At 44.6% G+C, this 71,134-nt stretch overlaps 4 protein-coding genes across 4 annotated transcripts; 1 reads left to right on the forward strand and 3 right to left on the reverse strand.

Annotated features, from left to right (window-relative positions):
* Positions 1-2,707: 2,707 nt before the first annotated feature.
* LOC123151702 (GDSL esterase/lipase At5g45910) lies at positions 2,708-4,805 on the reverse strand. Its single transcript, XM_044571371.1, has 5 exons — positions 4,495-4,805; positions 4,192-4,413; positions 3,673-3,818; positions 3,298-3,574; positions 2,708-3,098 (listed from the first exon to the last, which is right to left on the reverse strand). The coding sequence occupies exons 1-5, from the start codon at positions 4,769-4,771 to the stop codon at positions 2,875-2,877; spliced, it is 1,146 nt and encodes a 381-aa protein (XP_044427306.1). The 5' UTR covers positions 4,772-4,805; the 3' UTR covers positions 2,708-2,874.
* Positions 4,806-6,578: 1,773 nt separating this feature from the next.
* On the reverse strand, positions 6,579-9,512 carry LOC123149722 (B3 domain-containing protein Os06g0194400). Its single transcript, XM_044569431.1, has 7 exons — positions 9,277-9,512; positions 9,047-9,154; positions 8,901-8,932; positions 8,626-8,800; positions 8,318-8,524; positions 7,591-7,646; positions 6,579-6,834 (listed from the first exon to the last, which is right to left on the reverse strand). Exons 1-6 carry the CDS (start codon positions 9,409-9,411, stop codon positions 7,611-7,613), a joined length of 693 nt encoding a protein of 230 aa, XP_044425366.1. The 5' UTR covers positions 9,412-9,512; the 3' UTR covers positions 6,579-6,834; positions 7,591-7,610.
* Positions 9,513-17,620: 8,108 nt separating this feature from the next.
* LOC123154464 (uncharacterized) lies at positions 17,621-19,498 on the forward strand. The gene is made up of 3 exons (XM_044573193.1): positions 17,621-18,104; positions 18,231-18,474; positions 19,026-19,498. Exons 1-3 carry the CDS (start codon positions 17,631-17,633, stop codon positions 19,364-19,366), a joined length of 1,059 nt encoding a protein of 352 aa, XP_044429128.1. The 5' UTR covers positions 17,621-17,630; the 3' UTR covers positions 19,367-19,498.
* Positions 19,499-20,531: 1,033 nt separating this feature from the next.
* On the reverse strand, positions 20,532-24,986 carry LOC123151112 (uncharacterized). Its single transcript, XM_044570885.1, has 9 exons — positions 24,681-24,986; positions 24,517-24,597; positions 22,999-23,088; positions 22,695-22,861; positions 21,888-21,957; positions 21,558-21,637; positions 21,422-21,484; positions 20,933-21,009; positions 20,532-20,838 (listed from the first exon to the last, which is right to left on the reverse strand). The coding sequence occupies exons 1-9, from the start codon at positions 24,951-24,953 to the stop codon at positions 20,738-20,740; spliced, it is 1,002 nt and encodes a 333-aa protein (XP_044426820.1). The 5' UTR covers positions 24,954-24,986; the 3' UTR covers positions 20,532-20,737.
* Positions 24,987-71,134: the final 46,148 nt, after the last annotated feature.

Raw genomic sequence — 71,134 nt, forward strand, 5'->3', positions numbered from 1 at the left:
GCCAAACCTGTTTTTACTGGGGCGCATGGTTATTTTACCTTTTCTCTAACCAGTGGTTCAAATTGTCCTTCTGAAAACAAAATTGAAATAGAGATGCCCAAAGGTGAATCGCCCAAAAGACCAGTATGCAATGATCAACATATGATCTAATATTACTACCACATATGACCTGCACCCTAAGAGATCCCCGTCTCTAGCTACAACCAAACCAGTACAGATCAACGGATGGGCGCAAACGTGACACATATATGTAAGTATTCGTCAACCGGTCACATACACATTATTACGAGAACCATCACTGCACGCCATCACTATCCGCCCACTGCCTCACTGCCTTCCTCGGAGCACTGTGTGCACACGTACGTGGCTATTTAGTTGTCAGGTCTCACTTTCTGTCATCGGCATGAAGCTCTTATCGCTAGTTATTGTACCCGCTCTTAGCAATCATAAGAAAAACACACTTTTTTGCAAAAATACATTATTACCCGCATACAGTTGTACTGTGAGTTATCATACCAAAAATTGTTTTCTTGTGCAGTGACCATAAAATAAATTTAATCTGACCCGTCCATTCTAAACAAGTTGATCGACCTACACAATCAATGATGGTCTCTTTCTTGGCCCGTGGATGGGGCAAGTCGTATCACAACGACTGACCAATCGAAAACACTACAAATGGTTGATGGTACCGTATATATTAAGAACGGAAAATGTTGAACACGTTTTTACTCGGTGTATAAGGAAGCACACTATAGTGTTTGATCTACCCATCTAAACAGGCTGATATCGTGTTTGATCTCGCCAAAACTCAAATACCAACTTCCGGCTGAAGAGAAAATGCATGCATGTTTGTATGGGTATGTTTTATAATTTATTTTAATTTACTTTCTGCAATCATTATTTCCCTCAATACTGTTTATAAATATTAATTGCAGCATATGTGTATGATACATATAGGTCAGCCATCCGTATCCATTGTTGATAATCCAATTATGTGCAGATGGAGTTGTTGTCTCTTGACGACGATGTTGTACCTCAAGATAGGGACAGAAACTAGACATATTAATATCGTCGATTTTTCATAAATGACAAATCAATCTAGTGATTACATGAGCATATAGCTATTGACACATTAAAATGATTTATTTGCTTTTCTGGGCCATAACTGCACAAAAAAAAATGGCCCCTCCATTTTGGACAAGCAGATGGGAGGACACAAATGTGGTGCTGTTTTTTTGGCTTTATTTGATGGATGGATATACTCACTAACCAAAATGTCGTCTGATAACCAAAATTCAAATCTGATTCCGAGATGGTATATATGCTCCTAGAAGGGTTTCTCATCTTTGATTTCTAAAGATTTCAGATTTGTGTGAATTTGTTTTTTAATTTACTGTTCACTCTGGTGCAAATGCGCACGAGCTCCGAAACGTAGCTCTCATCTGGGAGGAAAATAATATGTTTTTAATATGATACTTCATCATATTGATTTGCATAGCCAATTAAATAGTCTCACAAGCTTTAGGTTGTTCACATGTGTACAATTAATTCATCGGTGTTTTTACAAATGGTATGGTGAATAGTTATATAAGTTTGAGCCAATTTCAAATGTGCTAATGCACTTTTTAGCAAAGACATAACAAATTAACATTTTCTCCACGCACAAAAAAACTACTCTTTGGACTTCTCTACGTGATTTCATACACCATGCACGGGACTTGTAATTTTTGTGTATGTAATATAGTTTTGTTTCTGGCCGTATTGTTGCACATAATACTCTTATCTAAAAATAATATTTTAAGCTGGTTATTTGCATCATGCAGAATCATCAACTATCTATAACTAAGATAGCTACGATGCATTTGATATTTATGGAGACAAGATCAAAACCATTTGGGATATTTAGAAGGGAATCACTAGGTTTGGTTTCCAACGAAAAGAAAACAACAACGCAACTAAGAAGAGCCACGCCAGTAAATAAATTGCACTGTATCTTTATAGGTCCAAGCAAAAAAAGAAGTGTTTACCTTCAAGGATGCGTTCTGTTGCAGTAAACAACTCAACATATCAGTATGGTGCAACATCGTGGTGCATCAAGTCATGATCACTATGTGCACCATCTATATTTATCTTGGCAGCATACATAGTGCATATAGATTAACCAGAAGTGTGGAGTAGTTCATAGCGTCTTCACCGATGATGGTGTTGCAGTCGTATCAATAGCGAGGAATCAATCTTTTGTTTGTGCATGTTTATAGTTCCTTTTGCGCGAATCATATTCTCACTTTTTATTTATACTTATCTCACTTGCACGCCAATTTTGTCAGTGACTTGGTTGACCAAGCTAAGAAAAAGCCGTGAATTTTTTGTATGCACATATCGATCTTGAATGCATAATCTTTTCTGTAGCTCAGATTAGAAGTGTTATATGCTACTTGTACGTCTTCAATGGTTGTGACAAATCTGCGTCGGTGGTTCCAAGAGAAGATGCAATGGCTATGATCACTGATCAGTGAGCATAGTGCAACACATCTATACTCGCAAGTGTTCAATAGGAGTCCGTGACAACATACCGGTAAAACATCTAAACTTGCACATACTAAAAGTGTCGTGATGCCGTCCAAGTAGGTCTAAATTTTCTCGATGGTGTGCTGTTTTGTGTAGACACATCTCTACCACTAAGATATCATAATTTTAGATCCATAAACCTCCACCATCCTTTTTATTGGTTTAACAATATACAATAGATAATAATTTTATTTAGAAGTACATTTAAACCCATTTTATTACAAGTATCTTATTGAAGATTGCGGTGATATGATGGACTACCGTGTACATGATTCCATGTATCGCATTCAGACGTAGGCAGCTCATTTAAGAGCTAAGTGTTGTAGGCAGACTGCTTACTATGGTGTTGAGCCAATCTTCAGCAATGTAGTGGTAAGCTGCCTCCGTCAGGTGGACACCGTCCCAGAATAGATGAGTGGACGGATCTTCGCACGTCGTCGCGGCTTCATCACCACAAGCGACCGAGAGGTTGTAGTGGTACCTCCCACGTCCTCCACAGCAAACTCTAAGAACATCGTCTTTTTTAATCCCTGCAACCACCGCATAACTGAACTCATCAACTTCTGCAATGTTCACCACTACTACTCTATTTTCTAAACCTTACGAATCAAGATTCATGCTGAACAATGGATTCAAAAAGGTGTGCAATATGTTTGGACAAAACTCTAAGCGAGATAAATCTCAGGGCACTTCCAACAATGAAGAGCGTATACACAGAATTATACTGACCGAATTTCTCAGGCGCCTTGACCATCTCCATAACGTGGTTGAACAGGTCAGTGTGGATGATGGTCACATCGGGGTGCTCCTCCTGCAGCTTCTGGACGGCGTCTCGCAGCAGAGAGTTGTGGAGCTTCACGATCTCGTTGGGCTCCTTGAGACAGCCGGTGGTGGCGTCGTATTCCGAAGCATCGGCGTCCTCGAAGGTGACGAGGATCGGCGGCGCGCATCCGGACGGGATCATCCCAGGGACGACCAGAGTCTTCGCCCCATGCTCGATCACTCTCTGCTTGTTGCATTAGTTTACATGATGTTAACATGCATGTACGCTGACTGAAAACAGCCGGAGTGACATGAGGAGCATGATGAGTCAAGTAGTCTTGCCTCGGCACCCATGGAGATGGTCTGGATGAGATCTGGCACGAATGATCTGATTTCTTGCATGCTCTTCTTCCCAAAGGAGTAGTGGTAGTCGTTGATCCCGAACTCACCCACGAAGAAGAGTGATCTGCCAAAGAAATCCTTGCACTCTGCAGTGAAGCATTTCTCCTCTTGATTATATGTACGCACATCAAGTGTTTGGTTAATGGTGCACCACGGTTTGAACAATATATCATTACCATGTGTAGTCATCAAACTCATTATATTTAAACTTATGTTGACATATTCACCATAGTGATTTATCTTTTTCAAATCAGTTTTTTCTCTACACTTTGTTTACTGTGTATGTTCATCACGTTTGATATTCATCCATAAGATGTTGCATCCTACGCTGGCCTAGGTTAGTGACCATAATCAGTTGACTTAACCAGTACTTCTTCAAACCCGGGTGGCAGCCGTTTCATATTAATTTATATGCATTTTCAGTTCAATCCACTGTGTGAAGCTAAGTAAGTATATAACCTTGGTCCGTTTGGCACAAGGAAGGCTTGAGCTCCTCGAACCAGCCTAGCTGCACTTCGAGGCTGGTGTTGAGGGGAAACGGGCTGGCGCCGGGAGGGTCCCCGATGTGGAAGAAGCTGGAGTTGAGAGCGGTGGCGCCACCAACGGCGAAGTTTGCGCCCTGCTGGAAGCTCCCCTTGTGTGACAGGTACGGTGGCACGAGAGGCAAGCCTAGGCCTTGAGCTGAAAATCATACGTTGATCACCTTGAAATACACATATATAGGCAGGGAGGGAGGCTACTGATGATTGATAGATTAATTACCGATGAAGTCAATGATGAGGCGGCCGTTGCAGTTGCGGCCAGTGGGGAGGCCGCCAAAGGAGGTCATGCCGTAGGGAGGGCGCATCACGACGTCAAAGACGTTGTACCAGCCGAAGACGATGGGGTTGTTGCCTGTGTCCGTGAAGGAGTCGCCAAAGGCGAAGATGGATTCGAACGGTTCGCCACCACGGAGGGAGGCCGCCTCAGCCGATGGGTGCAAAATGGCGAGCGCCACCGCCATCAAGGCAGCCAACACCAACCTTCCACCACTACCCATCTTGATGCCTCAGCTCGGTGTACGTCCTTAGTGATGATGAGCTATGTATTTATAGGGGAGCCTCCACCAAGCGCGCGCATGCAGGGTCGCATTTGGCACGTTGCACAAGCAGGTTCATATCTTTGTCGCGCCATCTCATCCATTGTTGGCTTTGCATCGTTTTCAATCACGCAAAGCTATCAATCTTTTCAATGCACCGAGAGCGATACGCTCATAAAATCTGTAGATTAATTGTTTTGTGTCATATATAAGGAACCTAACATGTACTATATGAGTAGTATGTCTAGTTTCTCCCTGTCTATATGGGGCACAACGTCATCGTCAAGATATAAAGCACTCCATTTGGAGATAATTGCACCATCAACAATGGATCAGGACAAAATTGATAGGATGGTTGGCCTATACATATCATACACATATTACTACAATTGATTAATATCAACAAAGATTGTTTTTCAAGGAAAATAATCATAGCTAAAAATAAACTTAAATTTATTATAAAGCATACTGTGAGACATTCGGGCATATTATCTTTACAACTAAAAATTCAGCAGGAAGTTGGCTCCTTATATTATACAAGAACAAGTATTCGTCCTTTTTGAGAGGGGAAGATCGAACCTTCCTTATATATTGGGTAGAGATGTGCTTAAAGCTTTCCGTTCTATCACGTACTTACTTGAATATACTCCCTCTGTTCCTAAATATAAGTCGTTGGGGGAGTGTAAACTGAACTCCCCCAGCAACTTATATTTCAAAACATAGGTAATATATCGCATCAGAAAGTTTGGGCATATACCACCATTTAGCTGTGCAATTTAGGATATGCATCAATTCAATGTATACGGATGAAATGCCATCCATTTGCAGCAATTTCTACGGGTCGGTCATTGTGATAAGATTTGCTTGATCCTCACCAGGCCACGAGGCCAAGGAGATCAACATTTATTTTTTCTGACAATTAACTCGTTTGCAACAGCCAACTCAACTTAAATTTATTGGTATGACAGCACACAGTAGCACGGATCTGGCGACAAGACCTTCACGCTGACGGTAATAACAGGCAAAATAACTGGCAACAAGAGTTTCACGTTGACGATAAAAGCAGGTGCAATAACTGGCGGCAAGAGTTTCACGCTGACGATATGGCATACAGGTGAAAGTGCACCAAATAGTCACATGCACAGACAGTTCTTCGAGGAAAAGCAATTTGTGAGGCTGTGGGTGGATAGTAGTGATGTGTAGAGATGGACTGACGGTTCTGGTAATAATGCGTATGCTGGCCGGCTGTTGGTGCCTGAAATCCATACGTGTTGGGTTGTGTTGGAGTATACTGTTACATGAGAGGGATTGAAGAAGATGGGATGGGCAAAATGGTGTATTTGTTTCTATTGCATCCATTAACAAGTGATGAACTTGATCTGTCCCAAGTGTTTTCTCTGTTCTTTGCAGTTTCTTGTACCTAGTGTTAGATGACATTGGTTCATGTCCTTGTGTACACCTTGGCTAGTCTTGGTCCTGTTGTTTCTGTATGATGCGAATTTTTGGCTCATGGACAGCAATGAGCATTTGAAAGTTAAGTTCAGTAAAAACATTTGTCAAATAGTCACCTCAACAAGTCCAAAAAAAAAAAAAACTAACGGATGTGAAAGATTGCTATAAAATTACAGTTACCTACAGCCATTGGATCCATGTGGAAGCATTCTCATCTTCGTCTCACCTTATTTATAGCTAAAGCATATACCATGTTACTTGAGAACCACAAAGCTAAGATCAAAAGCAGCCACAAGATTGTGTAGATATGATCATAGAAACGAAACAAATCTGCTAAATTATGCATGCATGCAGAGTGAATCAAATTGGACATCACAAGAAGTTGGATGGGAATAAGGATGGTGCATAACAGGCAAAATTTACAAGTTTAGTTGGTTCCCATAGATAAGTCGAAACATAACTACTGGGAGAATCTGTGAAGTTAATATTTTTAACATTGTCTGTCACCGAAAAGGCTGAAGACGGTTCACGATCTCCATTTGCAACTCATTGTCCAATTCCTTCAAGCGGGCCTAATTGACCAAAAGACCAGAAATACTTAGTAAAAAGGGAATAATGCTAAGTTTAGACAATATCAATAAATTATGTATGATCGGGAAGAAATAGGAAAGTGGGGAAGTAGATGAAACACGAGTGTTGGTGGTCATTGGCAATGGCAAGCAAGCAGAATGAATATGTATAGAAAGTTACAAAGTAGTAACCTAACGCTTTTCCCTCAGATATGAGACACTCATGGTACCAAGACTCAAATGTAGAAACAATTTAGTTGAACAGATGCAATTTTGTCATTCTTTTAAACTGCCGACATAACAAGGTGTGTACTAGACTAGTGCTGCTTTTGAGGTAAGCCAAGAGTGCCTTTCCTTAAAAACTGTGGCAAAAAAAAAACTGCTGCCCAGAGGTACAGATCGACATGCAAAAGTGGAGTACACAGTTCAAATGGTTATATATCGGGGAGGGAAAGATAAGCAGAATCCTGCACCGCTCCCACCCAAAAAAAAAATACAATCCCTTAATGCCTGGCATGTAATCAACTAGTTTGTCAGATATAGAAATTTGGCCAGCTTTTCTCCCATGTTCACATCACAACTAACTGCAGTGCAGGAAACAGAGTTAAGTTGAGGTAGATTAAATGATAATAAAACACATGTTTCACAATTATTTCAGACATGTGAACTACCATGCAGTAAAAGATACTTAGAAATAAACTTTTTACAATACTCAATTCAAACTTCCAACTAACACTGACAATAATATGAACAATTTACCTGCACACCCTCATCAGTCGTTACTTATAATATGAACTTTGTCTGATAATGTGGACCTGCATCATGTACATGGCAGAGACGCCATTATTAGCAGTGATACACATGGTTAGACATAGCAGAGGCTCCATTATTAGCAGTGATACACATGGTTAGACATAACAGAGGCTGCATTCGTACTTTCATAGCAATAACAGAGGCTGCATTTCAAAATATGTTCCCAGTTGTTAATCCTTCAATGAATTGTTTCCTATTCCATGTACAATCACAAGGAGGCTCCAAGGGAGCATTGTAGAATCTGCTTAGAATGAAGGAATGTTGTAGGGATGTTGTTGTATAGCAATGGTTCCAGCAAAAGAACATGTCTAGTTAGTCATTTCGAATAAATAGTTAGACATTCTTTGCAACCTCACATTCATTCCTAAATAAAACTGTGGCTCCACTCAACAGTTTAAATCTACAACATAACAAACCACAGAGAACAAATGCATAATATCTACGGTTATTACATGACCATAACAAGAATTCCCCATGAATTAATTCAGTCAACTGCTTGGGTGTACAAATAGTGTGGAACATTCAAGATAATGGCATCAGCAAACCACCAAACCATGAAATTGAACGCAATTCTTCAGAAATTGTATAAAATGCACGTGCATTCTCATTGGATCCAATGTTTCATACATGGACAAAGCTTCAGACAAGGGATTGCACCATATTAAAGTCTCACCTTGAACTTTGCCCGGTCAATGCGCTCGAACACCAGGCAGTCACCATCGACCAGCTTGTGATTGATGGCAAACGCTTTCCACTGGGCGCTGAGGCCCCACTTGCGCGCAAGGTAGTACGAATCGGACTCAGCACCCTTCTCATCCACCAGAGTGATCCACTCATCACGCTTTGGGAGATGCCTGGTGCAGAACTGCTTGGGGAGGCCCTGCAAGTAATCCATCCAAATCGGCACCCGACAACCATCGTCAGTTTCAATCAGGGAGTGAACTGAATGCAAGCATGCAGCAGTGGAAGCCTTTTGCTTACTAGCCAGAAGCCTCCGGTGACATGAGACTGGGTCATGGGCTTGACAAAACTGGGGTGGCGGGGGTCCAGCTTGCCCTGCAGCTGTTCGGCCATGTCGGTGGCATAGGTTCTGGCTTCTTCGGTCGCGTAGACTCGATCAATCAAGTCGCTCCTTGTGGTGTGCGTCCTGCTCCCCCTGCTCCATCAAAAACAACCAAGAAACAGAGTTGCTGTACTATGCACGAATCAAATGCTCTCTGGAGAGGAAGAATCGGACGAGACATGATTATCCCCACCTGATACTCTTCTCAAGGACACCATAGGTATCCTACACAAGCAAATACACGGAAGATGCATTCTTCAGTTAGTATCTGAATCTGAATGAAGGAAAAAATAAAAATGAAAATTGAAACCCTTAACGGCAGCATAACCACGTTCGTACCTCGAACCGGTAGTTGGGCTGCTCGGGGAGGCTGGCGACGCGGCCGGAGCGGCGGGGCGGGGCGTCCCCCGGCGGCGGCCCTCGAGGCTTCCGCTTCGCAGATTTGACCTGCGACACGGACGGAAACCCGGCGAGTCAGTCAAATCAAACAAACAAACGAACGAATGAACAGCCTACATACGAATCGAAGGGGGAGGAGGCCAGGGGGGCGGGAGGGCGAGCGGTCTGACCGGCGAGGGCTTGGGGTCGACGGCGGCGTCCCTGAGGGCGGCGGAGAGGTGGTGCAGCTTGAGCTGGTCGAGCTTGCGCCTGTTCTCTTCCACTTGCCTCCGGCGCTGCTCCTCGTACGCGACCGCTCCGGCCATCCCTTCTCCGGCAATCTCCGGATTTCTCTCTCTCGCTGCGGCGGCGCTGGGCTGGGGAAGATGGGAATGGGGAGGAGGAGGCCAGAAAGGAAAGCTGCGGCGGCCAATAAATTAGACTGGCGAGGGGAAAATAAGGAGGACCCGGTCTATGGACCGTGAGCATATGGACCGTTTGCGCGAGGGGTGGGCGCTTGGTGGGTGAGATGGGTGCATGCACCGGGTTCTGGGACGCTGGGGGTGCCAGGCCGAGAGCCGCGAGATTCAAACGTTCGAAATCATTTGCGCTTTCTGATGGAGGGATTCTAGTCTAGGTAGTTGGGGAAAGAAAATCTTATGTAGGAGGCATTTCCATAGAATTGATTTTGATTTTTTGGAAAAGAAAACGGGTTTTCGCGGCACTAGCATTGCCAGCCAGCCACGGTGAGCTCGACGAAACAGAGCTTGAAGTTATGGTAGCAGTCGAATTAGTGGAACGAACGCGGGCAGTTGCACCGAGACGCTACCCAGAACCCTTATCCCCTTCACCCGGTGCAGGTGTGCAAAAGGGCACAATTGGAGACCTGCTCACCGGAAGGAGGGATTCTAGGGAGTATGGGCCACAAGGCAGTGATGGACAGGGTGGTATATTGACAATTTTTGTCGTCCTCGTGTTGCTAAACTGGGAAGAAGGGCCGACGATGCTGTAAATATAAATACCTCTGGCCTCGCCCCCGTCATGGCGATGCGAGGTGGTTTTCTCACATCCAATAAGTCATGTTGTCGAGGGGAGAGGAGCCCACCAACTGCGATGATCCCAGCCAGGTTTGTGATGGCACCGGTAGTCTTGTCAATAGATCCCGCCACGACACATTCATCAATGATTTGGGGTTGGGTCTCCTTGTTTGGCCTTCTTTTTCTCCAACTCAATGGTTCATGTCTTGGATTATCTGTGTTGCATCTCCTGGCAACGTTGAAAGTGTAAGAATCTAATAGTTTTTCAATATGGTCATTTATTGGGCATCGACTTTACAGTGTAATCTCAAAATGGATAAAAAGTGTAAATTATACTCCAATGTTTTAGCAAAAATGGTCACAAGTCATCCATGTCAATAGGCGAGGAGAAGTCATCCAAATCATTCTTGAGGAAATCATAAACTGACAGCTGCTCAGTTGACTGGTGAGTAGGGAATTAATAAGCTAATCGGTAAGTTAATCAATTAATCGGACAATTTATCAGTTTATTGGCTACACAGTGATCCTACGAGTAGGGATTAATTAGCAAATTAATTGGTTCATCGGACGAATTCTTGAACAAAGGTCCAAATACCAAATACGAGAAAAGCTGTGGCCAAAGATTAAATGACCTATTAGGAACACAAAAAATTGGCAGAATGGAAGGCCACACGGTAAGCTGGCTTGGTTCGGAGCTGGACGTGGCTGTCGTGCAATGTAATAAGGAGTGTACTTCTTTTCTGATTAATATACATGTTTTGCCCCTGCAGAAAAAAATTCAATTCATCTATTTTTTTTAGATAATCATTCTTCTCTGAAGAATCTCATGGAGCTTTATTAATTAATTAACTGGCATTTTCATAAGTGCAAACACTGGGTCATAAGGAACACCGAGCCATGCATGATGGCCTGAAACTAAAAAACCTGCATGCTTTTTTTTCAATGGGGAAAGCGTACATGGCTGGCTTTAATAAAATCAAACCATGCTTACATCGTCCTGAAACTAAAGAAAACTAGCATGCTTATAGCAAGTTAATGTACTTTGAAATTAATTTGTTTTCTTCTTTCATGAATAAAGGTGCACAACTTTTCTTTTTTTTGAACATAGTACAGACACAAGCGCTGATATACACATGTATACACTCACGCCTATGAACGCACACACGCATACCCTACCCCTATGAGCACCTCCAAAAAACTGAGCCGGCATATCATCTTGAAATTTACAAAGTCGTCATAGGTGTTTTGAATCGAAAGTGATTGACTGTCTTGATCGATGGTTACAGAGAGTATATATATCCCCTGGAGAGATGCGACGATCGCGAAGAGATGCATCGGTTCCAGAAGGACGGGAGAGAGGCGTTGCAACGGACACAGGCGTCCGTGCGGGAGCAACCGCTCGCTCGATGGGCAAGGGGAGATTTCCCTTAATTACAGATTATACTTTAATCTTAACACTTCTCCTAATCTACGCTTAACCATGTAGAATCATCTTCACGATTGTCGGGGAAGCTCTGTCATCTCAAAAGATCCTCTTTCAAAAGTTCTTCATAAAATCTTTGATGAGATCATGAAACACATACTCACAAATAAAGATAGCATAATGTGATGTCATTAAAATAAGGATATCTCAAGAAGAGACTCCCCCTGACACCTGCAAGTCCCTAAGTCTTCGCATACCAATTCCATGAACACATTTCTGGAACGTAGAATTTGGTAGAGACTTGGTAAATAAATCAGCAAGGTTGTCGCATGATTTGACTTGCAGAATGCTTATTTCCCCGTTTTTCTAAAGATTATGGGGGAAAACCATTTAGAAGAAATATGCTTGGTGATATTATTCTTGATGTATCATGTTTGCATCTGCGCAACACAGGCTGCATTATCTTCATAGATAATGGTAGGTAATTTTATCGAACCCATTCCACATGACTGTTGTATGTGGTTTATCATTCTCCGAAGCCATACACATTCGCATGTTGCTTTAAATAACGAAATTATTTCAGAATAATTGGTAGATGTTGCCACCAGAGTCTGTTTCGAAGACTTCCATGATATAGCAGTGCCACCATGTAGGAACACGAAGCCGGTCTGAGATCTGGCATTATGGGGATCAGACAAATAGCCGGCATCTGCATATCCAATCACATCAGAGTCCTGATTTTTCTGGAACTGGAAAAATAGGCCAAGATCCTTTGTGCCTTGGAGATATCGAAAGATATTCTTCACTCCAGACCAATGACGTTTGGTGGGAGCTGCGCTATGTCTAGCAAGTAGATTCACTGCAAATGCAATATCAGGCCTTGTGCAATTTGCAAGATACGTAAGCGCTCCAACAGCACTAAGGTATGGAACTTCAGGTCCCAACACCTTTTCTCCATCATCCCTTGGTCTAAATGGATCTTTCTCTACGTCTAGAGATCAAACCACCATGGGAGTTTTAGATGGATAGGATTTGTCCATATTGGATTTCTCCAATATTTTCTGGATATAGGCAGATTGGTGTACCATGATTCCTGAGGGAAGGTGCTCAAGTTGAATACCTAAGCAAAATTTGGTTTTACCCAAATCCTTCATCTCAGATTCCATCTTTAGGTGATTGCGTGCTTCATCAATGCCTGGTGTGCTGCCAATGATGTTGAGATCATCAACATACACAGAGATGATGCAAAATCCTGTAGAGGACTTCTTGATGAAAACACATGGGCAATCAACACTATTGGAGTAACCTTTCTGAAGAAGAAACTCACTTAGTCGGTTGTACCACATCCGTCCCGACTGACTTAAGCCATATAATGACTTATTCAGCTTTACACAATACATGTTGCGTTTTGCATTTTTATTCGGGATAGAGATTCCATCAGGAACCTTCATATATATGTCCGAATCTAGTGACCCGTAAAGATATGCGATCACGACGTCCATCAACTGCATAGATAGATGATTTTGCACTGCCAAGGATATAAGATATCGGAAAGTGGTTGCACTCGTTACTGGAGAATATGTTTCAGTGAAATCAATGCCGGGTTTCTGCGTGAAACCTTGTGCTACGAGCCTTGCTTTATATCTCACCACCTCATTGTCTCATTCCGTTTCCGGAGAAAAACCCATTTGAATCCGACAGGGGAAACACTGGGAGGTGTAGGTATTGCTTCAGTGAATACCTTTCTTTTGATAAGTGAGGCAATTTCTGCTTGGATTGCATCCTTCCATTTAGGCCAGTCGGAGCGCTTTTGGCACTCAATGATAGACCTTGGATCATGATCAGTGAGAAGGGTATCTGCAATCTTTTCAGCAAATTATATGTCGACAGTTGTTGTCTTACGGTCAAATGATTCTCCAGAATCAACATAGTTGATGGAAATTTCCTGCACCCCTAGTGATTCTTCGTGATTTCCCAATACGATCGAGTCTGGGTGTTCCAATGTCCCAGTCAGTTTGTGCACACTGAAACTGGGTTGTGGAGGTTGCCCTTCCACTGGGTGTATACTACCCATCAGGTGTTTGTCAACGTTGAGTTGACCTGCATTTACTGACTCCGATGTTTTTCTCCTCGATTCCTTTTCCCGCTTTCTAGAAGCATGCTCCAGGTCAGAGGTTGTACTACTCTTCCTCTTTTTGGGAATAGGGAGTTGAGTGGTTTTTATCGGTACCTCCACTCTATCTGGCGCGTTTCTGGCCGGATTTAAGGATTTTGTAACACCTTTCAGACCAGTAAATGAATCTGGCAGATTATTTGCAAGATGTTGCAAATTAATGATCTTCTGAACTTGAAGTTCGGTCTCTTGGGTACGTGGATTAGAGGATGAAATGGCATGAGCATTCCAATCAATTTCTAGGCATTCTTTCTGGTACTTGAAATCTCCCCCTAATGCCGAAAAATGTTCCTCATTAAATATGCAATCAGCGTGACGGGCTGTGAATAGATCCCCAGTCAGGGGTTCCAGGTACTTGATAATCGACGACGATTTGTACCCCACATAGATCCCCAACTTCCTGTGTGTGCCCATAGATGTCCGCTGTGGTGGTGAGATCGGGATGTATGCAGCACATCCGAACTTACGCAGATGGGAAATGCTCAGAGGATTTCCATGTACCAATTCCAGAGGGGAAGAACTGTGATATGCAGTTGGCCTCAATTGTATCAAGTCAGCAGCGTGTAAAACAGCATGACCCCAACAAGAGGTTGGCAAGTTGCAATTCGTCAACAAAGTTCTTGCAATGAGTTTGATCCTCTTAATCAATGCTTCAGCCAAACCATTTTGTGTATGGACATATGGAACAGAGTCTAAAACTGCACCATATACAATAATTAGTACTAGACTAATAAAACAGAGATTTAAAAAAACTTGAAGAGAGCAGGTCGATCGCCTGGGCCTGGGCCTGCCACCGCCGACCGAGGCCAGCCCGCAGCCACCCACACCGCATAAGAGGAGGCGAGAGGTGGGGCGGTTATGGATAAGGACCCGCACGATCCGCACCACGCTCAATCGCCCACCACCACCTGCGCTCGCAAGGAGTAGGGAGCCCAGTCGCCGGCGATTGGGGCGAGCGCCGGCGCCTCCCCTTGCATCTTCAGGTGTCAGCGACGCGACACCGACGAGGCCTCTTCATCAGAAGAGGAGACGATGACGGTGGAGGCTTGGCGCAGTGGAGTAGCGGTGAAGCCAGGGTTCGCCGGAGCCCATGAGCATGGGCGACGGCCGGGGCGGTGGTCGAGGGCTGCGACGGCGCGCCCGAAGAGGCGGCCGAAGCGCCGCTCCGCGCGGCTGCTCGAGCCCGCGGTGGTGGCGCCCTCCATGTCGACTCCAAGGCGGACGACACCAGAGGCGCCAGATGGAGCGGAGATGAAGGCGAGCGCTTCCTCTGCATTCACTGTCGAGCGCATCGGCACCGGGGCGTAGCCAGGCGGGCGGAGGCTCGGGCCAGTGGCCAGGGCATCAGGCGTCGGCGTTGACGGCGGGATCCATGCGGCCGGCGGAGGAGGTGGTGGAGGCGGAGACCCAGTGGGCAGGGCAGGCGCGATAGTGGCCCCATGCATCATGGGGGCGCTCGGGCCGGCCACCAGCCAAGGATCGTACCCCATGGGCGCCTGGCCACGGGCGCGGGGACCACCGCAGTGGGCGCATCCAGGAGCACGGGGACCGTGTCTAGGGGCGTGGTGAGGACCGCGACGGGCGCATCCAGCGGCGCGGTGGCCGCCAAGGGCGGCACGTCCAGCGGCGCTGCGGTCGAACCGTCAGATGGCTTGCATCCGGCGACGGAAACGGCGGTGGCCACCAACTCCATGACGGCGAAGGGCAATGAGGCGGTAGCGGCGACCGTCCTCGCGGATCAGACGGAGGAAGAAGGAGACGAGGCCTGTCATCTCACCGGCGGCGTCTCTTCTCTCTTCTCCTTTCTCTGTTGCCTTTTGCTCTCGCTGGCTGTTCTACGTGCGTGATAACGTGTTTTGAATCAAAAGTGATTAATTGTCTTGATCGATGGTTACAGAGTACCCCTTGGAAAGATGCGACGATCGCGAAAAGATGCGTCGGTTCCAGAAGGATGGGAGAGAGGCGACGGTTGCAACGGACACAGGCGTCCGTGCGGGAGCAACCGCTCGTTCGATGGGCAAGGGGAGATTTCCCTTAATTACAGATTATACTTTAATCTTAACAATAGGCAACTCGTCATCGACAGAAACATCTCCTCACACTGAATGTGCATCGCCGAAAATCCTGAAATAAATCTAGGAATAAATGCGAGCATCAGGACTTAAACCCTGGTGGGCCAAGGATACCACAGTCCCTTTAACCATCCATCGCCACAACTTTTGTTTTGAGGGGTATATAAGGTGCACAATCTAGGACTCCTTCGGGCACCGATAAATCACGGGTGGACATGCGGCCATGCGAGGATGGTATCTCATCCGTTCGCTGCACAAAGATCAGTGCAGTAATTATACAACGAGGCATGTATATTGATTTCTTGGCAGTGTGTCAATGTTGTATTGTCCATGTATGACACGGCCAGTACGTGTGAATGCCCCACCACACAATAAGTATGTATGTCCCATCACACAATAATTGTATTGATCCCACATTATTGTTTTAGAGGAGTTAATCGGCGGCCTGCACCACCTTCTGCATTTTATCCCCATCCAGCAGCTTCTCTCTCACTCATCCACCTCCTCCAGTTCATGCGTGCATTCTGCTCATCCTTGTTCTTCTACCAGACCTGGCCAAACGGGCCGGCCCGGCACGGCACGGCACGGCCCGTGCTAATCGTGCCTGGCCCGGCACGGCCCGCCATGGCACGTTTAATAGTCGGGCCGTGCCGTGCCGGCCCACGGGCGCTGCTCCTTGGCCCAGGCACGGCCTGATTAGTAAACGGGCCGGCCCGATGGCCCGTTTAGCACGCTGGGCTGCACATTTTCAGCCTGCTGGGCTGGTTTTTAGGCCTATTGGGCTGTATTTTAGGTATATATATATATATATATATATAAATCTAAAAAATATATAAAAAAATTAAACGGGCCGTGCCGTGCCGGCCCGCGTGCCCAGGCTCCAGGCCCAGGCACGGCCCAAGGCGTGCCGCGTGCCGGGCACGGCCCGTTTAGCCCGTGCCATGCCTGGCCCATGGCGGGCCGTGCCGGCGTGCTCGCGGGCCGGCCTGTTTAGCCCGGCCCGTTTGGCCAGCTATATTCTCTACTTCATCCATTCTGTTCATCCTTGTTCTCTAGCCTCGGCCTCCTCGACCCGGTCTCCAACATCGTGGCCAACACCCTCGTCTCCCGCGGCGAGCCGGGCGACCTCGTCCACGTCCCCGAGGACAAGCTCGGGGACCTGGAGCGCCGCTCGCTGGACGGACTCGTCGCGTTCCTCACCCGCTTCTTCCCCTACCTCACCGACTGCCACGCCGTGCGCTTCCTGTTCCTCGCCGGCGCCGACCTGCTCGCCGCCGTCCGCGCCGTCGCGTCGGACCTCGGCATGACGCGGTTAGGGTCATCACCCGGGCCCGCCGTCGAGGAGGCCCTCGTGATGGCCCTCAGGTGCGCCGCCCTGGCCGCCAGGCACCCGGACCCCGATCGCCTCGTCCGCGACTGGCTCGCCATCTCCGGCCGCCTCGACGACACCGTGCGCCTCCTCGCCGACGTGCGCCGCCGCTCCCCCGAATCCAGCCTCGACAGGCTCCCCAACCTGCTCGACGGATTGCCGCCCCCGGCACACCAAGACCTGTGGCGACGACTGACGGCCTCTCGTCCGCCTCCTCCTCGCCGCAGCGTGCCGCACCAGACCACCACCGCCCTCAACGGCACGCTCCAGGACGCGCTCCACGGGTTCTACCTCGAGGCCATCGCCCGGTTGCCGGCCGGCGAGCTGCGCTCCCGGCTCCACCGCAGCCTGCTCGTGGCCGGCCACTGCTACGGCCCGCTCGACCCCGTCTCCAACATTATCATCAACACTATCTGGCACGACGCGGCGTTCCCGCCCGCCGTAAAACTCGAGGTGGACGTGATCGGCACCATGATCCTCCACCGGACGGAGAACTGCTCCTTGTACGGCCTCGTCTCCTTCCTCTGCACACGCCACCGTCATCTCACCGATTTCGATCAGGCCATCTACTGCCTGCTCCAGGCAGACGGCGACCTACTCCTCACGGACCGCCGCCTCGATGATGACGACGAGGCAGCTGCCGGCTTGGACAGAGCCTTCTTGGCCGCCGCTACGGCGGCCTACCACCCCAACCCCGATGCTCAAGCAAAGCTTTTGCGACGTCTATGTCCATGTGATGAGCGGATATCATCTATCCTACAAGGTAGTACTGGCCAACTCTCCTCTCAAGATGTTCAGTGCCTTGCCAGGTTGTTGTGTCCTGAGGCTGCCTGCGGCGAGCAGCCGCTTCGCCGGTTCCCCCATCCATGGTACTTGTCATCGCAAACAATGATGTGCAAAAAGATCAATGCTGCATTGAGTGCATATGCCGCGATGCTCAGCGGGGTAGGTTTGTTTGTCTTGCTTGCTTGTTGTTGTTGTTGTTGTTGTTGCTAGCATTTTGTCAAATGCCTTGCTATGCAAAACTAGCTAACTGAACTAATTTAATTTACCTCCCCTCTCCATTTACAGGAACCCATGTATGAGCTTCATACAATCTGTGGTGTGAACAAATACGTGTCAGGCCCAGTTGGCACTGATGCTAAGTGCTACCGCACCCATGTCAATTTCCTGGCAACTCCCAAAGGCACTCAGTTTCCTGCCGGCACAACTCCGCTGCTATTCTTCGCTGAGGTTTGCAATGATGATGATGATGACAGAGCTGGAATGCCACAACCCTTCGTCTGTCGCGTGTGGGTGCCGTTACCATGTGCCGGTATGATCTAGCTAACCCTGTGCAAATTGTTTTCATATCTTGTCCTTTATGTAAACGCCTGAAGAGCATGACTGATATGTATACTTTGGTGATCTAGTTTGTTGTTATGTGCTATTGCTAGTTAATTTATTAACAGCTACTAGGTGTTAGCAAATGAAATGTTGTTGCTAAGTGTTTGGCCGATACCTCCTATTTAGTGTGAAAGACGAAATATTTCAAGGAAAAAACGCTTTCAATCAAATATCTCAATGGTGTAGGTTTGTTAGCCAACATTCAGATCAAGCGGCGTTGCTCCCTAGCAAAGCAGGCAAACATGTAGCTGGATGACCTCCTAACCCGCACGCTAATTTGCTTCAAGAAACATATGGTTTATATTTGTATGCATTGGTGGTTACTTTGTTTTGCAACAATTAGGAGCAACAAATATTTTATGGTTCTATGCATGATGAAATTTGTGAGCCACAGAGCATTTTTATCTTTTAATGAATTTTTGACGCTTAGAGTTTAGGATGCAGCCCTTCATGAATATTGATGACATTTGTTTTTGGCAGGACGAGTACGGTGCCTTTACTGTGACCACATGGGTATTAGGATTGTGCATCCGGTTGGGGAAGACTTCCATGGGCGCAAGTTGGAGTTTGAGAAGATGGTCTGTGGAGAAGACCCCTGCGACGATGATTTTGATCCTGCAGTGGACCAACCATATTACACCAATACAAAGATCATCGACCATAGTCGCGTCACAACGGAGAGGCTTAATGGTAGGGTAGAAGAGGATCGCCTTTACAATGATCCGTTGGAGGATAGTGATGGGTATGGCAGTGACATGACTTTGATGAGCGATGAGTATGATAGTGATTTGGATTCCATGGCTGATGAGCGTCATGTCTAACATCGTGTCGTAGCTGTTATTAAGATGTTGTAGAATTGGAAGCCATAGTAGGTAGAAGAGGGTTAACAGTTGACAGAGAACCTTGTCTTAGCCTGAGTTTTAGATGATGCACTAGTGTATTGGAATGTCGTATAATGGTCACTGGTGATGGCATTCGGAAGTGAGAATGATTGTTTAACAAATAATTTAACAAGGATAGTCATGTACTCCCTCCGTTCACAAATATATGATATTTTGAATATTTTAATATGAACCACACACTAAGACTGTCTGTAATCATCCAATTGTGAATTTTTTTAGAACATCTAATATTTATGAACGGATGGAGTACTTTCTAGTGCCAAAGTTTTAGCAAGATTCACTGTCCATCTGTAATTCTAGCTGCCTAAACTTGGATGGCTAAAGGCCAGGTTTTTATGCACAACCAATGTTAGGTCTTTCTTTGCAATGATGATTTATCTTATTTTATGTGACATTGCAACCCTTGCCTAGTTGTAACGCGTTAGCTATTTATGTGCCGAAAAATCTCAGTATATTTGTGGCCCTTTTTTTTTTTTGCTTAGTGTATATTTGTGGCCTTGTGGGCATGCACAATGCTATCAAGTCAGGGAGCCGTACAAGCGTTTCACAAAGCTTCTTACGAGTACTTAGTTTATATACTACACCCTCTGTTCCTAAATGTAACACATTATATACTACACCCTCTGTTCCTAAATGTAAGACATTTTAGCAGTACAATTTGAATTTAGGGTGTACTCCCTCCATCCCATAATGTAAGACGTTTTTGCAAGCTATGGCGTTTCATAAAGCTTCTTACGAGTACTTAGTTTATATACCACACCCTCCGTTCCTAAATATAAGACATTTTGGCGGTACAATTTGAATTTAGGGTGTACTCAGTTGCTAAAGCCAAAGTATTGCTGGTTGCACTAGTGTTGGTCAGCTAGATATATGCCGGAAACAGGTCCTCCAGTCGTCCAGTTCAAAGCGTTGAGAGGTGGATTTGGTTACAGTTGGATCCGAATTCAAGGGCATGTACTGCTAGGGATGGGTGAGAGATATTCAGGAGTTGATTACTCTCTATAATTCAGGTGAAGTGTGAGAGGCCACAAATACTGTTGTTCTACATTTGGACACTAATAATGCAAAAAATAAATATGCCAGGTTTGACAGGAACTCTGCTCCAGGTTTTTAGCTGTGCTCGATTGACAGATCCAATGTGCATATATATGTGCTGGAAGTAAACCAGTTCACAAATATGCAAACAATCGGAAAAAAGAACATCAAGTATTTCTCCTGCTGTTTGCAAGTACATCGAACAAAACAAAGTTTTGTAGGTCACGTCAATGTCCGAGTGTCACTGCCAGTCGATTATTTCAGCTGCTTACTGAAATCTGGGAGATCAATGAGTTGGATCCTTGGTAAAGCCCCTGCTTCTTCCCTCTCTTTTTGCGTGTTGTATCCCCATTTCACTGCCCAAACGGCATCCAGCAACATCAGCTACATAGGTTAGTTTTTCAACTATGAGTTAACCACTGGGTTTGGCTAGCCAGAACTATGACTTACCCAGGTAGAGGTTCCATTTGTCCAGCGCTGGTTCTTTGATCACGTTCTTCAGAGTCGCTAGTCGGTCCTCGACGAAACTGTTAAAGCGCAACAAAGAGAAAAAAAAGACAAAATTATCATTCCTTGATTTTCTTGAGTTTGAAGGTACTGTTATCCATTGCATAATTTGTATATTGAACAATGATTCAGATGAGCAACTTTTGATCCACGATATAACAATAATCTGTTTAAAAATCAAGATAACGACGTAGTAAGTGATCCCCATAATGTACAAAGAATTGCTTTGTTTGATTACTGTGCATATTGTAAACATAGGTTAATAAGTAGACAGAAAAAAAAAGAAAAACAATATTATGACCAGCTGTAAGTAGTATTGTATACCAACTAATTGATTATGCAGGAGAGGAATATTTATATATTGTTCTCCAGAACTTAGCTTTCCGATGCAGTATATGGTATTAAAGTCAATCATACAAATGATGGACTTACTGAAGTGTAAGACCTTGGTGCTGTGGCATTTCCTGCAACTGCTGGAGAACTTTTACCTTCGGACTGAATAATGAAATCAGAGTCAGTAAGAAAATCCTTGATAAGTGAAGGAACGGCAAGAAAGGGCCTTACTAACCCAGATCCAAGTCCATATATCCTTTCAGAGGGAAAATCTACTCCAGCCAATTCTTTAAGTAGTGCTCCAGTAAATCTACTCTGAAAGACAATAAAAAAGTGATCAGTAGAAGATCAGCATTCTGCGTTACCTACAGGGCAGCTGGGAATTAACTAAAAGCTAAATCATCACTGTAAAAAACATCAACAAAATGATAAAGCCTAAAGATGGTTGTTAGAACCATTTGTTGAAACAAAATGCTTGGTTGTTCATAAAACAGAAACTGAAACCCTATGATATAGAAGATCATGATAAGTTAGGTTGCACAGAAGAAAAATGTAGGAGATAGACCTGTTTTGTTGTGACTATGTAAAGTTCAGAGCTTGAAAGCTTTAATGCATCAGCTGTCCCAGGATAAAACCTGCAGCCACACATTGGTTTGTCCATCAGTTGCACAATATCCTTTGTTCGATATGTATAATGAACATGAGACACTTGAGAGACACCACGCCATTTCAACTTTTTCGGACGTGTACTAGCTATAAAACTGAAAAGAGAGTGGGAAAAGTGCAGATACTGCCTGCTCGGAAGTGACATACAGAATTTTGATTTGTCAAGTGAAACAAAACTTTCACGCAGAGCAATAAAATCAACTTAAATTGTAAGACAGAATCATAAACTCAAGCAATATTAACACATAACAAAGCACATATGTTCTCATGGAGACACGCATGCACATAAAGGGATAGGGTGCAAACGTGGAGCCAATAATCAAGAACTATTAATGATCAATATTCTTTCCAACGTATTTGAAAACCACTGATCAACATATCACATTGAGTAACACAAATTAGAAAGTCATTTACAGGTTAGTCCCACTTAGATGCAATGAGTCTTCTGCTACTATTTCTTAAACTATCTTTGCATCTCTGTCTAAGAGAAATAGGGAATAGAAATGCACGATCTGTATTGCATCCATGTGGTCATGAGCCTGAGAGTGCTTTGGAAAGTTTTTAAGTATACCTCTCAATTGAGGATAAAACACCAACCGTCAATAGTGAAAAAACAAAATGTTTAGTTAAATGCAACTCCATTTCTCTGAGTATATTGGTCAGACCAGCAAGAAAATATACACCAATTATTCCATAGATCAGTCACCTGTTAGCACCTATCCAGCCAGACAAATCATTTTCAAGCCAGTCATCCCTTACACAGCCAAAGAGATCTACAAGAGATTCCCTATCTTCTTGCCACTCATCCATGAGAGTGGGCAACAGTTTTGACCAGTTGTCCAATATTTGTTGGATGCTAAGCCCATCTGCAACCTTGCAAATACCACCTTAATATAAAAATTCGATCAAGCTAGAAGCCTAAAATCATTTGCCTATTCTTTTACCACCTTTGACAGGACTGATGTTATTTGGTCATGAATATAATACAGATGAAGCAGTACAGAACTTACTGATGATTTTCGAGCAGAGGGTATCTGGATCTCAACAAGCAACCTTACAAGCAACAGGTTCTCATATCCTGTTTCTATCACTGGACGGAGCTGAAATAGAACAAAACATCCTAAGTAATGAACTATAAACAGTAAAATTATAAGAGGGATACTATGTTACTCGTCATGGAACCAATATGAGAACATGGTCCTATTATGCTTCATGAGAGCGAGCAGCTCAATTTATTCATAGCACCATTCTTTAAAAGCCTTATTTGAAAAACAGAAAAGGTTAATTATCACTGGTGTTCTACTATCCACAGTAGTACCAGATATTTGTAACATGTGGATTGCTCATACGTTTAGGAACTGTGGGCAAACAAGTATGTAACAATACATTTTTAGTTGTACTAGCAAGATGCCTGTGCGTTGCACGGAACATCAATATCTTGTGGGAGAAAATGATGAACGAGGAAAGGCCTTATCTGCAAATGTGGAGAGGAGTGCGGGTAAATTGTCATAGTTTCCTTCCTATCCATTAGATATAGATCGGACGGCCTATATTGCAGGATGGCAGGCACACCATCATCACCAACTCTGCTTTTTATAAGAGTAGATATATGGGATAACTTCATATAATGGATATATGAATGAAGGGGGCAATATTCACCTTGTTTGCTTGGTCAAAAATCATGTTTCATGTGTTCTGGAGAAACTAAGTGAGGAAGGTTTGACACCATTATTCTGTACCATCATCCTCTCAACTCTCAAGAGACCACCTGCTTACAACAACCTTAAAATTTGTTTTGATACCGACACTGTCCTTCGACGCCAGGGCTCTTAATTACCAAAAAATGCACCTAAATTTAACCCAGTCCCGGGTCTGTATCTGCACACTGAGGAGCAGAGAACTGCGCCGAAGTTGCTGCAAAGCTTCCGAATAACTATGGCGGCTGGCTGATGCGCAGCGGTGATTTCACTACTAAGGATGGATGGTGATGATAATTGGCAAGGACCATAGGGGAAAGTAGATTCTTGGTTGAATTTGAAAGCCCGAGGCAACAATAAGCTAAGTTTTACTAAGTGGCTGAGTAGTTCAGGACAGGGCACCAAATAACGTCACAGAACCAACAACATGAGCAAGCCGCACAGTGCTTACCGCTCCAACCCACTAACCTCAATCATCCATCACATTTTGGGGGTAAGTGTTAGCTATTCATTTTACTGTTCTTTTTTGTCACATTCTTGTCAGTCAAAACTGCTACAGTAAGCCGCAAAATTTGCTGTGGTAAGGTGCATTGCAACATGGAATCTGCTTAGGGGGAGATTTCCTGCATCTCCATAAAAGACGCTTCCAACTAATCAACAAAATCAGTTCTGCAAAGCCACAGCATTTCTAAATGGAGCTTCGACATGCTAGTGTTAGCCAAGAACCTGTACATAGGATTGAGCATATACAGACTGACTGACATACTGTACATAGGCAGCAGCTAAGTACTACATTAGTCGGTGGGGAACAAGAGCAAAGGAGGGGCTTACGGTGTGCATCTGCTCCACTATCCACTCCTCCATGGCGGCGTCGACCTGCTCAAACACCCACGGCCACCTCACCTTGGCGGCCTGCCACAGCGCACCGGGTCAACCACATCCACGTTTAGTCAACGCAAGAAACACGGCGGAGGAGGACGGAGTTAGGAGCGGACCTTGACGGCGGAGAGGGAGCTCTCCCCGCAGCTGTCGCAGAAGACGCCGTCGAAGTCGAGGGCGTACAGGTCGCCGCCGCCCATCGCGGCGCGCGTGGGCCTCGCCGCCCTTACCCCTCCCCTCCCCGCTCCCCCGGGCGGCGGAACGGACCGAAGGGAGCGCGGGCGGGCACGCCAGCCCCAGCTACCCGCGGCCGGTGGAGCCCCCGCCCGCCTCTCCAGGCGGCCGGTCGCCGGAGCCGGACGCGCGCCGAGAAGTCCAACGGCGGCCATTGCGTCCGAGGCTGAGCAAGAAGAAAGAGGCAGCTTGGATGAGAGAGCTGGGGCTATATGGGCTTTCTGCTCTGGTGGGCCAAGAAAGAAACGAGGGAGAGGAAAGGAATGATGATGGAAAGCCCTTCATGCTGGGCGCAGCTGTTGCGCCGGGAGCTATATGTTCGAAGGCCGTGCTGCCAGTGTTAGAAGCATATACTGTTTAGGATTTCCGGACGCGGAGTTTCTCCTCCGGGGTTCATCTGCACCCGCGCTTAGAAAGAAAAACAAAACAAATACTAAAAATTTCAACTTTTTTTGTGCGGTAGATAATTTGATGCGTGAGGTACGCTCCAAATTTCTACTTATTTGGAGATCTGAGAAGCTCTCGGCAAAACAGACAAATCAGAGTCTGTAAAAAAAGTTTACTGTTCACGAACTGTTCTGACCCGGTTTGTCTTTTTTGCCGAGACCTGCTCAGATGTCCAAATGAGCTGAAATTTAGAGCAGACCTCACGTATCGAATTATTTACCTCACGCACTGTTCAATCACTTGCATTAAAAAATTGTAACACCCCCACTCCGTTTTTATAAATTACAAAAAATCATACATTACAAAATTGTTTGCAGATTAAAAATTATCTTGAATTTGAAAAAAAATGTTTGTGGATTTTTTAAAATTTCATGAATTTTAAAAAACACAAATTTTAAATATGTTTGTAAATTAAAAAATCGTGAATATTTAAAAAGTCAAGAATTTTTTTAAAAAAATTGCGGAGTTGTAAAAATTCTCACAATATTTAAAAATATTCATGATTCTTAGGAAAGTTTAGAAAATGGACAAAAATGGATAATGAAAAACCAAGTGAAAAAGGAGAAACCACAGATAAAGAAAAAAAGCAGGACCGTAAGCATCTAGACACTCCCCAAAACTGGTGCAAAAAGAAACACTACATGGGCCGGCCCACTACGAAAGAAGCGCCAGAGGGGTATATGGATAGAGTAAATGAATATGACCTTCCCATGTTTATGTAGTAACTATTGGTTACCTAATGGTTTGTTAAGATAGAGATCAATAAATACTAGTCAAATATGACCAACACATCTTCTACCTTGGCTCTCTTTCCTCTGAAAATGCATTGGTTTCGTTCTATCCATAATTCCCACAAAACCAGGATGATCAATTGCCTTTGGTAGATTAAAAAAATTGTTGCTGTAATTTTACAATCTTTTCACGACTTCAAAAATGTTCCGTCATTTAAGATAAATTCACGGATTACAAAAAAAATTTATGATTTTTAAACCATTTAAAAAATGTAAACGGATCTTGAAATGTCTATAATTTTTAGAAAATGTTTGTGAAATTTATAAATGTTCACAAACTTGAATAGAAGGTTCATTAAATTTAAAATAAATATTTATAATTTTATAAAAATAAAAAATTCTTCAACTTTTAAATAATATTCTTATGTTAAAATGATGAAAATTGAAATGAAGAAAAAAATGAAAAAATCGTAGAAAGGAAAAAGGGAAGAAAACTAGTAAAGAAGCACAAAAAGGGACGCTAATGAGTTGCGTCGGCGATAGCGCTGGAGTGCACCATTAGTACACTTTGTGTAGTATCCTTCGCAGTGAGAACTAAATAGGTGATCTAGGTAGAGGTAGGGCGCTACACTACGACATATCGTTCAAAGAAAGCTCACAGCTTCAGGCCTTTTAGCAAAGTTCCTTTTCATTTCCCACCTTTATAATTATTTCGAAATGGTCTACACATTTGTATATTTTGTAAAAACTTATTTTACAAATTTAATGCAACCGGAGTTAAAAGTTATAAATGAAAAGTCCACGTAATTTCAAAAGTGTGAAGCATTTCAGGAGAATGTACAAGTAATTTTAGAGAAGTTTCCAACCATTTGAACCAAATGTTCATGAATACTTTAAAAATATATGCGTATGTAAAAAACGTGTTCACATATTTATACAACTATCCATGTTACTTAAAAAGTCTTAACATATTTTTAAAAAATTATTTTAATTTTAAAAACTTTCACAAGTATGAAAAATGTCAATTCAATTTTATATGTGTCCACACATTTTTATAAAAATGTTCATGCATATTCTAGAGAATTTTACTGTATCTAAAAAGATTAGTGCACTTCTATAAAATATGTACAGATGATATAAAAGTATTCATGAACTTCTAAATGTTTGGATAATTTTAAAACTTGTTCAAACATTTTATAAAAAGATGCCCTTGAAAATTTAAAAAATCCACTTGTTTAAAAATATTAATAAAATGGAAAATGAACCTAAAAGTAATTTAAAAATAAAAATTAATAACTAAACAAAAAACACTGAAAAGCAAGTAAAAAACTGCTTCCAAGAGAAATCCAAAAAATATATATGAAAAAATGGTGGCTGAAACCCCCCGAAAAGAAAGCTGCCCCCAAACCCTGAGCACTACCCGCCAGAGGTAGAGGAGTTAGTATGGCGTAGTGGCGTGAGGGTCAAGCATCGGTCCAACTCCTTAACAAGCATTGCCACAAGATTTTGAAACAAAGACCATGGGGCTTCGTTACATTTTCACCCTTGGTATTTTTTTTATGTTTGGCTGGCATGGTTGACTTTTGTGTCATGGGCCAGTATTTGGCGGGTCGTGTGATAGTCAAAGGAGGGGTAATGTCAAAGTGAATGTAACTTCACTCCATGAACTTGATCCAACACCGTGATTTCTTGTAGTATGCATCGGATGGCCATGAATAGGCAGAGCGGGAGGAGCTGAGATGAAACATTGTACGTACCTCAGAGTATGCAGTTCTGATATGTTTCTTGTACTTCACTGTAAAAAATGCATTTCATGGCTTGCTCAATTTCTCAAGAGCGCCCATACCCATCTTTTTCCTATCATGTACAAACTCATAGTGCCAACCTACCAGCTATTCGAGATTATTGCAATGTGTGACCCACGATGCGTTGAACGCTATCATATTTTTATTTATAGTCTCAGTATTTTATATGAAATTCTATCTGACTGTCATTATTTGTTTGATATCGTTTTTGTTTGAAATCTTTAATGGGAATTAGTCAAAAGCCATACTATTATAGTCATCACTAAGCCATACTATTATAGCCATCACTTTAGTGATATACATATAGCACTAGAGAAGGCTCTTAAGATAATGTGTGTGAAATACCCCATTTCTTTCAACACTCCTGTGTTCCCACACCCTCGTGCAAACATTGTAAACATCATTTGAGTGTAGCTCATATATACTTTTTCCTGCATCGGCACAAACACTACATCAAAAAACCCAATAACACTAGAGTTTAAATAACAACATTGTCACTAGATACCATGTGGCACATGTCGTAAGCAACACAAAATAGATGAAATAAAAACATTGTCACTAGATATTACACTACTGGGCGAAAGCCAGACAACACTGGAGTTTAACCGACAACATTTTCACTAGATATTGCATAACCAGCGCGCATCGCAGAATCATAGATCACAACCACGAAGCAACAAATTAAAGGATCGAATAACAACATCCGACATCCAGGACTTCGCAACAATTAGAAGTGTCTTCATGCATCCCCTCCAGACATAGGAGCCCATCGATCAGTATCACTGGCCTAGGGTGCAGAGCACAGGGTAATCAGCCCCTTGACAACACAAGGGCAGCTTTTGCTCAGATACTCGAAGTCGTCAGTGGCCATGGCCTCGCTTAGATTTTGAGGAGTGCTGAGAAATTCGAAGCACGCACCCTTGAGATCACGGCAGTGGTGAAGCTCAGCCAATGCTAACACGTTGGCCACAGTGCTCACATCGATTCTCTTGCACAACTTGTTTTTGCACATCAACTTGAGCCTCTCCATGTTATACATGTCTGCTGCCACAAGGCGATGCCGGTACATGGTGTTGGGGAACGTTGCAGAAAACAAAAATTTTCCTACGGTTTCACCAAGATCCATCTATGAGTTCATCTAGCAACGAGTGATCGGATGCATCTACATACCTTTGTAGATCGCGTGCGGAAGCGTTCAAAGAACGGGGATGAGGTAGTCGTACACGACGTGATCCAAATCACCGGAGATCCTAGCACCGAACGGACGACACCTCCGCGTTCAACACACGTACGGTCAGCGTGACGTCTCCTCCTTCTTGATCCAGCAAGGGGGAAGGAGAGGTTGATGAAGATCCAGTAGCACGACGGCGTGGTGGTGGATGCAGGGCGTCACAGAAGCAGGGCTTCGCCTTATACTACGAGAGAGAGGTGTAGCAGGGGAGAGGGAGGTGCCAGGACTCAGGGTGCGGCTGCCCCCTCCCTCCCCTCATATATATAGGCTCCCCTAGGGGGGCGCCGGCCCTAGGAGATTGGATCTCCTAGGGGGGCGGCGACCAGGGCTGGAGTGGCCCCCAAGCCAAGGTGGGGCGCCCCCCACCCGTAGGGTTTCAACCCTAGGCGCATGGGGTGGGCCTAGGGGGGCGCACCAGCCCACTATGGGCTGGTTCCCCTCCCCACTTTGGCCCATGGGGCCCTCCGGGATGGGTGGCCCCACCCGATGGACCCCCGGGACCCTTCCGGTGGTCCCGGTACAATACCGGTGACCCCAAAACTTGTCCCGGTGGCCGAAACAGCACTTCCTATATATAATTATTTACCTCCGGACCATTCCGAAACTCCTCATGACGTCCGGGCTCTCATCCGGGACTCCGAAAAACATTCGGGTTACTGCATATACATATCTTCACAACCCTGGCGTCACCGAACCTTAAGTGTGTAGACCCTACGGGTTCGGGAGACAAGCAGACATGACCGAGACGACTCTCCGGTCAATAACCAACAGCGGGATCTGGATACCCATGTTGACTCCCACATGCTCCACGATGATCTCATCGGATGAACCACGATGTCGAGGATTCAAGCAACCCCGTATGCAATTCCCTTTGTCAATCGGTATGTTACTTGCCCGAGATTCGATCGTCGGTATCCCAATACCTTATTCAATCTCGTTACAGGCAAGTCACTTTACTCGTACCATAATGCATGATCCCGTGACCAGACACTTGGTCACTTTGAGCTCATAATGATGATGCATTACCGAGTGGGCCCAGTGATACCTCTCCGTCATACCAACAGACACTTTTGGAGATACCCGTAGTATACCTTTATTGTCACCCAGTTACGTTGTGACATTTGGTACACCCAAAGCACTCCTACGGTATCCGGGAGTTACACGATCTCATGGTCTAAGGAAAGGATACTTGACATTGGAAAACTCTAGCAAACGAACTATACGATCTTGTGCTATATTTAGGATTGGGTCTTGTCCATCACATCATTCTCCTAATGATGTGATCTCGTTATCAATGACATCCAATGTCCATAGTCAGGAAACCATGACTATCTGTTGATCAACGAGCTAGTCAACTAGAGGCTTACTAGGGACATGTTGGTGTCTATTATTCACACATATATTACGATTTCCGGATAACACAATTATAGCATGAATAAATACAATTATCATGAACAAGGAAATATAATAATAATGCTTTTATTATTGCCTCTAGGGCATATTTCCAACAGTCTCCCAATTGCACTAGAGTCAATAATCTAGTTACATTGTGATGAATCGAACACCCATGGAATTCTGGTGTTGATCATGTTTTGCTCTAGGGAGAGGTTTAGTCAACGGATCTGCTACATTCAGGTCCGTATGTACTTTACAAATATCTATGTCTCCATCTTGAACATTTTCACGAATGGAGTTGAAACGACGCTTGATGTGCCTTGTCTTCTTATGAAACCTGGGCTCCTTGGCAAGTGCAATAGCTCCAGTGTTGTCACAGAAGAGTTTGATTGGCCCCGACGCATTGGGTATGACTCCTAGGTCGGTGATGAACTCCTTCACCCAAATTGCTTCATGTGCTGCCTCCGAGGCTGCCATGTACTCCGCTTCACATGTAGATCCCGCCACGACGCTCTGCTTGCAACCGCACCAGCTTACTGCCCCACCAGTCAAAATATACATGTATCCGGTTTGTGACTTAGAGTCATCCAGATCTGTGTCGAAGCTAGCGTCGACGTAACCCTTTACGACGAGCTCTTCGTCACCTCCATAAACGAGAAACATTTCCTTAGTCCTTTTCAGGTACTTCAGGATATTTTTGACCGCTGTCCAGTGTTCCTTGCCGGGATTACTTTGGTACCTTCCTACCAAACTTACGGCAAGGTTTACATCAGGTCTGGTACACAACATGACATACATAATAGAACCTATGGCTGAGGCATAGGGGATGACACTCATCTCTTCTATATCTTCTGCCGTGGTCGGACATTGAGCAGAGCTCAATTTCACACCTTGTAACACAGGTAAGAACTCCTTCTTAGACTGATCCATATTGAACTTCTTCAATATCTTATCAAGGTATGTGCTTTGTGAAAGACCTATGAGGCGTCTCAATCTATCTCTATAGATTTTGATGCCTAATATATAAGCAGCTTCTCCAAGGTCCTTCATTGAAAAACTCTTATTCAAGTAGGCCTTAATACTGTCCAAGAGTTCTATATCATTTCCCATCAAAAGTATGTCATCTACATATAGTATGAGAAATGCTACAGAGCTCCCACTCACTTTCTTATAAACGCAGGCTTCTCCATAAGTCTGCGTAAACCCAAACGCTTTGATCATCTCATCAAAGAAAATGTTCCAACTCCGAGATGCTTGCACCAGCCCATAAATCGAGCGTTGGAGCTTGCACACCTTGTCAGCATTCTTAGGATCGACAAAACCTTACGGCTGCATCATATACAATTCTTCCTTAAGGAAACCATTAAGGAATGCCGTTTTGACGTCCATTTGCCATATCTCATAATCGTAGAATGCGGCAATTGCTAACATGATTCAGACGGACTTTAGCTTCGCTACCGGTGAGAAAGTCTCATCGTAGTCAACCCCTTGAACTTGTCAATAACCCTTAGCGACAAGCCGAGCTTTATAGATGGTCACATTACCATCCGCGTCTGTCTTCTTCTTAAAGATCCATTTATTTTCTATGGCTCGCCGTTCAACGGGCAAGTTAGTCAAAGTCCATACTTCGTTTTCATACATGGATCCTATCTCGGATTTCATGGCTTCTAGCCATTTGTCGGAATCCGGGCCCGCCATCTCTTCTTCATAGTTCGAAGGTTCACCGTTGTCTAACAACATGATTTCCAAGACAGGGTTGCCGTACCACTCTGGTGCGGAACGTGTCCTTGTGGACCTACGAATTTCAGCAGGAGCTTGATCAGAAGTATCTTGATCATCATCATTAACTTCCTCTCTAGTCGGTGCAGGCACCTCAGGAACATTTTCTTGAGTTGCGCCATTTTCCGGTTCAAGAGGTAATACTTCATCAAGTTCTACTTTCCTCCCACTTACTTTTTTCGAGAGAAACTCTTTCTCTAGAAAGGATCCATTCTTGGCAACAAAGATCTTGCCTTCGGATCTGAGGTAGAAGGTATACCAAATAGTTTCTTTAGGGTATCCTATGAAGACGCATTTTTCCGACTTGGGTTCGAGCTTTTCAGGTTGAAGTTTCTTGACATAAGCATCGCATCCCCAAACTTTTAGAAACGACAGCTTAGGTTTCTTCCCAAACCATAATTCATACGGTGTCGTCTCAACGGATTTCGACGGAGCCCTATTTAAAGTGAATGCGGCAGTCTCTAAAGCATAGCCCCAGAAAGATAGCGGTAAATCGGTAAGAGACATCATAGATCGCACCATATCTAATAGAGTGCGATTACGACGTTCGGACACACCATTACGCTGAGGTGTTCCAGGCGGCGTGAGTTGTGAAACTATTCCACATTTTCTGAAGTATGTGCCAAATTCGTGACTCAAGTATTCTCCTCCACGATCTGATCGTAGGAACTTGATTTTTCTGTCACGTTGATTTTCAACCTCACTCTGAAATTCCTTGAACTTTTCAAAGGTCTCACACTTGTGTTTCATCAAATAGATATACTCATATCTACTCAAGTCATCAGTGAGGGTGAGAACATAACGATAGCCACCGCGAGCCTCAACACTCATTGGAACGCTAAATAGACTGAGATGGTTGGATTAGTGACGCTCCAAAAATAATAAGAAAAGGAGCAGAATGGTACTGATCAGTTGTCTCCATTGTGGCACAAAAACATCATTACTAAGCTCTTGTTTACACAATGATCACATAGCCACATCTTTACTAAACTCTTGGGAACTTGATGTAGCCCGCCACTAAACAGTTTAACGAAATAGCTAGAGCAAATAGTTAACACCCCTTTAACATGTAATTTCTAAGCACAGCCTACCCCGATAATTATTCAAGTTGGCTGAAACACACTTAGCTATGACTTAATCAAAGACTTTAAACTCGCATCATGTACATCTAAAGTAAAATTATATAACAATAAACCAGCTTCGACGATAGTAGCTACACTTGTATTAACTGAAAATCATATTGAACAATCACAAGCACACAGGCTGTCTCCCATACAGAGGTCAACACAAACTCGCCATTGCTTTGCTCAGTTTGAAACAAGGTAAGAACAAAGTTTGATAATTTCCCTCAAGAGTTGAGAATAACTAATCCCGTACTGTACCTGAGTTTGGTCTTGTTACGCAAAGACTTCAATTCATCTTTTGGTGACAAGACAATATTTTACTTGGTTGGATTTCCATAACAGGCTAATGTTCATCAGGGAAATCCATGTAGAAGTCATGTTATTTCGTTCAGTTTCATTAGACGTTTTTAAATATGAGAAAGCACATGGTTTAGTCGACACTGTCGTAGATCTTCAGGGTACAAAAATGGCAACAGTGAATGCATCCATGAATGATCAGGATTGAAAATGACGCTGCAATAGATCTGCGATGAAATTTCTGTGAAACAAGTAAGACATGGCACAAAACAATGGCAACAGCGAGAGCATGCATGGATAAAATAAGAAGTGTGCTTTCTGGTTTAGCTGTAACACCGAATAAGTGGCCATCAATTTGCTTATGCTTGTACAGCGCTCCACTACTTTCATTCAAGACCTTCAGGGTATCTTGAGCTATATTGACATTTAGTCCCTCCCTTTCTAAGTATAAGCACTTTTAGAAATTTCCATATGGACTATACGTACGGATGTATAGACATATTTTAGAGTGTAGATTCACTCATTTTGCTCCATATGTAGTCCCTATTAGATTATCTAAAAGGTCTTATACGGTATTTAGGAACGGAGGGAGTAGATAACTATAGAGAGTTCACTGACCAGTTAAGCAATTGCAAGTCTCCATTCAACAGCAAGGACATGAGCAGCTTTTTGTGCAAGTATTGACTATGAATATAATCTTATACTGTTAAATTTTATAATTTGAAATAAGCTGGACAAACAATATTCAGAATTTATAAGAACATGGTGGACTGGTACTGGGACTCGGAGTCTCGGACTGGGAAAAGAGAATTATTAGAATATATACTCAGCATGCATGTATTACCATGAAGAATGGGCTGACATCTTGGGCAACCACTCTGCAGTTCCATAGGAAAGGCACGTGCATAAATTAGATGATCATACGGAATAGCTCTCCTGCAATGGAATTTTTAGCACACCAGATCAATAAGAAAACTTAGTTTGGATCTAAGATCACAATATATTTCTCGCGATGATTTTGACAACAAATTGGTAGATGAATTATTGGACAGAGCAAGTTAATACAAAGTTCCCTTCCATCCATTAGATTCAGACATGAATGATTTAAGGTTTGAAGGGGTCGTCTTACAGATGGTGTCCCATCCAGCAGCGCATGAACAAGGTAGGGCTGTAAGGGAATGGATGACCATTGTAGCTCGCATGGCTCGCACGCGCCGTCACTTGCGGCCACCGAGCGGGGTCGCCGTTGCTGGGAGGTGGTAGGCATCGGCGAGGAGGATACGACTTGGAAGGCCTGCTGGTGATTATATACGCGAGCCTGGAAAGGAAGAAGGTGAATCACAATAGTAACTGACCTGCAATTATCATCGCACATCGATTGCCAGTAATGACCTGCAGCAACTGCGATTTAGGTTGCCAATAACTGGCGAGTCAACAACGATGATGACGGCATTGCCGCCCTCTCTGAGAGCGCTACCCTGTCGCTGGCGTGGTCAGACCACAGGCCTACATCACATCAACCCAATTGGCCCAAAATCACAGGAGATGTCCGATTTAGTTACCGGAGCAGCAGCCCATTCCTGTTGAGCAGGTTAGTGGTCAGCTTACAAAGCCCATGCGGGATAAGAACGAGATCTAACGGCCAGAACACCAGATCCTACGGCTGGGAATCCTAATGGCACGAGAGGGCTCTGTTAGTGCACAGTTTTAATGTTTCTAAATTCATATCTTAATAAGGGCATTGTCACAGCTAGACCTCCAAGTATGACTCACACTACGGACACTCAAAGAGACAAATTTTATTCAACTCGTGGAAACTAATATACATAGGGCCCGTACGTCGCGTAAATATACATGCATGCTACCCTAGACCACAATACCAATACGCATGCTACCCATGCATCTACTCAGTGTTTACTGTAGAGCGTGACGTTAGTCCACCGTGACTCCATGCAGCTGGACTGGTCGTGGTGCTGCATGTAAACCCCAAACTTGAAGTAGTAGGCTTCTGAGAGATTGCATTGAGGATTCAGTTAGTTCCATGAGCTTGGAGATTAGATTACACAGTCCGAGTGAGAGTACAAAGATTAGATATATACTCGTTGGGTTTCTATTTGATTTGATTTCTTGGATTTGTTCTTTGACTTGCTTGGAGCATAGATTAATTACATAGTCCAACTATGAACGAGTCTCATCTTTGTCAAAAAGAATGAACTAGTATCATCTCAAATAGTTAAGACCGTTGATATATTCATGCTGCGAACTATTTGGTTGCTTGTCTTTGGTTTTCCTTAACGTTACCATGCTCAATTCTGTAACATGCTGTCCATTGCCAATTACTGCTTGCTTGGTCTATATTTGGTTCATAACCAAAGTATATATACCAAAACTGATCAAACAATTTGCCCAACTTGCTGCAATTGTGATAAACTGATAACTGATCCTACAGTCCTGCATCCAGGTCCGGGGGTAGTTGGGAGTCTATTGAGAATAAGAAGAAGAAATCAGGGCAAACATCTGGGAGGGGACAATGGGCATCACAGACTTCATCCCCGAATGCTCCACCCAATACAGCATGCCAAGCTTAAATGGCAGTGGATCTTTGCGTCCTTCAGGAAACAATTCGGATCCTCAACTTTAATGGCAATGTTCATCTTTAGGAACATGTAAGAAGTCAGATTTTTCATTTTGAGGCGACATCTGCTCCTCAACTCCTTGTAGATGTGATACTTGATTTCAATCTTTTTTGCATGTACCTATTTGGAAAGAAAGAAAAACTTCATAGTTGAAGTATCGCTATGATTCAACATGGAGCGGAACCGATATTTCATATGTAATAGGAAATGTTTCATAGTATTAAAAAATGTTCCCAACATTTTCAAAAAATGTATACACGTTTCAAGTATATGTTTGTGACACTTTAGTAATTGTTCTTAGAATCTAAAAAAAATGTTGTTCTCATAATTTCAATTGAAACGTTTATGTCATTCCAAAAAATGTTTGTGCCATTTAAATGAAATATTTACACATTAAAAAACATGTTCATAATTTTTTTAAATTGCTTTATAATTTTTTTAAAAAAATTGTATAATTTAAGAAAAAGTTTCGTACCATTAACAAATTCATTCATTCGTATGTGTGTGTCATAGTTTGTGTGTGTGTCTGCGCGTGCGTGAAAGTTGGCTCTCTCGCATGTTGTACTAGCTTTCTATTGATTGAGATGGGGCTCGCTGTTGGAGTTGTGGCCGGACCTGGCCATGATGGAGTAGGCACAAGAGATTGAAGAGGAAGGAGAGGGGACGGGAGGGGGCCAGAGAGGGCGAGACAACTAAGGTTTTGACTAGGTTTTGTTAGACGCGGGTAGAGTTTTTTAGGGGGAGTGTGGGTGGCGTGGGCCAGAGCAGGCCGATACGACATGGCGGCAGTGTCCAAGCCTCGCCATACCCGCCCCACATACATCTAGATATGGGTTTTCCGGATAGCCCAAACGGTTGGGCTGGTTATGGGGCGGCTTTGAGGGCTCTAGTAGTAAATGCTCTCATTTCTTTTTTTACTGGTAAATGCTCTTACTCCTTATCTATAACTTCGGTCGGTTTAATAAACATTAAAAGGTATTATCATGTGGTTAAAAAAAATCGATAGGAAAGAACATGTATATACAAAATATCGAAACCGTAATAATAATATTATGTATTGATCTGACTCGTATATATAGAATAGTGCAGGGGGGGATTTGAAGTAGAGGGCAAGTGGTAAAGGCTTTTAAACCTATTATTCTTTTATAACTCTTACTATCTGTAAATTAAGGGAAAATAATGAATCCGGAATAAAGGGAAACAAATAAATTTCCTTCTTTCTAATTGTATAGTCTACAAAGTAGAGATATGAGCCAGAAATAAAGGGGATGTCTACTTTGATCGCCAGGGTTTAAAGTATTTCCATCCAGCTTAGAAGGAAAGGAAAGTGGCAGCTGTGCTCGACACTAGAAGCAAGAGCAGAGCGAATCCTCGCGATGTCTGGCAGTAGACACTGCGGCGGGCATCCTGGCAACAGCGAGAACCACGGTGAGAGCCCCCCCTCCTTGCCGCGGTTTAGAGATGTCTATGCTTCTTTGGGGATCCGCGCGATGGCTGGGGCTGGGGGCTGGGGGCGAATCAATTGTTGCACTTGGTGATTTGTTTTTTCTTGATCCATCCATCGGGGCAAGGACTGATGAGGTGTGATTTGTGAATTAGGCATGATTATTTTTTTTCTTATTATTGTTATTAGCTTTTGGTTTTTTTCTTTTAAGAGGATTCAGTTAGTTGAAAATTTCCAAATCTGGCCGAGATTTCGGATCTCCGTCCCCCCACGTCATCTAATCGAACGAGGAGACTAGGGGCTCCTCTCCCTCCTTACAGCGCCCTCCTTAACCCCCTCAACCCTTGTGGTGCCAGCAGCGAATGCCCCCCCCCCCCGCCGCACCCCGCACGGCGATCCGACTCGGTTGGAGGCGGCTGGCGGCGGTGTCCCTTGGCCTTTCACAGATCCGGCGGCGGTGTGTTGTCTCGGGTAGCGCAGTGTCGGGTGGTGAGGTGGCAGTGGCATGGCTGCTTGGCCACGGGACATCGCGCCAGCTGGTGGCGGTGCCCTCCCAGCCCAGATCTAGGCCCTTTTCGGACCCATCTTGGCCTGAGCAGGACATGTTGGGTTTTCCTGCATCGTCTCCAGCAAAAGGATGTGCGGCTCATGCCGGTGGTGGTAGAGACACCGACACGCTGACTGCAGCGAGGCGACGGGAGCTTCACGAGCCCTTTTTGGGCACGGCCGGGCCTAGGTTGCCTTGTTTGCTTCTGATGTTGCATCTGGTCAGTTACCGCCGAGGGCGGTGGAGATTGTCCGCTCCTGCGTGGCTGCTGACTCTACCGCTCCTCATTGATGGAGTGCGATGGATCGTCCGCGGTCATGGTTGGTCGAAGTGGGGGGAAATCTTTGTCGGCTTGACCGACACCGACGCAGTGATGCCTGTGGGCGCCACTGTTCCTTCCTTAAGGGTGTCGGGTATACCCCTTACCCCATGCCCCTTCGCGTACCAGGGGAAACCCTGGGACAAGTCCGGGAAGCATCGTCGTCGTCGTGTTCCTTCTTGAAGGTGTTGCTTGGTATGCTGCGTTCCGGAGTGCTAGGAGCGTGGTGAGAATTTTCTGGTTGTCACAACGGTTGCGGTTCATCATCGTTTTCACTGATCCGATGTGGTTGGCATTATTTTCTCTTTTGTTTCGTTTGGGCGTGCTTGTGCTGAGACCCCGACCATTGTATTCTATGGTTGATGTATTAATATATATAACAGGGCGAAAGCCTATTTTGAGCATTCGGTTAGTTCGATGAGCTTGGAGCTTAGATTACACAGTCCGGGCAAGTGAACAGAGATTAGATCTATACCCGTTGGGTTTCTATTTGATTTGATTTCTTGTAATTCTTCTTTGACTTGCTTGGAGTGTAGATTAATTACATAGTCCAACTATTTGTTGAAAAGAATGAACTAGTCTCGTCTCATATAGTTAAGACGGATGATATATTCATGCTCCCCACTATTTGGTTGCTTGTCTCAGGTTTCCTTAACATTACCATGCTCAATTCTATAACATGCTGTCCATTGCCAATTACTGCTTGCTTGGTCTATATTTGGTTCATAACCTAAGTATATATATATATCTAAACTGATCAAACAATTTGCCCAACTTCCCGCCGTTGTGATAAACTGATAGTTGATCCTACTGTCTTGCATCCAGGTCCGGGATGGTTGGGAGACTATTGAGAATAAGAAGAAGAAATCAGGGCAAACATTTGGGAGGGGACAATGGGCACCACAGACTTCATCCTCGAATGCTCCACCCAATACAACATGCCAAGCTTGAATGGCAATGGATCTCCGCGTCCTTCAGGAAAGAATTCGGCTCCTCAACTTGAATGGCAATGTTCATCTTTGGGAAAACGTAAGAAGTCAGATTTTGCATTTTGAGGCGATATCTGCTCCTCAACTCCTTGTAGATGTGATACTTGATTTGAATCTTTTTGGGATGTACCTACTTGGAAAGAAAGAAAAACTTCACAGTTGAAGTATCTTTATGATTCAACATGGAGAGGGACCGATATTTCATAGGTAATAGGAAATGTTTCATCGTATTAAAAAAATGTTCCCAACATTTTCAAAAAATGTATACATGTTTCAAGTATATGTTTGTGACACTTTAATAATTGTTCGTACAATCTAAATTAAAGTTGTTCTCATAATTTCAATTGAAATGTTTTATCTCGTTCCAAAAAATGTTTCAGCCATTTAAATGAAATAGCTACACATTAAAAAATATGTTCATGATTTTTTTTAAATTTCTTTATATATTTTTAAAAAAATTGTATAATTTAAGAAAAAGTTTCATACCATTAACAAATTCATTCATTCATATGTGTGTGTGTCATAGTTTGTGTGTGTTTGCGCGCGCGCTCGTGAAAGTTGGCTCTCTCGCATGTTGTACTAGCTTTCTACTGATTAAGATGGGGCTCGCATTCGGAATTGTGGCCAGACCTGGCCATGATGGAGTTGGCAGAAGAGATTGAAGAGGAAGGAGAGGGGACGGGAGGGGACCGGAGAGGGCGAGAGGACTAAGGTTTTGACTAGGTTTTGTTAGACGCGGGTGGAGTTTTTCAGGGGAGTGGTGGGAGGCGTGGGCCATAGCAGGCCGATACGATGTGGCGGCAGTGTCCAAGCCTCGCCATACCCGCCCCACATACGTCTAGTTATGGGTTTTCCGGACAGCCCAAACTGTTGGGCTGGTTGTGGGGCAGCTTTGAGCGCTTTAGTTGTAAATGCTCTTATTCCTTTTTTACGGGTAAATGCTCTTACGCCTTGTCTCTAACTTAAGGAGGTGGGCTCAGTTTAATAGACATAAAAAGGTATTATCACTTGGTTCGAAAAAAATCGATAGGAAAGAACATGTATATACAAAATATCAAAACCGTAATAATGATATTATGTACTGATCTAACTCGTATATATAGAATAGTGCAGCGGAGAAAGATTTGAAGTAGTGGGCAAGTGGTAAAGGCTTTTAAATCTATTATTCTTTTATAACTCTTACTATCTGTAAATTAAGGGAAACAAATGAATCCGCAAAAAAGGGAAACAAATAAATTTCCTACTTTCTAATTGTATAGTCTACTAAGCAGAGACATGAGCTGGAAATAAAGGGGATGTCTACTTTGGTCCCCAAGGATTAAATTGATTTCCATCCAGCTCAAAAGGAAAGGAAAGTGGCAGCTCCGCTCAGCACTAGAAGCAAGAGCAGAGCGAATCCTCACGATGTCTGGCAGTAGATGCAGCGGCGGGCCTCCCGGCAACGGAGAGAACCCCGGTGAGAGCCCCCCTCCTTGCTGCGGTTTGGAGATGTCTATGCTTCTTTGGCGATCCGCGCGATGGCTGGGGCTGGGGGCGAATCAATTGTTGCATCTGGTGATTCGTTTTTGCTCGATCCATCCATCGGGACAACGACTGATGAGGAGTGATTTGTGAATTAGGCATGATTATTTTATTATTATTATTGTTCTTAGGTTTTGGTTTGTTTGCTTTTAAGGGGATTCAGTTAGTTGAAAATTTTCAAATCTTGCCGAGATTTTGGATCTCCCTCTCCCATCTAACCGAGCGTGTCTACTAGGTGCTCCTCTCCCTCCTTACAGTGCCCTCCTTGACCCCCTCAACCCTTGTGGTGCCAGCAGTGAATGCCCCATCTCCCCCCTGCCGCACCCCGCACGGCGATCCGGCTCGGGTGGAGGCGGCTGGCGGCGGTGCCCCTTGGCCGTTCATGGATCCGGCGGCGGTGTGTCCTGTTGGGTAGCGCAGTGTCGGGTGTTGAGGTGGCAGTGGCGCGGCTGCTTGGCCGCGGGTTGGTGCAGCGTCTGGCGGCGGCGCCCTGCCGGCCTAGATCTAGGCCCTTTTGGGCCCCATTTGGGGCTGAGCAAGCTATTTGGATTTGCTTGCATCGTCTCCAGCAAAAGGAGGTGAGGATCATGCTGGTGGTGGTAGAGACACCGACACGCTGGCTACAGCGGGGTGACGGGAGCTTAATGAGCCCATTTTGGGGACGGCCGGACCTAGGTTGCCTGGTTTGCTTCTGATGTTGCATCTGTTTAGTTACCGCCGAGGTGGAGATTGTCCCCTCCCGCGTGGCTGCTGACTCTACCGCTCCTCATTGATGGAGTGCGATGGATCGTCCGGGGTCGTGGTTGGTTGGCAGTCGGGGGAAATCCTTGTCGGCTTGACCGAGACTGACGCAGTGATGCCCATGTGCGCCATCGTTCCTTCCTTAAGGGCGTTGGGTATACCCCCTTCGCGTACCAGGGGAAACCCTGGGACAAGTCCGGGCAGTGTCATCGTCGTCGTGTTCCTTCTTGAAGGTGCTGCTTGGTATGCTGCGTTCCGGAGTGCTAGGAGCATGGTGAGAATTTTTCGGTTGTCGCAACGGTTGCCGTTCATCATCATTTTCACTGATTCGATGTCGTTGGCATTATTTTCTCTTTTGTTTCGTTTGGGCGTGCTTGTGCTCAGACCCCAGCAATTGTATCATGTGGTTGATTTATTAATATATATAGCAGGGCGGAAGACTATTTTGAGCATTCGGTTAGTTCCATGAGCTTGGACCATAGATTACACAGTCCGAATGAGTGAACAGAGATTAGATATATACCCGATGGGTTTCTATTTGATTTGATTTCTTGGATTTCTTCTTTGACTTGCTTGGAGCGTTGATTCATTACATAGTCCAACTATGAAGGACTCTCATCTTTGTCGAAAAGTATGAACTAGTCTCATCTCATATAGTTAAGACCGATGATACATTCATGCTGCAAACTGTTTGGTTTCTTGTCTCAGGTTTTCCTTAACGTTACCATGCTCAATTCTATAACATGTTGTCCATTGCCAATTACTGCTTGCTTGGTCTATATTTGGTTCATAACCTAATTATATATATATACCAAAACTGATCAAACAATTTACCCAACTTGATGCAATTGTGATAAACTAATAACTGATCCTACAGTCCTGCATCCAGGTCCGGGGGTGGTTGGGAGACTATTGAGAACAAGAAGAAGAAATCAGGGCAAACATCTAGGAAGGGACAATGGGTACCACGGACTTCATCCTCGAATGCTCCACCCAATACAACATGCCAAACTTGAATGGCAATGGATCTTCACATCCTTCAGGAAACAATTCGACTCCTCAACTTGAATGGCAATGTTCATATTTGGGAACACGTAAGAAGTCAGAGTTTGCATTTTGAGGCGATATCTGCTCCTCAACTCCTTGTAGATGTGATACTTGATTTCCATCTTTCTTGGGATGTATCTATCTGGAAAGAAAAACTTCACACTTGAAGTATCGTTATGATTCAACATGGAGAGGAACCGATATTTCATATATAATATGGAATGTTTCATAGTATTAAAACAATGTTCCCAACATTTTCAAAAAATGTATAGAAGTTTCAAGTATATGTTTGTGACACTTTAATAATTGTTCGTACTATCTAAAATAAAGTTGTTCTCATAATTTCAATTGAAATGTTTTATCTCATTCCAAAAAAATGTTTCAGCCATTTAAATGAAATATTTACACATTAAAAAATATGTTCATGAATTTTTGAAATTGCTTTATAAAAGTTTTGAAAAATTGTATAATTTAAGAAAAAGTTTCGTACCATTAACAAATTCACTCATTCATATGTGTGTCATAGTTTGTGTGTGTGTGCGCGCGCGCTCGTGAAAGTTGGCTCTCTCGCATGTTGTACTAGCTTTCTACATATTAAGATGGGGCTTGCATTCGGAATTGTGGCCGGACCTGGCCATGATGGAGTAAGCAGAAGAGATTGAAGAGTTAGGAGAGGGGACGGGAGGGGACCTGAGAGGGCGAGAGGACTAAGGTTTTGACTAGGTTTTGTTAGACGCGGGTGGAGTTTTTTAGGGGAGTGGTGGGAGGCGTGGGCCATAGCAGGCCGATACGACGTGGCGGCAGTGTCCAAGCCTCGCCATACCCGCCCCACATACGTCAAGTTATGGGTTTTCCGGACAGCCCAAACGGTTGGGCTGGTTGTGGGGCAGTTTTGAGGGCTTTAGTTGTAAATTCTCTTATTCCTTTTTTACTGGTAAATGCTCTTACGCCTTGTCTCTAACTTAAGGTGGTGGAGTCGGTTTAATAAACATAAAAAGGTATTATCACTTGGTTCGAAAAAATCGATAGGAAAGAACATGTATATACAAAATACCAAAACCGTAATGATGATATTATGTATTGATCTAACTCGTATATATAGAATAGTGCAGGGGAGAAAGATTTGAAGTAGTGGGCAGGTGGTAAAGGCTTTTAAATCTATTATTCTTTTATAACTCTTACTATCTGTAAATTAAGGGAAACAAATGAATCCGCAAAAAAGGGAAACACATAAATTTCCTTCTTTCTAATTGTATAGTCTACAAAGTAGAGACATGAGCTGGAAATAAAGGGGATGTCTACTTTGGTCGCCAGGGATTAAAGTGATTTCCATCCAGCTCAAAAGGAAAGGAAAGTGGCAGCTCCTCTCAACACTAGAAGCAAGAGTAGAGCGAATCCTCACGATGTCTGGCAGTAGATGCAGCGGCGGGCCTCCCGGCAACGGAGAGAACCCCGGTGAGAGCCCCCCTCCTTGCCGCGGTTCGGAGATGTCCATGCTTCTTTGGCGATCCGCGCGATGGCTGGGGCTAGGGGCGAATCAATTGTTGCATCTGGTGATTTGTTTTTGCTCGATCCATCCATCGGGACAACGACTGATGAGGAGTGATTTCTGAATTAGGCATGATTATTTTATTATTATTATTGTTATTAGGTTTTGGTTTGTTTGCTTTTATGGGGATTCAGTTAGTTGAAAATTTTCAAATCTGGCCGAGATTTCGGATCTCCCTCCCCCCACGTCATCTAACCGAGCGTGGCGACTAGGGGCTCCTCTCCCTCCTTACAGCGCCCCCGTTAACCCCCTCAACCCTTGTGGTGCCAATGGCGAATGCCCCAACCCCCCCCTACCGCACACCACACGGCGATCCGGCTCGGGTGGAGGCGGCTTACGGCGGTGCCCCTTAGCCGTTCATGGATCCGGCGGCGGTGTGTTCTCTCGGGTAGCGCAGTGTCGGGTGTTGAGGTGGCAGTGGCGCGGTTGCTTGGCCGCGGGGCGGCTGGCGGCGGCGCCCTCTTGGCCCCGATCTAGGCCCTTTTGGGCCCCATTTGGGCTGAGCAGGCTATTTGGGTTTGCCTGCATCGTCTCCAGCAAAAGGAGGTGCGGATCATGCTGGTGGTGGTAGAGACACCGACACGCTGGCTACAGCTGGGCGACGGGTGCTTAATGAGCCCATTTTGGGGACGACCGGGCCTAGGTTGCCTGGTTTGCTTCTGATGTTGCATTTGTTTAGTTACCGCCGAGGTGGAGATTGTCCCCTTCCGCGTGGCTGCTGACTCTACCGCTCCTCATTGATGGAGTGCGATGGATCGTCCGGGGTCGTGGTTGGTTGGCAGTCGGGGGAAATCTTTGTCGGCTTGACCGAGACTGACGCAATGATGCCCATGTGCGCCATCGTACCTTCCTTAAGGGTGTTGGGTATACCCCCTTCGCGTACCAGGGGAAACCCTGGGACAAGTCCGGGCAGTGTCGTCGTCGTGTTCCTTCTTGAAGGTTCTGCTTGGTATGCTGCGTTCCGGAGTGCTAGGAGCATGGTTAGAATTTTTCGGTTGTCGCAACGGTTGCGGTTCATCATCGTTTTCACTGATCCGATGTCGTTGGCATTATTCTCTCTTTTGTTTCGTTTGGGTGTGCTTGTGCTGAGACCCCAGCAATTGTATCGTGTGGTTGATATATTAATGTATACAGCAGGGCGGAAGACTATTATTAGCATTCGGTTAGTTCCATGAGCTAGGAGCTTAGATTACACAGTCCGAGTGAGTGAACAGAGATTAGATATATACCCGTTGGGTTTCTATTTGATTTGATTTCTTGGATTTCTTCTTTGACTTGCTTGGAGCGTAGATTAATTACATAGTCCAACTATGAAGGACTCTCATCTTTGTTGAAAAGTATGAACTAGTCTCATCTCATATAGTTAAGACCGATGACACATTCATGCTGCCAACTGTTTGGTTGCTTGTCTCAGGTTTTCCTTAACGTTACCATGCTCAATTCTATAACATGTTGTCCATTGCCAATTACTGCTTGCTTGGTCTATATTTGGTTCATAACCTAATTGTATATATACCAAAACTGATCAAACAATTTTCCCAACTTGATGCAATTGTGATAAACTGATAACTGATCCTACAGTCCTGCATCCAGGTCCGGGGGTGGTTGGGAGACTATTGAGAATAAGAAGAAGAAATCAGGGCAAACATCTAGGAGGGGACAATGGGCACCACGGACTTCATCCTTGAATGCTCCACCCAATACAACATGCCAAACTTTAATGGCAATGGATCTTCACATCCTTCAGGAAACAATTCGACTCCTCAACTTGAATGGCAATGTTCATCTTTGGGAACACGTAAGAAGTCAGAGTTTGCATTTTGAGGCGATATCTGCTCCTCAACTCCTTGTAGATTTGATACTTGATTTCCATCTTTCTTGGGATGTATCTATCTGGAAAGAAAAACTTCACACTTGAAGTATCGTTATGATTCAACATGGAGAGGGACCGATATTTCATATATAATATGGAATGTTTCATAGTATTAAAACAATGTTCCCAACATTTTCAAAAATGTATAGAAGTTTCAAGTATATGTTTGTGACACTTTAATAATTGTTCGTACAATCTAAAATAAAGTTGTTCTCATAATTTCAATTGAAATGTTTTATCTCATTCCAAAAAAATGTTTCAGCCATTTAAATGAAATATTTACACAGTAAAAAATATGTTCATGAATTTTTGAAATTGCTTTATAAAAGTTTTGAAAAATTGTATAATTTAAGAAAAAGTTTCGTACCATTAACAAATTCACTCATTCGTATGTGTGTGTCATAGTTTGTGTGTGTGTCTGCGCGCGCTCGTGAAAGTTGGCTCTCTCGCATGTTGTACTATCTTTCTACTGATTAAGATGGGGCTCGCTGTTGGAGTTGTGGCCGGACCTGGCCATGATGGAGTAGGCACAAGAGATTGAAGAGGAAGGAGAGGGGATGGGAGCGGGCCGGAGAGGGCGAGACGACTAAGGTTTTGACTAGGTTTTGTTCGACATAGGTGGAGTTTTTTAGGGGGAGTGTGGGTGACCTGGGCCATAGCAGGCCGATAGGACGTGGCGGCAGTGTCCAAGCCTCGCCATACCCGCCCCACATACGTCTAGATATGGGTTTTCCGGATAGCCCAAACGGTTGGGCTGGTTGTGGGGCGGCTTTGAGGGCTCTAGTTGTAAATGCTCTGATTCCTTTTTTACGGGTAAATGCTCTTACTCCTTATCTATAACTTGGGTCGGTTTAATAAACATTAAAAGGTGTTATCACGTGGTTCAAAAAAATTCAATAGGAAAGAACATGCATATACAAAATATCGAAACCGTAATAATAATATTATGTATTGATCTGACCTGTATATATAGAATAGTGCAGGGGGGGATTTGAAGTAGAGGGCAAGTGGTAAAGGCTTTTAAATCTATTATTCTTTTATAACTCTTACTATCTGTAAATTAAGGGAAACAAATGAATCCGCAAAAAAGGGAAACACATAAATTTCCTTCTTTCTAATTGTATAGTCTACAAAGTAGAGACATGAGCTGGAAATAAAGGGGATGTCTACTTTGGTTGCCAGGGATTAAAGTAATTTCCATCCAGCTCAAAAGGAAAGGAAAGTGGCAGCTCCGCTCAACACTAGAAGCAAGAGTAGAGCGAATCCTCACGATGTCTGGCAGTAGACGCAGCGGCGGGCCTCCCGGCAACGGAGAGAACCCCGGTGAGAGCCCCCCTCCTTGCCGCGGTTCGGAGATGTCCATGCTTCTTTGGCGATCCGCGCGATGGCTGGGGTAGGGGCGAATCAATTGTTGCATCTGGTGATTTGTTTTTGCTCGATCCATCCATCGGGACAACGACTGATGAGGAGTGATTTCTGAATTAGGCATGATTATTTTATTATTATTATTATTGTTATTAGGTTTTGGTTTGTTTGCTTTTATGGGGATTCAGTTAGTTCAAAATTTTCAAATCTGGCCGAGATTTCGGATCTCCCTCCCCCCACGTCATCTAACCGAGCGTGGCGACTAGGGGCTCCTCTCCCTCCTTACAGCGCCCCCGTTAACCCCCTCAACCCTTGTGGTGCCAACGGCGAATGCCCCAACCCCCCCCCCTACCGCACCCCGCACGGCGATCCAGCTCGGGTGGAGGCGCCTTACGGCGGTGCCCCTTAGCCGTTCATGGATCCGGCGGCGGTGTGTTCTCTCGGGTAGCGCAGTGTCGGGTGTTGAGGTGGCAGTGGCGCGGTTGCTTGGCCGCGGGGCGGCTGGCGGCGACGCCCTCTTGGCCCCGATCTAGGCCCTTTTGGGCCCCATTTGGGCTGAGCAGGCTATTTGGGTTTGCCTGCATCGTCTCCAGCAAAAGGAGGTGCGGATCATGCTGGTGGTGGTAGAGACACCGACACGCTGGCTACAGCTGGGCGACGGGTGCTTAATGAGCCCATTTTGGGGACGACCGGGCCTAGGTTGCCTGGTTTGCTTCTGATGTTGCATCTGTTTAGTTACCGCCGAGGTGGAGATTGTCCCCTTCCGCGTGGCTGCTGACTCTACCGCTCCTCATTGATGGAGTGCGATGGATCGTCCGGGGTCGTGGTTGGTTGGCAGTCGGGGGAAATCTTTGTCGGCTTGACCGAGACTGACGCAATGATGCCCATGTGCGCCATCGTACCTTCCTTAAGGGTGTTGGGTATACCCCCTTCGCGTACCAGGGGAAACCCTGGGACAAGTCCGGGCAGTGTCGTCGTCGTGTTCCTTCTTGAAGGTTCTGCTTGGTATGCTGCGTTCCGGAGTGCTAGGAGCATGGTGAGAATTTTTCGGTTGTCGCAACGGTTGCGGTTCATCATCGTTTTCACTGATCCGATGTCGTTGGCATTATTCTCTCTTTTGTTTCGTTTGGGCGTGCTTGTGCTGAGACCCCAGCAATTGTATCGTGTGGTTGATATATTAATGTATACAGCAGGGCGGAAGACTATTTTTAGCATTCGGTTAGTTCCATGAGCTAGGAGCTTAGATTACACAGTCCGAGTGAGTGAACAGAGATTAGATATATACCCGTTGGGTTTCTATTTGATTTGATTTCTTGGATTTCTTCTTTGACTTGCTTGGAGCGTAGATTAATTACATAGTCCAACTATGAAGGACTCTCATCTTTGTTGAAAAGTATGAACTAGTCTCATCTCATATAGTTAAGACCGATGATACATTCATGCTGCCAACTGTTTGGTTGCTTGTCTCAGGTTTTCCTTAACGTTACCATGCTCAATTCTATAACATGTTGTCCATTGCCAATTACTGCTTGCTTGGTCTATATTTGGTTCATAACCTAATTGTATATATACCAAAACTGATCAAACAATTTTCCCAACTTGATGCAATTGTGATAAACTAATAACTGATCCTACAGTCCTGCATCCAGGTCCGGGGGTGGTTGGGAGACTATTGAGAACAAGAAGAAGAAATCAGGGCAAACATCTAGGAAGGGACAATGGGTACCACGGACTTCATCCTCGAATGCTCCACCCAATACAACATGCCAAACTTGAATGGCAATGGATCTTCACATCCTTCAGGAAACAATTTGACTCCTCAACTTGAATGGCAATGTTCATCTTTGGGAACACGTAAGAAGTCAGAGTTTGCATTTTGAGGCGATATCTGCTCCTCAACTCCTTGTAGATGTGATACTTGATTTCCATCTTTCTTGGGATGTATCTATCTGGAAAGAAAAACTTCACACTTGAAGTATCGTCATGATTCAACATGGAGAGGGACCGATATTTCATATATAATATGGAATGTTTCATAGTATTAAAACAATGTTCCCAACATTTTCAAAAAATGCATAGAAGTTTCAAGTATATGTTTGTGACACTTTAATAATTGTTCGTACAATCTAAAATAAAGTTGTTCTCATAATTTCAATTGAAATGTTTTATCTCATTCCAAAAAAATGTTTCAGCCATCTAAATGAAATATTTACACAGTAAAAAATATGTTCATGAATTTTTGAAATTGCTTTATAAAAGTTTTGAAAAATTGTATAATTTAAGAAAAAGTTTCGTACCATTAACAAATTCACTCATTCGTATGTGTGTGTCATAGTTTGTGTGTGTGTCTGCGCGCGCTCGTGAAAGTTGGCTCTCTCGCATGTTGTACTATCTTTCTACTGATTAAGATGGGGCTCGCTGTTGGAGTTGTGGCCGGACCTGGCCATGATGGAGTAGGCACAAGAGATTGAAGAGGAAGGAGAGGGGATGGGAGCGGGCCGGAGAGGGCGAGACGACTAAGGTTTTGACTAGGTTTTGTTCGACATAGGTGGAGTTTTTTAGGGGGAGTGTGGGTGACCTGGGCCATAGCAGGCCGATAGGACGTGGCGGCAGTGTCCAAGCCTCGCCATACCCGCCCCACATACGTCTAGATATGGGTTTTCCGGATAGCCCAAACGGTTGGGCTGGTTGTGGGGCGGCTTTGAGGGCTCTAGTTGTAAATGCTCTGATTCCTTTTTTACGGGTAAATGCTCTTACTCCTTATCTATAACTTGGGTCGGTTTAATAAACATTAAAAGGTGTTATCACGTGGTTCAAAAAAATTCAATAGGAAAGAACATGCATATACAAAATATCGAAACCGTAATAATAATATTATGTATTGATCTGACCTGTATATATAGAATAGTGCAGGGGGGGATTTGAAGTAGAGGGCAAGTGGTAAAGGCTTTTAAATCTATTATTCTTTTATAACTCTTACTATCTGTAAATTAAGGGAAACAAATGAATCCGCAAAAAAGGGAAACACATAAATTTCCTTCTTTCTAATTGTATAGTCTACAAAGTAGAGACATGAGCTGGAAATAAAGGGGATGTCTACTTTGGTTGCCAGGGATTAAAGTAATTTCCATCCAGCTCAAAAGGAAAGGAAAGTGGCAGCTCCGCTCAACACTAGAAGCAAGAGTAGAGCGAATCCTCACGATGTCTGGCAGTAGACGCAGCGGCGGGCCTCCCGGCAACGGAGAGAACCCCGGTGAGAGCCCCCCTCCTTGCCGCGGTTCGGAGATGTCCATGCTTCTTTGGCGATCCGCGCGATGGCTGGGGTAGGGGCAAATCAATTGTTGCATCTGGTGATTTGTTTTTGCTCGATCCATCCATCGGGACAACGACTGATGAGGAGTGATTTCTGAATTAGGCATGATTATTTTATTATTATTATTATTGTTATTAGGTTTTGGTTTGTTTGCTTTTATGGGGATTCAGTTAGTTCAAAATTTTCAAATCTGGCCGAGATTTCGGATCTCCCTCCCCCCACGTCATCTAACCGAGCGTGGCGACTAGGGGCTCCTCTCCCTCCTTACAGCGCCCCCGTTAACCCCCTCAACCCTTGTGGTGCCAACGGCGAATGCCCCAACCCCCCCCCCCTACCGCACCCCGCACGGCGATCCAGCTCGGGTGGAGGCGCCTTACGGCGGTGCCCCTTAGCCGTTCATGGATCCGGCGGCGGTGTGTTCTCTCGGGTAGCGCAGTGTCGGGTGTTGAGGTGGCAGTGGCGCGGTTGCTTGGCCGCGGGGCGGCTGGCGGCGACGCCCTCTTGGCCCCGATCTAGGCCCTTTTGGGCCCCATTTGGGCTGAGCAGGCTATTTGGGTTTGCCTGCATCGTCTCCAGCAAAAGGAGGTGCGGATCATGCTGGTGGTGGTAGAGACACCGACACGCTGGCTACAGCTGGGCGACGGGTGCTTAATGAGCCCATTTTGGGGACGACCGGGCCTAGGTTGCCTGGTTTGCTTCTGATGTTGCATCTGTTTAGTTACCGCCGAGGTGGAGATTGTCCCCTTCCGCGTGGCTGCTGACTCTACCGCTCCTCATTGATGGAGTGCGATGGATCGTCCGGGGTCGTGGTTGGTTGGCAGTCGGGGGAAATCTTTGTCGGCTTGACCGAGACTGACGCAATGATGCCCATGTGCGCCATCGTACCTTCCTTAAGGGTGTTGGGTATACCCCCTTCGCGTACCAGGGGAAACCCTGGGACAAGTCCGGGCAGTGTCGTCGTCGTGTTCCTTCTTGAAGGTTCTGCTTGGTATGCTGCGTTCCGGAGTGCTAGGAGCATGGTGAGAATTTTTCGGTTGTCGCAACGGTTGCGGTTCATCATCGTTTTCACTGATCCGATGTCGTTGGCATTATTCTCTCTTTTGTTTCGTTTGGGCGTGCTTGTGCTGAGACCCCAGCAATTGTATCGTGTGGTTGATATATTAATGTATACAGCAGGGCGGAAGACTATTTTTAGCATTCGGTTAGTTCCATGAGCTAGGAGCTTAGATTACACAGTCCGAGTGAGTGAACAGAGATTAGATATATACCCGTTGGGTTTCTATTTGATTTGATTTCTTGGATTTCTTCTTTGACTTGCTTGGAGCGTAGATTAATTACATAGTCCAACTATGAAGGACTCTCATCTTTGTTGAAAAGTATGAACTAGTCTCATCTCATATAGTTAAGACCGATGATACATTCATGCTGCCAACTGTTTGGTTGCTTGTCTCAGGTTTTCCTTAACGTTACCATGCTCAATTCTATAACATGTTGTCCATTGCCAATTACTGCTTGCTTGGTCTATATTTGGTTCATAACCTAATTGTATATATACCAAAACTGATCAAACAATTTTCCCAACTTGATGCAATTGTGATAAACTGATAACTGATCCTACAGTCCTGCATCCAGGTCCGGGGGTGGTTGGGAGACTATTGAGAATAAGAAGAAGAAATCAGGGCAAACATCTAGGAGGGACAATGGGCACCACGGACTTCATCCTCGAATGCTCCACCCAATACAACATGCCAAACTTGAATGGCAATGGATCTTCACATCCTTCAGGAAACAATTTGACTCCTCAACTTGAATGGCAATGTTCATCTTTGGGAACACGTAAGAAGTCAGAGTTTGCATTTTGAGGCGATATCTGCTCCTCAACTCCTTGTAGATGTGATACTTGATTTCCATCTTTCTTGGGATGTATCTATCTGGAAAGAAAAACTTCACACTTGAAGTATCGTCATGATTCAACATGGAGAGGGACCGATATTTCATATATAATATGGAATGTTTCATAGTATTAAAACAATGTTCCCAACATTTTCAAAAAATGCATAGAAGTTTCAAGTATATGTTTGTGACACTTTAATAATTGTTCGTACAATCTAAAATAAAGTTGTTCTCATAATTTCAATTGAAATGTTTTATCTCATTCCAAAAAAATGTTTCAGCCATTTAAATGAAATATTTACACAGTAAAAAATATGTTCATGAATTTTTGAAATTGCTTTATAAAAGTTTTGAAAAATTGTATAATTTAAGAAAAAGTTTGGTACCATTAACAAATTCACTCATTCGTATGTGTGTGTCATAGTTTGTGTGTGTGTCTGCGCGCGCTCGTGAAAGTTGGCTCTCTCGCATGTTGTACTAGCTTTCTACTGATTAAGATGGGGCTCGCTGTTGGAGTTGTGGCCGGACCTGGCCATGATGGAGTAGGCACAAGAGATTGAAGAGGAAGGAGAGGGGATGGGAGCGGGCCGGAGAGGGCGAGACGACTAAGGTTTTGACTAGGTTTTGTTCGACATAGGTGGAGTTTTTTAGGGGGAGTGTGGGTGACCTGGGCCATAGCAGGCCGATAGGACGTGGCGGCAGTGTCCAAGCCTCGCCATACCCGCCCCACATACGTCTAGATATGGGTTTTCCGGATAGCCCAAACGGTTGGGCTGGTTGTGGGGCGGCTTTGAGGGCTCTAGTTGTAAATGCTCTGATTCCTTTTTTTACGGGTAAATGCTCTTACTCCTTATCTATAACTTGGGTCGGTTTAATAAACATTAAAAGGTGTTATCACGTGGTTCAAAAAAATTCAATAGGAAAGAACATGCATATACAAAATATCGAAACCATAATAATAATATTATGTATTGATCTGACCTGTATATATAGAATAGTGCAGGGGGGGATTTGAAGTAGAGGGCAAGTGGTAAAGGCTTTTAAATCTATTATTCTTTTATAACTCTTACTATCTGTAAATTAAGGGAAACAAATGAATCCGCAAAAAAGGGAAACACATAAATTTCCTTCTTTCTAATTGTATAGTCTACAAAGTAGAGACATGAGCTGGAAATAAAGGGGATGTCTACTTTGGTTGCCAGGGATTAAAGTAATTTCCATCCAGCTCAAAAGGAAAGGAAAGTGGCAGCTCCGCTCAACACTAGAAGCAAGAGTAGAGCGAATCCTCACGATGTCTGGCAGTAGACGCAGCGGCGGGCCTCCCGGCAACGGAGAGAACCCCGGTGAGAGCCCCCCTCCTTGCTGCGGTTCGGAGATGTCCATGCTTCTTTGGCGATCCGCGCGATGGTTGGGGTAGGGGCGAATCAATTGTTGCATCTGGTGATTTGTTTTTGCTCGATCCATCCATCGGGACAACGACTGATGAGGAGTGATTTCTGAATTAGGCATGATTATTTTATTATTATTATTATTGTTATTAGGTTTTGGTTTGTTTGCTTTTATGGGGATTCAGTTAGTTCAAAATTTTCAAATCTGGCCGAGATTTCGGATCTCCCTCCCCCCACGTCATCTAACCGAGCGTGGCGACTAGGGGCTCCTCTCCCTCCTTACAGCGCCCCCGTTAACCCCCTCAACCCTTGTGGTGCCAACGGCGAATGCCCCAACCCCCCCCCCCCCTACCGCACCCCGCACGGCGATCCAGCTCGGGTGGAGGCGCCTTACGGCGGTGCCCCTTAGCCGTTCATGGATGCGGCAGCGGTGTGTTCTCTCGGGTAGCGCAGTGTCGGGTGTTGAGGTGGCAGTGGCGCGGTTGCTTGGCCGCGGGGTGGCTGGCGGCGACGCCCTCTTGGCCCCGATCTAGGCCCTTTTGGGCCCCATTTGGGCTGAGCAGGCTATTTGGGTTTGCCTGCATCGTCTCCAGCAAAAGGAGGTGCGGATCATGCTGGTGGTGGTAGAGACACCGACACGCTGGCTACAGCTGGGCGACGGGTGCTTAATAAGCCCATTTTGGGGACGACCGGGCCTAGGTAGCCTGGTTTGCTTCTGATGTTGCATCTGTTTAGTTACCGCCGAGGTGGAGATTGTCCCCTTCCGCGTGGCTGTTGACTCTACCGCTCCTCATTGATGGAGTGCGATGGATCGTCCGGGGTCGTGGTTGGTTGGCAGTCGGGGGAAATCTTTGTCGGCTTGACCGAGACTGACGCAATGATGCCCATGTGCGCCATCGTACCTTCCTTAAGGGTGTTGGGTATACCCCCTTCGCGTACCAGGGGAAACCCTGGGACAAGTCCGGGCAGTGTCGTCGTCGTGTTCCTTCTTGAAGGTTCTGCTTGGTATGCTGCGTTCCGGAGTGCTAGGAGCATGGTGAGAATTTTTCGGTTGTCGCAACGGTTGCGGTTCATCATCGTTTTCACTGATCCGATGTCGTTGGCATTATTCTCTCTTTTGTTTCGTTTGGGCGTGCTTGTGCTGAGACCCCAGCAATTGTATCGTGTGGTTGATATATTAATGTATACAGCAGGGCGGAAGACTATTTTTAGCATTCGGTTAGTTCCATGAGCTAGGAGCTTAGATTACACAGTCCGAGTGAGTGAACAGAGATTAGATATATACCCGTTGGGTTTCTATTTGATTTGATTTCTTGGATTTCTTCTTTGACTTGCTTGGAGCGTAGATTAATTACATAGTCCAACTATGAAGGACTCTCATCTTTGTTGAAAAGTATGAACTAGTCTCATCTCATATAGTTTAGACCGATGATACATTCATGCTGCCAACTGTTTGGTTGCTTGTCTCAGGTTTTCCTTAACGTTACCATGCTCAATTCTATAACATGTTGTCCATTGCCAATTACTGCTTGCTTGGTCTATATTTGGTTCATAACCTAATTGTATATATACCAAAACTGATCAAACAATTTTCCCAACTTGATGCAATTGTGATAAACTGATAACTGATCCTACAGTCCTGCATCTAGGCCCGGGGGTGGTTGGGAGACTATTGAGAATAAGAAGAAGAAATCATGACAAACATCTAGGAGGAGACAATGGGCACCACGGACTTCATCCTTGAATGCTCCACCCAATACAACATGCCAAACTTGAATGACAATGGATCTTCACATCCTTCAGGAAACAATTTGACTCCTCAACTTGAATGGCAATGTTCATCTTTGGGAATACGTAAGAAGTCAGAGTTTGCATTTTGAGGCGATATCTGCTCCTCAACTCCTTGTAGATGTGATACTTGATTTCCATCTTTCTTGGGATGTATCTATCTGGAAAGAAAAACTTCACACTTGAAGTATCGTCATGATTCAACATGGAGAGGGACCGATATTTCATATATAATATGGAATGTTTCATAGTATTAAAACAATGTTCCCAACATTTTCAAAAAATGCATAGAAGTTTCAAGTATATGTTTGTGACACTTTAATAATTGTTCGTACAATCTAAAATAAAGTTGTTCTCATAATTTCAATTGAAATGTTTTATCTCATTCCAAAAAAATGTTTCAGCCATTTAAATGAAATATTTACACAGTAAAAAATATGTTCATGAATTTTTGAAATTGCTTTATAAAAGTTTTGAAAAATTGTATAATTTAAGAAAAAGTTTCGTACCATTAACAAATTCACTCATTCGTATGTGTGTGTCATAGTTTGTGTGTGTGTCTGCGCGCGCTCGTGAAAGTTGGCTCTCTCGCATGTTGTACTAGCTTTCTACTGATTAAGATGGGGCTCGCTGTTGGAGTTGTGGCCGGACCTGGCCATGATGGAGTAGGCACAAGAGATTGAAGAGGAAGGAGAGGGGATGGGAGCGGGCCGGAGAGGGCGAGACGACTAAGGTTTTGACTAGGTTTTGTTCGACATAGGTGGAGTTTTTTAGGGGGAGTGTGGGCGACCTGGGCCATAGCAGGCCGATAGGACGTGGCGGCAGTGTCCAAGCCTCGCCATACCCGCCCCACATACGTCTAGATATGGGTTTTCCGGATAGCCCAAACGGTTGGGCTGGTTGTGGGGCGGCTTTGAGGGCTCTAGTTGTAAATGCTCTGATTCCTTTTTTACGGGTAAATGCTCTTACTCCTTATCTATAACTTGGGTCGGTTTAATAAACATTAAAAGGTATTATCACGTGGTTCAAAAAAATTCAATAGGAAAGAACATGCATATACAAAATATCGAAACCGTAATAATAATATTATGTATTGATCCGACCTGTATATATAGAATAGTGCAGGGGGGGATTTGAAGTAGAGGGCAAGTGGTAAAGGCTTTTAAATCTATTATTCTTTTATAACTCTTACTATCTGTAAATTAAGGGAAACAAATGAATCCGCAAAAAAGGGAAACACATAAATTTCCTTCTTTCTAATTGTATAGTCTACAAAGTAGAGACATGAGCTGGAAATAAAGGGGATGTCTACTTTGGTTGCCAGGGATTAAAGTAATTTCCATCCAGCTCAACAGGAAAGGAAAGTGGCAGCTCCGCTCAACACTAGAAGCAAGAGTAGAGCGAATCCTCACGATGTCTGGCAGTAGACGCAGCGGCGGGCCTCCCGGCAACGGAGAGAACCCCGGTGAGAGCCCCCCTCCTTGCCGCGGTTTGGAGATGTCCATGCTTCTTTGGCGATCCGCGCGATGGCTGGGGTAGGGGCGAATCAATTGTTGCATCTGGTGATTTGTTTTTGCTCGATCCATCCATCGGGACAACGACTGATGAGGAGTGATTTCTGAATTAGGAATGATTATTTTATTATTATTATTATTGTTATTAGGTTTTGGTTTGTTTGCTTTTATGGGGATTCAGTTAGTTCAAAATTTTCAAATCTGGCCGAGATTTCGGATCTCCCTCCCCCCACGTCATCTAACCGAGCGTGGCGACTAGGGGCTCCTCTCCCTCCTTACAACGCCCCCGTTAACCCCCTCAACCCTTGTGGTGCCAACGGCGAATGCCCCAACCCCCCCCCCCCCCCGTACCGCACCCCGCACGGCGATCCGGCTCGGGTGGAGGCGCCTTACGGCGGTGCCCCTTAGCCGTTCATGGATCCGGCGGCGGTGTGTTCTCTCGGGTAGCGCAGTGTCGGGTGTTGAGGTGGCAGTGGCGCGGTTGCTTGGCCGCGGGGCGGCTGGCGGCGGCGCCCTCTCGGCCCCGATCTAGGCCCTTTTGGGCCCCATTTGGGCTGAGCAGGCTATTTGGGTTTGCCTGCATCGTCTCCAGCAAAAGGAGGTGCGGATCATGCTGGTGGTGGTAGAGACACCGACACGCTGGCTACAGCTGGGCGACGGGTGCTTAATGAGCCCATTTTGGGGACGACCGGGCCTAGGTTGCCTGGTTTGCTTCTGATGTTGCATATGTTTAGTTACCGCCGAGGTGGAGATTGTCCCCTTCCGCGTGGCTGCTGACTCTACCGCTCCTCATTGATGGAGTGCGATGGATCGTCCGGGGTCGTGGTTGGTTGGCAGTCGGGGGAAATCTTTGTCGGCTTTACCGAGACTGACGCAATGATGCCCATGTGCGCCATCGTACCTTCCTTAAGGGTGTTGGGTATACCCCCTTCGCGTACCAGGGGAAACCCTGGGACAAGTCCGGGCATTGTCGTTGTCGTGTTCCTTCTTGAAGGTTCTGCTTGGTATGTTGCGTTCCGGAGTGCTAGGAGCATGGTGAGAATTTTTCGGTTGTCGCAACGGTTGCGGTTCATCATCGTTTTCACTGATCCGATGTCGTTGGCATTATTCTCTCTTTTGTTTCGTTTGGGCGTGCTTGTGCTGAGACCCCAGCAATTGTATCGTGTGGTTGATATATTAATGTATACAGCAGGGCGGAAGACTATTTTTAGCATTCGGTTAGTTCCATGAGCTAGGAGCTTAGATTACACAGTCCGAGTGAGTGAACAGAGATTAGATATACACCCGTTGGGTTTCTATTTGATTTGATTTCTTGGATTTCTTCTTTGACTTGCTTTGAGCGTAGATTAATTACATAGTCCAACTATGAAGGACTCTCATCTTTGTTGAAAAGTATGAACTAGTCTCATCTCATATAGTTAAGACCGATGATACATTCATGCTGCCAACTGTTTGGTTGCTTGTCTCAGGTTTTCCTTAACGTTACCATGCTCAATTCTATAACATGTTGTCCATTGCCAATTACTGCTTGCTTGGTCTATATTTGGTTCATAACCTAATTGTATATATACCAAAACTGATCAAACAATTTTCCCAACTTGATGCAATTGTGATAAACTGATAACTGATCCTACAGTCCTGCATCTAGGCCCGGGGGTGGTTGGGAGACTATTGAGAATAAGAATAAGAAATCATGACAAACATCTAGGAGGGGACAATGGGCACCACGGACTTCATCCTTGAATGCTCCACCCAATACAACATGCCAAACTTGAATGGCAATGGATCTTCACATCCTTCAGGAAACAATTTGACTCCTCAACTTGAATGGCAATGTTCATCTTTGGGAACACGTAAGAAGTTAGAGTTTGCATTTTGAGGCGATATCTGCTCCTCAACTCCTTGTAGATGTGATACTTGATTTCCATCTTTCTTGGGATGTATCTATCTGGAAAGAAAAACTTCACACTTGAAGTATCGTTATGATTCAACATGGAGAGGGACCGATATTTCATATATAATATGGAATGTTTCATAGTATTAAAAACAATGTTCCCAACATTTTCAAAAAATGTATAGAAGTTTCAAGTATATGTTTGTGACACTTTAATAATTGTTCGTACAATCTAAAATAAAGTTGTTCTCATAATTTCAATTGAAATGTTTTATCTCATTCCAAAAAAATGTTTCAGCCATTTAAATGAAATATTTACACATTAAAAAATATGTTCATGAATTTTTTAAATTGCTTTATAAAAGTTTTGAAAAATTGTATAATTTAAGAAAAAGTTTCGTACCATCAACGAATTCACTCATTCGTATGTGTGTGTCATAGTTTGTGTGTGTGTCTGCGCGCGCTCTTGAAAGTTGGCTCTCTCGCATGTTGTACTAGCTTTCTACTGATTAAGATGGGGCTCGCTGTTGGAGTTGTGGCCGGACCTGGCCATGATGGAGTAGGCACAAGAGATTGAAGAGGAAGGAGAGGGGATGGGAGCGGGCCGGAGAGGGCGAGACGACTAAGGTTTTGACTAGGTTTTGTTCGACGTAGGTGGAGTTTTTTAGGGGGAGTGTGGGTGACCTGGGCCATAGCAGGCCGATACGACGTGGCGGCAGTGTCCAAGCCTCGCCATACCCGCCCCACATACGTCTAGATATGGGTTTTCCGGATAGCCCAAACGGTTGGGCTGGTTGTGGGGCGGCTTTGAGGGCTCTAGTTGTAAATGCTCTGATTCCTTTTTTACGGGTAAATGCTCTTACTCCTTATCTATAACTTGGGTCGGTTTAATAAACATTAAAAGGTATTATCACATGGTTCAAAAAAATTCAATAGGAAAGAACATGCATATACAAAATATCGAAACCGTAATAATAATATTATGTATTGATCTGACCTGTATATATAGAATAGTGCAGGGGGGATTTGAAGTAGAGGGCAAGTGGTAAAGGCTTTTAAACCTATTATTCTTTTATAACTCTTATCTGTAAATTAAGGGAAACTAGTGAATCCGCAATAAAGGGAAACAAATAAATTTCCTTCTTTCTAATTGTATAGTCTACAAAGCAGAGACATGAGCTGGAAATAAAGGGGATGTCTACTTTGGTCGCCAAGGTTTAAAGTGATTTCCATCCAGCTTAAAAGGAAAGGAAAGTGGCAGCTCTGCTCGACCCTAGAAGCAAGAGCAGAGCGAATCCTCGCGATGTCTGGCTGTAGACGCTGCGGCGGGTGTCCCGACAACAGCAAGAACCACGGTGAGAGCCCCCCTCCTTGCCGCGGTTCAGAGATGTCTATGCTTCTTTGGTGATCCGCGCGATGGCTGGGGCTGGGGGCTGGGGGCGAATCAATTGTTTCTCCTGGTGATTTGTTTTTGCTCGATCCATCCAACGGGGCACGGACGTATGAGGTGTGATTTGTGAATTAGGCATGATTTTATTATCATTATTATTATTAGGTTTTGTTTTTTTTGCTTTTAAGAGGATTCATGCAGTTAGTTGAAAATTTCCAAATCTGGCCGAGATTCCGGATCTCGCTCCCCTCGTGTCATCTAACCGAGCGAGGAGACTAGGGGCTTATCTCCCTCCTTACAGCACCCTCCTTAACCCCCTCAACCCTTGTGGTGCCAGCAGCGAATGCCCCCCGCCGCACCCCGCACGGCGATCCGGCTCGGTTGGAGGCGGCTGGTGGTGGTGCCCCTTGGCCTTTTACGGATCCGGCAGTGGTGTGTAGTCTCGGGTAGCGCAGTGTCGAGTGGTGAGGTGGTGGTGGCGGGGCTGCTTGGTCGCAGGACATCGCGTCGGCTGGCGGCGGTGCCCTCCCGGCCCAGATCTAGGCCCTTTTGGGCCCCATCTTGGCCTGAGCTGGACATGTTGTGTTTGCCTGCATTGTCTCCAGCAAAAGGAGGTGCGGCTCATGCTGGTGGTGGTAGAGACGCCGACACGCTGACTGCAGCGAGGCGACGGGAGCTTCACGAGCCCTTTTTGGGCACGGCTGGGCCAAGGTTGCCTGGTTTGCTTCTGATGTTGCATCTGGTCAGTTACCGCCGAGGGCGGTGGAGATTGTCCCCTCCTGCGTGGCTGCTGACTCTACCGCTCCTCATTGATGGAGTGCAATGGATCGTCCGGGTCGTGGTTGGTTGGCAGTCTGGGGAAATCCTTGTCGGCTTGACCGACACCAACGCAGTGATGCCTGTGGGCGCCACTGTTCCTTCCTTAAGGGCGTCGGGTATACCGCTTACCCCATGCCCCTTTGCATACCAGGGGAAACCCTGGGACAAGTCTGGGAAGCGTCGTCGTCGTGTTCCTTCTTGAAGGTGTTGCTTGGTATGCTGCGTACCGGAGTGCTAGGAGCGTGGTGAGAATTGTCCGGTTGTCACAACGGTTGCGGTTCATCATCGTTTTCACTGATCCGATGTGGTTGGCATTGATTTCTCTTTTGTATTGTTTGGGCGTGCTTGTGCTAAGATCTGGGCAATTGAATTGTGTGGTTGATACATTAATATATATAACAGGGCGAAAGCCTATTTTGAGCATTCGGTTAGTTCGATGAGCTTGGAGCTTAGATTACACAGTCCGGGCGAGTGAACAGAGATTAGATATATACCCGTTGGGTTTTTATTTGATTTGATTTCTTGTATTTCTTCTTTGACTTGCTTGGAGCGTAGATTAATTACATAGTCCAGCTATGAACAAGTCTCATCTTTGTTGAAAAGAATGAACTAGTCTCTGTAACATCCCAAATTTTCAATTTGGAATGTTATACACTAGATCATCATTGCATATCATATTTTATTGCATTTTAGTTGATCCTAGAAATTTCACACAACTCAAGGACCCTCGAAGAGAGTTGGGGATTTCGTTATTTTCATATTTGAGTTGTCTCAAATTTTGAAAATAGGATGATTTGTTTTTATTTATTCTATCTTTAATTATTTCTATTATAAAAATATGAGAGAGGGAATAAAATGACTTTCCCAAAATAAAGAAATATTGAGGATTTAATAAAAAAATCAAATAAGATTTTATTTCGGTTTTATTTGCTATTTTATTTGAATTTAGGAAAAATGCGCGTTTTTCAAAATTGCATTTAGGCCCCAAATAAATATTCATCCTGTGCGGCTTGATTTTAGAAGCCGGGAAAAATTTATTTCGGGACTTTTGGAGTCTTTTTAGTATTTCTTTTGTTTTTTCTTCCGAGCGTAATTATTTAAAAAAAAGGTCCGAACCGACCTTGGGCCGTAACCGGCCAATACTCTCCTGGCCGGGCCTCTTATAAGCCGCGCCCCGCCCCCAGCCGAATCCCAAACCGCCGCCGCGCCGCGCCCCGCGCCGCCGCCGCCCCGCCGCCGCGCCGCCCTGCCGCCACCGCCGGACCCACCGCCGCCCGCCAGACCGCCGCCACCGCCAGAGTCGCCGGAGGTAGTTTTTTTTAGCTCCGGATTTTCTCGAAAAACCGTTCGGTTTCCCGACGGTTTTGCTCGTTTTTTTATTTTCAGTTTTTTTAAATAGATGGGTTTTCCGGTTTATTTAAATAGCGAGCGTTCGTCTTTAACGAACTTTCGTCGTTTTCCTTTTTCTCAGATTTAATCCGCGATTTTTCTGATCGCGATCTCTGATCCAATTTTTGTTTTAGTCTAACTTTTCGCTCGTTTATCGGAATCAGGCGATTCAAGCGTCTGGAGTTTCCTCTCGAAACCCTCTTTCCGTTTAACCAACTCAAACAAGTTTTTGCAACTGTAAAAATTGCCCTAGATCCAGAATAGTAAACGAAGCGTGTTTCTTTTACCGTTTGTCTTTCGTTATTTCGTTCGATTTGATTCTTTTTGCCAACCGGAGTTCTTAAGTTGAACTTTCTGGTTAGATCTCTTATTTGAGTTTTACCTGTGCATTAGTTGAGTACTTATTGTATGCTTGTTTGTTTGCGATAGAGTACCCGGAGTGCACCGCTTGCTACTTCGAATCGCTAGGTTTCTCGGATCATCAGCAAGGCAAGTAACACTTTGATCATGCTTTCCCACTACCCAATTTTATTGCATTAGATCAATCCTCACACTTTGCATGATTAGGATCAAATTAAATTATGGGTTTGGGAAGTAGATGAGGTAGTACCATTTACCTGGTATTATCAAACCTTTGGGAGTTACTTCTACGTTTGCTTATTATGCCATGCTATGCTAGTAGACGTGGATTGGGTGAGTGAAATCCATGACAGATGTGAGATTGTTAATTAATCGTTTACTTAAGGTGGCAACTTAAATACACATCTGGGTGGATTGAGGCACCCGGGTATTCCAGCGATTGCCTGTTTTTCTTTATGGACCGCCACCCAGGCTCAAAGGGATTATGAAATTATTCATGCTAGAAACTTCCGTGTGCAGCCACAAGCTATTATGGGCTCTAGCATAGTTGATTAAGTTGTGCGAACTCTTACAGTGGTGGACTAGCAGATGTAGGGGAAAGTAGGTGTAACGGTCTACCCGATCGTAAGGTGCTAGCGCTTCTGAAAGACTATGTCTCGGTCATCCGTCTTCTCAAACACCATGTAGTGCGAGAAATCAAACGGAGGCGATCGAGTCTTGTGGGGAAAAGTGCGCAAACCTCTGCAGAGTGTATAAACTAATCATGATTAGCCGTGTCCCTGGTTATGGACATCTTGAGTATCTAGTACCTGGATTATCATGTGAATCTCAACATGTTACTCTAAAATTTAATTTTGTTCGGTTTTGTTTAATGATGATACTTAATTGGGATTGAGAATGCTGTCAACCATTCTCAATGTTTAACAACTACCATGATAGTTAAATAAATTTATTCCTTTGCAGTAGGGAAAAATTGGCTTTACGCAAAACTGTAACCATATAGCTTTCCACCAGCCAAATATGCATATAGAATAGCTGTTTCATTCCATTATTCTCTATGTGTTACTTTGCCAGCATATTCCATGTGCTGACCCGTTTCGGGATGCAACGTTAATGTTGCAGACTTTTCAGACAACGATTAAGGAGATTTTAGGTCGTGGTTCTATACTCAGTGATGCCGTTGGAGTTGATGGACTCACTTATCTTCCAAGCCTTCCGCTGTTATCATTAGTAGATGGCCTTAAGCCATATTTATTGTAATAAGTTCTGTTTTGAGACACTCGATGTATTAAGTGTGTGATTGCTACTCTGTTATAAATCCTTCAAGTACTGTGTGGTGTCAGCATTACTGATCCAGGGATGACACCTGAGCATAGAGATTGGACCGTTTGAGGTCTGGTCGCTACAAGATGGTATCATAGCACACACTGACTATAGGACACGACCACTAAGCTAAAGACGTAGATCAGTACTCACTCTCTTCTCTTTCTGAATTCTCATCTTTTCTACTCTTTTAGGATGGCGGATGCAAGGAACAAGTTCACGCAACCGGATGAAGATACGCCCTTTGAACGTCACTTGAAGGAAGTCACTAGATACCTGAACATAGGAGTACCAAGCTTCACCGGAACCTACAACGCCACTTTACCTGAAGAAGAGTGATGGATGATTCAAGTTCAAGTTCCAGGAAGGACGTTCATGCCAGTCACCGAGCCCATAGAGTTTTCTTTTGATGCACCAACTTGGAGTCTAGGAAAGAGCATGGCATCTCACATCACCATGGGACGTATTGGAGAAGTCTACCGCAAAGATCTTAAGGATACTATCTACCAGATTTGTGGGCGCCGAGATGAGCACTGGGAGATGATCAGCACCAGGAAGGATAGACCAACTGCAGCTTTTATCCAGGAGCTAAACCAACACATTCGACGTCAGGAAAACCAGATGTGCACCGACATGATAGATCTGAAGAAGGCGAGGACAAGAATCAAGGAACTGGAGGAAGAGCTCAACGCTACATGTGAAGATTATGAAGAGGAAATCAAAGTACTAGTGGACAAGAATGCCGATCTAACCATGAAGATTGGAATATTCATGGGAGGCCCTACACCAGTAGAAGAAGACGAAGAACCCAAGGAGATTCGCCCAGAAGACTACATCATCATCAACGACACTGACTCAGATCCAGATGATAGCGATGATGACTATGTTGATGAAGCTGGAGCAGATATCATGGAGTCTGCAACCGAAGAATATTTTTAGTAGACCACCTCATCAGTAGTAGTAGTCCACCATGTAAATATAGTAGCCCGAGCACTTTTGCAATAGTTAGATCGATTGTATGCCCTTGTTTGATTGATTGAATGAAGTGAATTGTTTGCTTTTGCCTCATGTTCATATGGGTAGTGTTTTCTCTTTAGACCCCTCTCTATTCTTAAATCTCATCTTTTCTGAAACCCTCAGATGCCCCCGAGACGTGACCCCGGATTTACCTTCCCACCGGAGCTCACCCAATTGATCCAGCAGCAGAACACATTGATGCAGTTGCTAGTCCAGAATCAGAATCAGGGGAACAACAACGACAACAACAACAACCCACCACCACCACCACCACCTGTTGATCACTTAGCCCGTTTTCTTAGGCTGAATCCGCTGGTGTTTTCTAGTAGCACCGAGCCGATAGTAGAAGATGATTGGCTCCACAAGACAGCTAGGGAGTTGACCACAGCAGGAAGCACAGATGCAGAGAAGGTGAAGTTTGCCGCACATCAGCTTGAAGGACCCGCAACATCATGGTGGGAGAATTTCACAGCCACTTTCCCTGTCGACACTGTCACATGGGACCAGTTTCAGTAGGCTTTTCGAACTGCCCATGTTTCAGCAGGAGCTATGGCCATGAAGAAGCGGGAGTTTTGCAACTTGCGCCAAGGAGGACGGACAGTTGGCCACTATGTGGAGGACTTTAGTAAATTAGCATGTTATGCCCCAGATGATGTTGCTACGGATGCAGCTAAGCAGTATAAGTTTCTGGAAGGACTGAATGGTGAGTTGAGCATGTAGTTGATGGTAGCCACATTCAACAGCTACCAGGAGTTGGTAGATCATGCTCTCATGATTGAAGGGAAGCAGCAGCAGATTGAGAACCGCAAGAGGAAGTATGGACAAGGGAAGCACACTTCAGGAGCTCAGCAGAAGCCACGTTTTACCCCTAGACTGGGAGGACATTTTCAGCATACCCATGGAGGAGGTAGTTGCACAATCCCAATGGCACCAAAAATGGTAATGGGAATGGAGGAAGCAACGGCCAGAATCGCACCAACCCATCGACCCGAGCCAAGAGAGACCTGAGCCAAGTCACTCGCTTTAAGTGCCAGAAGACCGGACATTATGCTAATGAATGTCCTGAATCACAGAATAGAAATGGCAATGGAAGCCCTGGGAAGAAGCCGAACCCTTTCAACAGGGGACAGGTGAACCACGTTAACATGGAGGAAGTTGAAGAGCTGCCGGATGCAGTAATCGGTAAGTTTTTGGTTAAGTCTTTTACTGCACTTGTTCTTTTTGATACTGGTGCATCGCATTCATACATATCAAGGGGATTTGTGGATAAGTATAACCTGCCCACCAAAGTTCTTAGAACACCTATGTTAGTAAGCTCACCAGGAGCGGAGTATATGGCTAGCCAAGGATGTTTTCAAGTGCCATTAAGTATAGGTAGGCATGTGTTCCCCTTAGATTTGATAATATTGGAATCACAAGGTTTGGATGTAATTCTGGGTATGGATTGGTTGTCGATGTATGGAGGAAACATCGATTGCGCCAGTAAGTTGATCTTGCTTACCACCCCAGAAGGGAGAAGGATCAAGTATGTATCCCGGCATGCGCCGAAGAGGACTCAAGTAAATTGTTTAACAGGAGTTGTGCAGGAGGAAGTACCAGTAGTGAAAGATTTCCCCGAAGTATTTCTAGAAGAGTTGCCAGGCATGCCACCGGATAGAGATATTGAGTTTTTGATTGAGCTTTTGCCAGGCACAAGGCCAATATCAAAGAGACCATATAGGATGCCCGCAAAGGATTTGGTGGAGATTAAGAAGCAAATTAAGGAGTTACTAGATAAAGGATACATTTGCCCAAGTTCATCGCCTTGGGGATCGCCAGTAATTCTAGTGGAGAAGAAGGATGGATCGTTAAGGATGGTTGTTGACTATCGACGATTGAATGAAGTAACCATCAAGAACAAGTACCCACTACCGATGATCAATGATCTATTTGATCGATTGCAAGGAGCTAAGGTATTTTCCGAGATCGATCTGCGATCAGGATACCACCAGTTGAAGATTCGAGAACAGGATATACCCAAGACAGCTTTTACCACCAGGCATGGGCTGTATGAGTATACCGTTATGTCATTTGGTCTGACTAACGCACCTGCATATTTTATGAACATGATGAACAAAGTGTTTATGGAGTTCTTGGATAAGTTCGTCATAGTGTTCATTGATGATATCCTGGTTTACTCGAAGAATGAAGAGGAACATAAGGAGCATTTGCGTTTGGTTCTTGGTAAACTCAGAGAACATCAACTATATGCCAAGTTCAGCAAATGTGAGTTTTGGTTGAAGGAAGTTGGATTTCTTGGACACGTTATATCTGGAGAAGGTATAGCAGTAGATCCCACTAAAGTTTATACCATGACCAAGTGGGAAGCGCCAACAACAGTTGGAGAGATCCCGAGTTTTCTTGGACTCGCAGGATACTACCGGAGGTTTATTGAGAATTTCTCAAAGATTGCGAAGCCTATGACGGAGTTTTTGAAGAAGGATACCAAGTTCAAATGGACCGAGGAATGTGAGGCTAGTTTCCAGGAGTTGAAGAAACGTTTGGTTACCTCACCAGTGTTGATTTTACCGGATCAGACCAATGATTATGAGGTGTACTGTGACGCTTCACGTCGAGGACTTGGAGCAGTTCTTATGCAGGAAGGAAGAGTTGTTTCATATGCCTCACGACAGCTTAAGCCTCATGAGTTGAATTATGCTACGCATGATTTGGAGTTAGCAGCCGTAGTGCATGCATTGAAGACTTGGAGACATTTTCTGATTGGAAACCATTGCGAGGTGTACACGGATCATAAGAGTTTGAAGTATATTTTCACACATAAGGAGTTGAACCTCAGACAAAGAAGATGGTTAGAGCTCATCAAGGATTATGATATGAAATTGCATTATCACCCCGCAAAGGCTAACGTAGTAGCTGATGCAAGCCGCAAGAGCCATGTCAACACCCTAATGACAGGAGATTTACCAAGGGAGTTAGCCGAAAATCTCTGAGAGCTATGTTTGGAGATAGTTCCGAGAGGCTATGTAGCAGCACTGGAGATTCAGTCTACTTTGATGGATAAGATCAGAGAAGCCCAGAAGACTGACAAGGATATTGCCTCCATAAAGGAGAAAATGAGCAAGGGAAAAGCTAAGGGATTTTGTGAGGATGAGCACGATACCTTATGGTTTGAAGACCGTGTTTATGTGCCCAATGAACCGGAGATCAGGAAGTTAATTCTGTAGGAGGCCCATGATTCACCATATTCGATTCACCTAGGAAATACCAAGACGTATTTGGATTTGAAGGATACTTTCTGGTGGACCGGAATGAAGAAGGATATTGCGGAGTATGTAGCAGTTTGTGATGTATGTCAGAGAGTAAAGGCAGAGCATCAGGAGCCAGCCGGATTGCTACAACCATTGCCGATACCCGAATGGTAGTGGGATAAGCTAGGCATGGATTTTATTACAGGATTGCCCAGAACACGTTCAGACTATGACTCGATATGGGTTGTAGTCGATCGTTTGACAAAGTTAGCTCATTTCATTCCAGTGAAGACTACCTATACCAGTGCAAAGTTGGCAAAGATATATATGACCAGGATCGTATGTCTGCATGGAGTTCCAAGGAGCATTGTATCAGATAGAGGAACCCAGTTTACCTCAAAGTTTTGGAATCAGTTGCATGAGACTTTGGGTACCAGACTGGAGTTTAGCACAGCTTTCCATCCGCAGACAGATGGACAGACTGAGAGAGTCAATCAGATTTTGGAGGATATGCTAAGAGCTTGTGCACTAGATTACGGATCTAGTTGGGACGGGAATTTGCCATATGCAGAGTTCTCTTACAACAACAGCTATCAATCCAGTTTGAAGATGGCACCTTTTGAAGCCTTGTACGAAGGAGGTGCAGGACCCCATTGTCTTGGGATGAAATTGGAGACCGCCAGTTGTTTGGACCGGATCTGATTAGGGAGTCTGAATAGAAAGTGAAATTGATTCGCGATAGGCTCAAGGTAGCCCAATCCAGGCAGAAGAGTTACGCAGATTCTAAACGCAAGGAGACAGTTTACAAAGTCAGAGACCGAGTTTATCTTCGAGTATCTCCACTTCGAGGAGTTAAGTGCTTTGGAGTTAAGGGAAAGTTAGCGCCACGTTTTGTAGGCCCATACCAAGTTTTGGAACGTATGGGAGAAGTAGCCTACTAGTTGGAATTGCCTGAAGGATTGTCGGGAGCTCACGACGTGTTCCACGTATCCCAGTTGAAGAAGTGCCACACACAAATGTCTGATATACCGCTGAGGGATACGGTACCACTGGAAGCAATTCAGTTGGACAGTGATTTGACCTATGAGGAGAAACCAGTTAAGATTCTAGAGTATGCCAGTCGAGTCACCCGCAGCAAGGTTATCAAGTTTTGCAAGGTTCAGTGGAGCCACCACACGGAGGATGAAGCCACCTAGGAGCGAGAGGAAGATTTGCTAAAGGTCCACCCTCACCTATTTTCTAGCCAACCCGAATATTGAGGGCGGGATTCATCTTAAGGGGGGTAGGTTTGTAACATCCCAAATTTTCAATTTGGAATGTTATACACTAGATCATCATTGCATATCATATTTTATTGCATTTTGGTTGATCCTAGAAATTTTACACAACTCAAGGACCCTCGGAGAGAGTTGGGGATTTCGTTATTTTCATATTTGAGTTGTCTCAATTTTTGAAAATAGGATCATTTGATTTTATTTATTCTATCTTCAATTATTTCTATTACAAAAATATGGGAGAGGGAATAAAATGACTTTCCCAAAATAAAGAAATATTGAGGATTTAATAAAAAAATCAAATAAGATTTTGTTTTGGTTTTATTTGCTATTTTATTTGAATTTAGGAAAAATGCGCGTTTTTCAAAACTGCATTTAGGCCCCAAATAAATGTTCATCCTGTGCGGCTTGATTTTAGAAGCCGGGGAAAATTTATTTCGGGATTTTTGGAGTCCGTTTAGTATTTCTTTCGTTTTTTCTTCCGAGCGTAATTATTTTTAAAAAAGGGTCCGAACCGACCTTGGGCCGTAACCGGCCAGGACTCTACTTGCCAGGCCTCTTATAAGCCGCGCCCCGCCCCCGACCGATGCCCAAGCCGCCGCCCCGCCCAAACCCTAACCCTAGCCGGCCCCGCGCCGCCGCCGCGCCCCGTGCCGCCCCGCCCAAACCCTAACCCTAGCCGGCCCCGCGCCGCCCCGCCACCGCCCCTCCCCGCCGCCGCGCCGCCCCGCCGCCACTGCCGGAGTCGCCGGAGGTAGTTTTTTTAGCCTCCGGTTTTTCTCGAAAAACCGTTCGGTTTTCCGACGGTTTTGCTCGTTTTTTTAGTTTCGATTTTTTAAATAAATTGGTTTTTCTGATTTATTTAAATAGTGAGCGTTCGTCCGTT

The sequence above is a fragment of the Triticum aestivum genome, chromosome 7A (genome assembly GCF_018294505.1).
Source record: "Triticum aestivum cultivar Chinese Spring chromosome 7A, IWGSC CS RefSeq v2.1, whole genome shotgun sequence".
Lineage (NCBI taxonomy): Eukaryota > Viridiplantae > Streptophyta > Magnoliopsida > Poales > Poaceae > Triticum > Triticum aestivum.

What these genes read in the sequence shown, in the direction of transcription:
- LOC123154464 (XM_044573193.1), top strand. Translation starts at nt 17,631, where the DNA reads ATGATCCTCCACCGGACGGAGAACTGCTCCTTGTACGGCCTCGTCTCC. An exon ending in ATGCCGCGATGCTCAGCGGG is followed by an intron (nt 18,105 to 18,230) that starts GTAGGTTTGTTT and finishes CTCCATTTACAG; the next exon opens with GAACCCATGTATGAGCTTCA. An exon ending in GGTGCCGTTACCATGTGCCG is followed by an intron (nt 18,475 to 19,025) that starts GTATGATCTAGC and finishes TGTTTTTGGCAG; the next exon opens with GACGAGTACGGTGCCTTTAC.
- LOC123149722 (XM_044569431.1), bottom strand. Translation starts at nt 9,411, where the DNA reads ATGGCCGGAGCGGTCGCGTACGAGGAGCAGCGCCGGAGGCAAGTGGAA. An exon ending in GTCCTTGAGAAGAGTATCAG is followed by an intron (nt 8,801 to 8,900) that starts GTGGGGATAATC and finishes TTGATGGAGCAG; the next exon opens with GGGGAGCAGGACGCACACCA. An exon ending in TCACCGGAGGCTTCTGGCTA is followed by an intron (nt 8,525 to 8,625) that starts GTAAGCAAAAGG and finishes GATTACTTGCAG; the next exon opens with GGCCTCCCCAAGCAGTTCTG.
- LOC123151702 (XM_044571371.1), bottom strand. Translation starts at nt 4,771, where the DNA reads ATGGGTAGTGGTGGAAGGTTGGTGTTGGCTGCCTTGATGGCGGTGGCG. An exon ending in CCATCTCCATGGGTGCCGAG is followed by an intron (nt 3,575 to 3,672) that starts GCAAGACTACTT and finishes TGCAACAAGCAG; the next exon opens with AGAGTGATCGAGCATGGGGC. An exon ending in CAAGGCGCCTGAGAAATTCG is followed by an intron (nt 3,099 to 3,297) that starts GTCAGTATAATT and finishes CGGTGGTTGCAG; the next exon opens with GGATTAAAAAAGACGATGTT.
- LOC123151112 (XM_044570885.1), bottom strand. Translation starts at nt 24,953, where the DNA reads ATGGCCGCCGTTGGACTTCTCGGCGCGCGTCCGGCTCCGGCGACCGGC. An exon ending in ACATAGTCACAACAAAACAG is followed by an intron (nt 21,638 to 21,887) that starts GTCTATCTCCTA and finishes ATTGTCTTTCAG; the next exon opens with AGTAGATTTACTGGAGCACT. An exon ending in ATATATGGACTTGGATCTGG is followed by an intron (nt 21,485 to 21,557) that starts GTTAGTAAGGCC and finishes TTCATTATTCAG; the next exon opens with TCCGAAGGTAAAAGTTCTCC.